We start from the raw sequence: 72,089 nt of genomic DNA on the forward strand, positions 1-72,089 counted from the left end.
TGTATTGCTTGCTAACCTGACCTTTCATAGAATTATCCCTAATATATTAAAGCATGGATTTGAGTTCAGCGCTGCTGGTAGGAAAGTATCGAGGTACAACATTAGCTAAACTAGTTTCTGGCCTTTTACAACATCCACATTATACTGGTCGATGTCGACTTACAACCTATATGACTTACTTTGGCCAAATATACGACCTTAAATATTGTTTTTTTAGGTAAACTTTTCAATTTTTGTATTTGTTGAGAGGCTTTTGGTCACAAATCTATTGAGGTAAAATTCTTATTACTTTACGCAGCATGAACCCAATATACAGAAACCTTAAACGGGTTTTTGCCTTTTGGTAGTATGTTTTCAATAAGAATGTTTGCTATAGTAAAAAAGAAAAATATTTCTTTTGTGTTGCATTATGCATGTTTTATTTTATATTTAAAGAAGATATAAGTAATATATTCAAAGACAGTTTACTTTCCAACCGGCTTATGACCTGTCAGTCGGAATGTAAACCAGTCGTAAGTCGACGACGACCTGTTGTGCATAGCTAAAATCAATGATTCTTCCCACTAGCTTTGTTAGCATTAAATTTGTTACTTTTCTTATTTCAATATATAAAAGGTTCGGTTGCCCCCATAACCTGCATGCCGACTATTGTTTCTTTTCCCTTTCGATGCAATATTTTTGAATGCCAGACATGTAGAGTAAAGCTCTTACTGTCCACCTTTTAACAGCATTAGGCTCGCATGACTTTACAAGGTGGTCACTCATTTTAGGACCAGATCTTCATTGACAGCACGATGCTGGTCAATTTTGAGCGAGGTACGAGGGGTACTGCAACACTCTCCGGCTACTGGCGTCGTCTTTTGCCCTATAGTTTAGAAAGTCGGGTTGGTTTGGTGGTCGGTATGGGAGGGTCAAACCAGTTGTCTTGGACTCTCTCTAGAAATATCACTAAGCACAGGTAAGTCATGTTATTAATGTCCGTCTGTAAGTCAAGGCTGGTTCACACGATATCGGAGTATGTTGGCGTAACTACCGCAATTCATCGGTGATCGTCTGTGATAATATTAGTCGCTCTAGCACGTCCCCATCGGCGATCATATCAGCCAATAGTGCATGGCATAGCGTTTTTATTATAATAGTCACTAAAATGATAAATTACTAGTCCTGCAGCAAATATCATGAAGGGAAATATAGAAGCAGTAGTCTTTGACAGCCAATCACCGTCGCTTAAGTAGTGCACACACTGCTGTGGCTGCACTGTGAAATATTGAGAAAGTTTGGCGGGTGTTTTGCTTTTCGATATATCTGCGATGCCATGGGTTTACGGGGCCCATCGCCGACCAATAATTGCCGAGAGGAAAACCGTTACAACCGACATATGCCGCTACAATGGTAATCAGCCTTTAAAGATGAGCTTCCTGAAAATTTTAGTAGATTTTATTAAACATTGTAGGCATTTTTCTACAATTTTCAATTGTTTTTGATGTTTGAGGTAAACTGACTGCCAGAATGTTTCAAGATTAATATTGATGAAACTTGATCTTGATTAAAATGCTCAGATCAAGCAAAAGTGTAATTATGATTATGGTGTCTATAGTTGCAAAGACGACTATTATAGTTGTCTAGTTTCTATTCTGTAGCTATCGACATTATTATGTCTGTAGTTACAGAATAGAAATGCGTAACGCTGCCAACTTGAAAACAATAGCTGATATCAACTATTGCAATGAAAGCATTTTTTTTCTGAGCATTTTCATAGTGATCGAGTTTCGTAGATTTTAATATTTAAACATAAGTGCAGTCAGATCACCACAAACATCAAAAACAATCGCAAATGATGGAAAAAATACCGATACTTTCCGATAAAATCTACAAAAAAATTGTGTAAATTCATCTGTATACCAAACCATGACTCAATTATTTCAAACCTCATCGTAAAAGGCAATAAATTTGGTTTGTATGTTAAAGCAGTTGTATGTTGAAACAGTTGTATGTTAAAACAGTTGTATGTTGAAACAGTTGCATGTTGGAGTATATATTTTATAGGAATACATTTAGTTTGTTTATTTCATTTCAGGGCCCAAAAGCAATGATATATTCTCCAAATAGTTGCATATCGCACTAAAATAAACTTATTCTATGAAACTATGTGAAAAGGTTTTCAGAGTTAAAATGCTATACGTAAAAATGTTTTATTTAAAAACTAAATATAAATAGACTTTTGTTGTTACTTTACCTTAGAGACAACACTTGAATTGGGTGAAGGCTCACCAATGTGTATATTTTGCGATAAGGAATGATAAAAATGTGGGTGCAATTTACTCTCACATATTCTAAATAGTTATACTTTTTACCTGTCTGTTTGCCTTAACTTGTTTCAAAAATCTTTTGTTGTCATACATTGCAAATTGCTCTGTGTATGAAGCAGCGTATTTGCTTAAAGTTTCTTTCATATGTCTATAGCTTTCTTGAGACCATAGCTTTTTGTAAACATGAAACTGTTAAGATTGGAAAGATGACAACTCACGAAGAAAGAACATAGTTTAGAATAAGCTGATGCTGAATGTCTTTTTGGAACATATATTTCATTAGATCAAGAAAAGTAATTTTTACAAGTTCTTTAAGAGTTATCTTCTCATCTCCGTATTGACGAGCTATCAAAGATTTTTTAACAGTATCATTTTCGAAGCAGACTTTATTGTCAACATTAACTTTAAATACATGCTTGTTTAATGAGGAAAGTTTGTGTCTATGGATGGATATTCATCGTTGAAGTTATGTGTGTTGGAAAATATAGAACCAAACAGTTTGCGTTGTCAAATATGACTGCACACTCATTGGTAAGCGTCCTATCGTTGATCAGCACCCTATTTTTGATCAGCACCTCATTATTGATCATTACCTTATTATTGATCAGCACCTTATTTTTGATCATCACCTTGTTATTGATCATTACCTTATTATTGATCAGCACCTTATTTTTGATCATCACCTTGTTATTGATCATCACCTTATATTGATCATCACCTTATTATTGATCATCACCTTATTATTGATCAGCACCCTATTATTGATCATCACCCTATTATTGGTCAGAAACCTATCGTTGATGAGACACCTGGTTACTTTTTGGAATGTTTGAAAACTGACTGTATTATAACTCCATACAAAAAAAGTCACAACAAAAATGATGTGACTTCTTGATCCAGGAATTGCTGTTGTTATGCTAGACCTCAGTGGGCTTTGAGACGGTTCAACACATCATGCTGTCATGTTCCCCGATACCTTGAATTGCAATGATTGAATAACTAACCATGTCTTGTCGAGAGGTTATGCCAAAATAAAGTGAATATTTTCTACTAAAGCTGTCAAGTTTTGCATTTCTCTTTCAAGAAGCCTTGAAGACGAACTTGCACACACTTGTTTTAGATTATACATGTATCAGAAAATACTGTTGACTTTCTATCATTTGCGATTGTTTTTGATTTTCGAGGTGATTCGACTGCAAGGGTGTTTCAAGGTTAAAATCAACAAATTTGATCACGATTAATGTGCTCAGATCAAGTGAAAGTGCGAGTATGAGGTCTACGATTGCAAAGACACTGGCAGAATAGGGAAATGTAATGCCTCATCTCGAACACAATGGCCACAATATCAACTACTGTAAGGATAACAACTAGTGACGTCAATTCGTACTTAACTTTTTTTCAAGCGGTTTAATTTTTATCAGTGTTTTATCGATTGTTTTATTGATTTTAATGTAGGGACATCCTGGCAGTCAGATCACCTCAAACATCAAAAAAATCACAAATAATAGAAAAATACTAATAATTTTTGATAAAATCTACTAAAATTTTGTGCAGTTCAACTTTAATTAGTTGACCAGCTCGTGAGGCCTTAAAGGATTAGGTTAGAAAGCATCTATTTGGCATGGATTATTTAGCATGCTGATCTTTTGCCTTATCATTCTCCAGGATGTAAAACTATTTTGGCTATGGATGGTATCCCATATGTATAGAGTCAGTTCTTGACAAAATGCATCACTCGTATATTTCCACATCTTTGGTCGATCTAAAAATTCATTCCTTGACGGTGTTTATTATCAACTACTCATAAATAGAATTTTTAGTAGCAGGCAGTAGTATCTTATAGTAGTATCTTAAGTAGTATCTTATAAAGTGGACACGTGTAATCTGCACCCTTTGAACATCGATTGGGAGTTATTTGCACTTGTTTCTCATCTCCATGCCTTCACATCGTCGTGTTTGATTCAACTACTTGAGTGTGAGCTACTTGGATTATGGCTGCTCGAGTCGGCTCTGCTGAGCTGACTCGAGTGCTCGTGCTACGGAAGAATCGTCGTATAGTTGTTCGATACTCCCTGCTGCAGCCCGCATAGACGACTGGATTAACTACACCACTCGCTAGTAAAGATGCATTTGTGTAGAGGCTGAGTGTTGTGCTAGTAGTGAGCAGACGACTCTCCTCGAGTATTATAGTGACGATGATAGGCAGGTAGGAAAGAAAGTAGGTCAGGCTGAGAAGGCCGACGCTCAGTGTTGAGCTCCTCAGTTTTTGTGTTGCTCTAGAAGTTTCTGAGACTGAAACAAAAGATATAGGCAAGTCCTATGTGAAGTCATGGAAATATTCGTCCAGGGCATCATGTGGATAATTCAGTGGTTGCACTGGCTGACCAAGCATGCTAGAGCTTTTTATAATATTTCATATGCCTTCGCTATTGTTAAAGGTTGACTTGCAACAATTTCACTTTACAGTTATTTGATATCAAAAGATTCACCATGTCTTACTCTGTTGTGTTGTAGGTGCCAAATATCTGGAAATGTGATTACAAGCTCTTAAAAGCTAAAAAGCGAACAGCTAATCGCAGCCACACGAGACAGCCGTAGTTTGGATTCTCTTTCCAAAATGGCCCAAATGTGACGTAGTTGTGGTAGATGGTTTCTGTTTACACTTTCATGCAACCTTATTCGTCGAAATATTTTCACAAATATACTTCACGCATTCAATAAAACCATGTCTATTGTTCTAACGCGTTTGTTTTATCGTCATTGTAATGCTGTCACTTTTAGCAGTGACATCTTATAACTTACCGTAAAAATTCATTTAATTTTTTAACCTTAGCTCGACGGAGTGCGTATCATTGTCTGATAATCATGACGAGCCTGTTGGTCACCTGTGATAATCGAAAAGTGCTGCAAAAATTATTTGCGAAGTATTGGGTCGCGTAATCAGATTACGACTTGACGATTGAATAATGCCGAAATATAACTGTAAAGTAGCAAGCATCTATATTTGATACGGGTCTTTGGTAAAACCCGAAGTGTTTGTCATAAACTAGTGCTACGATGAGTTTTACATTGAGCTTTTTATTGGCCTTTCAAATCACGTGAAAACATCACGTGACAAGACGATAACCAAACTGTAATGACCACGTCAGAGAAATAAAGAGATTCCAATATACGGCGGGCTTTTCGTTTTTGAGCTTTTAAGAGCTTGTAATCACATTTCCACGTATTTGACACCTACAACACAACAGAGTAAGACATGGTGAATTTTTTGATACCAAATAACTGTAATGTGAATTTTGTTGCAAGTCAACCTTTAACTATCGTCTTACTGATAATACATAATTGACCAGCAATACTCAAATAGTAATACATAATTGACCAATAATACCCAACTGGTAATGAATAATTGACCAATAATACTCAACTGGTAATGAATAATTGACCAATAATACTCAACTGGTAATGAATAATTGACCAATAATACTCAACTGGTAATAAATAATTGACCAATAATACCCAACTGGTAATGAATAATTGACCAATAATACTCAACTGGTAATCCATAATTGATCAATAATGCCTGACTAGTAATACATAATTGACCAATAATACCCAACTGGTAATGAATAATTGACCAATAATACTCAAGTGGTAATTGACCCATAACAGGCAGATGGTAATGTGTAGTTTGTCAATAGTAATGAACTGGTAATAAATGGCCAATGAAACTGCTGTTCAACAGATTATTTTTGACAACTCAACAATTATGCTTTTAATAGCTGTGCTACCCAACGTTGCCCGGATGTGAAAAATCAGCTTATAAACAATGAGCAGTAATACGTGTTGCCTGTCACTTGCTATTAGCCTGGCACATCGCCAATGGATAATTGGAATAAGCTTACTGATAAGAGCTACCACTTGTCATGACATTACGGTAGCGTATTTATTCCCATACAGCGACATATATCGCCTAGTGAATCCATCAAGCTCGTGTAGCTGAATTGGTTGGTAAGGCATTGGACTGGCGAACCAAGTGGTCCGAGATCAAAATTTCTGCGCTATAAATTATTTATTTCAAAATTTTAATAGCTTTAGCTGAACACGCACAACGACGACAGATACACACACCAACTCTGAGAAATATATATGGATATTGAACCAATGATATGCCAGCGATGTAAAACCATACCAAGCAAACACACTGGACTTATTTCTAGTGCCGCTGGTATTGTTTACTGAACACATGGTAGTTTGTGTAACAACTGTTTTACAAACATAAAAAAATATTTTTTAAATTCGGGGTTTGCAATTAACTTTTACTACCATAATTCCTAAACACAGTAAGTTTGGAACGCTTATCTTTCATGCCAAGATGTTATTAATAAATTGACCATTTTATAAACGCACACACTTGTACTTATCAGCTTTCTGTCAGGCATTTGATTGGTTAGTTTTCCAAAAATAAATGTGTACCAAAAATCATAGAAATTCTGAAAACATTTGTTATTTGTGAGCAAGTCAAGTTTATGCTTTGTTTTGGGCATTATTAGTGCTTTTTATGTTGCCAGTAGCTGCGTCTGCTGTGGTAATGTTGCATTTAAACTCTAATTTGGGCTGAAATTCCAAAGTGTGGGAGTTATTAAATGCGTCAGTTGTGTATTGATTGAGAATGACTGCTAAGGTTGATGTCCAACTAATCACCTCCAGGTTTCTGGCAATAGTTTTTATTCTCTGGAAAAATATACTGAACAAGTGCCGTTTGTTGTCACAAAAGATTAAATTAATCATTTTTATTCATTACCCGCTTTTTTACTGTACTACAGTAATACTTCAACTTACGAGTGCTCCAATTTACGAGAAACTTGAGATACGAGCCAGCTTTCAAGCAAGTTTTAGCACTAACATACGAGCCATGTTTGAGATACGAGCACTTGAGTCAGTTGCCAAGTATGCCGGAGGTGTTTTATGAGAACAGCATCACTCTGTATTTTTCAACTGCTCAAGTTATACTGTTGTACCGTGTTTTTTGTGCACGATTTTCTGTGCAGAATTATGTGAATTAAAAGTACTGTGCGTAGACCGAAAGTTAGCCAGTAAAATGAAAGATAATACAAAGAAAAAGCAAATGATAACAGTCGATATTAAACGGAAAAATATTGAAAAATATGCGAAATGTGTATGCGTGATTCAGCTAGCTCGGCAATATGACAGAAATACATTCATAATTAGCAAACAGAAGGATTATATTCAGGGCATTTAGTTCGCAAAAGGACTAACCATAGTTTCTAAACGGTGCAGCGATCTTCACGACCGCTGATGGTATTGGACAAACAATTGGCCGGTGACAGCGTAACTGAAACGATGCTATGTGAAAAGGCCGGCGCTATCTATCCAAACTGTTTAATAGACATTCGGACAAGTTGGCTAGTGGTCGTGCGTTAGCCATTTGTGACGACACCCGTGTTCGTCCTAATCGCAACATCTTGCAAGGGCGACAAAGGCAAACGTCCTTAGATAGGTTTATCTTAAAACGGCCGGCTAGTCGTGAAAGCGAAAAAAAAGGAAACATTTCTCGCTAACCAGCGAGAAATTTCAAACTATGAACGCCGAAGTAATTTTAATAACGTTTAGTTGAAAATGAAAGTTTGCTTTTAGGTTTGCTTCTAAGTTTGTCTTTTAACACTTTGATAAATCCAAATTTATCAAGGACAACTGTTGTAACGAAGGATAACTTATATTCCCTTCCCTGGCAAATGCGAGTGTTAACTGCTATTGTATGTATTTAATTTTACATTTTAATTAATCACATTTCCTTGCATTATTTTTTATTTGTTGCTTTTTGAAAGCATGTAGTACGTAAGGACAATAACCAACATGTTCTTTCTGTTACAATATCTTGTTTTGAGTGTTTTATTTGCTTTTTTTAGAGTACGGAAACCAATCAATATATATTTAATTGTTCTATATATAAATGAATTGCACCAACATGCGAGTAAATTGACATACGAGCTCAGTCCCGGAACGCATTAAGCTCGTAAGTTGAAGTATGACTGTATAGATGACCCTATATTGTTAACGTCCTTTCTTGTAAATTATATTAATAGTGAAGAGTTTAGGTGAAGTTTTGCTTTGAGTTATGTAAAACTTTCCGTATAACTCAAACATCATCTTGATGCAAGTTTTCAAATTTGATTTGATTAATGAGTCCCATAGTTGGCCTTTAAAATATCATTTTCTTTCTTGCTGCACTAGGGGGGGGGGGGCGGAAACAACAAATAGGGCTATCTCTATTATATATTTTTGACTATATTTTAGGCATAAATAATATTTTTTTTGCAGTGTAGACATTTTTGTGGAAAAAAAGAAACAATAGATAAAAATTTCATTTTAGGAATGCGTGTGTTCCTCTTAACTTAACGTAAAATTATCGAAATTGCCAACCCTAAACCAAGTGTTAAGTCACATGAGGTAAAAAAAGGAAAAGTTTGTGGATACAAACAAATAATACCAAAGTTACTGTACAGTTATTAAATTAAGATGTTAAGTTTAGTATGTTCATTCTGAAGGGCCAAAGAGGTGAGTTTGAGAAGATCTTGAAACGGATATTTGCATGTATTTATACTTCATATAATTTTAAATCCCTTTAATTTAAAAGTTGTCAGAATGGATTATTTATGTTGTTATTTACTGTAATTGTAAAAATCAGCATGCTATTTGAACCAAAATTCAATACTCTAAAGTTACTACTCGATTTAATATTAATCAAGTACTTTATTTAATTATTATTAAATTTAGTATTTAAAAATTTAATAAAAATTAAATTCTTTATTAAATAAAATAAATTAATGATTAAATACTAGTATTTAATTTGTAATAAAATTTAATACTGCAAGATATCAGTTTGGTAACTTACGCATGTGCTTCTTATGAAGTAAACTGTAGATTATAATAGAGTAGCAGATACCAATTCCTACCATAGGAATGGTGATGAGCAGCTGAACAAGGCCTGTGGAGTGTGAGTGTAGAGTACTTCTTATCACGCAAGTGCCGAACCTAATAATAATAGATGTATTTTAGTCAGCTCTCGATACCATGCGGTTCACCTTTAGGGGCTTCAGTACTTCACGAGGTAACAAATATTCATTAAAAATTATAAAATAAAGACATTGAATAAAAAAATATAAAATGCATAAATCTCTCTCATATTCTGACCCATCGAGATCTCTCTGTGAGCATTTTTGTGCTAGCAGCCATACAGGTCCCTATTTTTCTGTTACATTTTTGTAATAGTGGAAAAATGTACCGCGTTCACGATGCCCTTCATCGTCTCTTTTAAGAGCCCTAAAATCTCAAAACCATCTAGCGAACCTAAGAAAAAAGAGGAAAACGCTTACAAATAATGAAATAGTAATGTTACAACTTTGTCCTTCCTGGATTGTTGGTTTTTCAAGGATTATGAATTCGAAGTAGTTTATGCTTGGATGGTGTATAACATTTTTTACTTGAGATAAAAATGTAGCCATGCAAATAGAGTCATACCTCGTCTTTTGAATGTTTGTGATCTTGATCTTGGCTAAGTCAGCTTTGGATCAGAAATTTTGAGACTGTCACATGTGTGTCTGAGAGTTCAATAAAAAAATCGGCTTTTTACCAAACTGAAAGAAGATTTTTTCATGTTACGATTGGTAAAATCAGAAGACATATTTGTGCAGCGCTCTTTGTTTCATTTAACTTTTTATCTACGATATACCACGGTACTCTTTCATTAGAATTTTTCTGGATTGCAACTTTAATGTAGGGTATAGCCTTTGCTCCTTTGATATTTATGTTAAAATTGGTAAAAATAAAACATGAAAAGTTCTTTTTGTTCTAATCGTTGATAGGATATGTTTTATCAACCCTTTCATTAAAAAAATAATGTTTTTGTCAGGACATAGTTAAATATTTGATAAAACCTGATATTTGACAAGGGTGCATGTAATTTGTTATAACTTTTGACCCACTCGGTCTATGAAAACATTTTGATACCAAACTAATCAGCATAATAATTTACATCAGTCGATGCCATTAAAAGCTGCAAATGTGTTTCAGAATAAGCTCGAAGACTTATTTTTTCTTCATACTAGAGTGGTTGACAAGTTGAGCATGTTCCATTTTAGATGAGTTACCACTATTACTATAGCTTATGACATTATTATTACTGTTAAAACTACAATTATCACAGCTACAATAAATAATCACTACTACAGTAACTATTGCTTAATAAATAATTGTTAGAAGTCTATTGACCTACAATTTGTGAACCCCATGTACTGTAGCTGTAATGCCACTGACATGATTGGTCATCGTGAAGAAGAACTTGGGTTTAAATTAAGGTTTTGCAAAGTGAAACTAAGCTCAGTGTGAACTGTAAACCCATTTTGCATTGGCTCTGTGCAGACAGATGATGGTTTCCTTTTATTTCCTTACCTCTATGATTGGCTAATCAACTACTAGCTAATCAGAAACGTTTTATACAAAGCCTACAAAAGCCACACCACGTTGCTCTTTGCTAAATGCACATTCTGTGCTGAGCTACATGACACAGCTTGTGGGTACGCAATGAGTTAAAATAAGCATACAATTTATTTCTACCCTTTTTTATTTATGGTATACACTACTATATACAAGACTGAGTAATTGTGGCTAGGGTACTGGTTAACATACTGTACTTTTCGGACTATTAGCCGCTACTTTTTTCTGACGTTTCAAGCCATGCGGTTTATATAAGGGTGCTGCTATTCTGTGGCTTTTTCTTTCACCGCTAAGGTGCATTAACCGGAATCTTCAGTTAATTTCCCGCTTTAGCGGTGAAAGAAAAAACGAAACAATGCCTAACAATACTGTTCCTTTAGGCACTAGGTTAAAAAGCATCGGTTAATATGTTCCGTTTTAAACAGCAAAGTTGCTGCCGTGTTCAAAAGCTCATGAGTTCTGCGGCCTATACAAATGTGCGGCCTATGTATTGTTTTATTACCATTTTTTGGAAAATAAAGCAGATGCGGCTTATATAGAGGTGCGGTTATTAGTTCGAACAGTACGGAAGATACAGTAGCAGTACAGTACATTGGCCAACCTATTCCTGTCCATTAATAGATTTATATAGTAACCAGTACCTTATAGCCACAATTATTCAGTCTTGTGTATAGTGTTCACATAAATAAAAAAGAGTAGAAAAAAAGTTTCTGCTTATTTTAACTCATTGCGTACCCACGAGCCACGCTTGTCAACGTATGGCTTTACTTTGCAGTTTTTAACTTTTGTAGTCAGTGCTGATCTCCATTGTACTAAGTGAGTGATCACTGTATGTAAATTTCTTGTACTGCCTCCTACCAGTTTTCATTACCTGCTCTGCCCTCACAATTTCAAACAAACACTAACTTTATGTTGTACAGACATTGTACTACATAAAAATTGTTTACCATTGTTTACAAATTAAGTGGCAACAAGGGCCAATGTTTTAGCCCTCCGTTGTTCAGCAAGATATGTTAGTGGCTACGCAGGATAACCACGACTGATTTTGTTTTTTAATTCTTTAGACATAATGGCAATTTTTGATACCTATTTTCACCCAGAGTGTGCAGTGATACCTAACTTTCAAAAGCTCACAAGTTTTGATTGGCCCTAATAAAATTGGTCCGTGAGATGTAAAACAATGCTAACAAACCAACACCAGCACGTCGACTTTGTGACAAACAATGGCCCGCTTTGCTCTCCCTCAGCTTACCCAGTTCTGCATGGCATGATCTCATGGTCCTTATCTCTGGTGGCATGCAAGTCTACCACTTGAGATGTGGTCATGACTACCATGGTTAGGCAAAGTGCTATCACAATGGTAGTGTTCTTACTGCTGCTACTGCAGAGTCTCCGCTTTCTGAAAAGTTGACGTAAAGCGGTGATGACTGAAACGACTGAACAAGAAGCTTCCGGCAGCGGAACCATCATTTGTGAAAAACAGCCAAAGTACCAAAAGTCTGAAAGCTTGTAACTAGCTTAATTCTAACAAAGCTTGAGTTTGATTGGACAATTTATTATTAGCTGATGTGAGTGTCACTTACTTTCTTGACAATAGGACAGGAAATATCTGAAATGTTCGTTTTTTAATTCAGTTTAGACACGCGAAAGAAACTTCGATTGAGATATGGGCTCCGTGTAAGCATTGATCACTATGTAAAACTATTCCAGTCGTATCAGAGGAGTTTAAGGTCCCTAAAAAAAATTTTAATTAATGAATTTTGCAAGAGTTTTTATACTTTTGAAATATCCATCTCTTGTCTGTTATTTTAGTTTGCATTGCCATTCTTGTTGGAAATGGTATTGTTTGCATTGGCAAAGAATGTTTATTTCCCTTTGATATGTAGGCTACATGAAGGTCAAAAAACGATTTTAGTAAAGTATATGTCAGATGGCGCTAAGTAAATAAAATGGAGACATTTTCATTGTGATTGATTAAATTAGGCAAAAAATTTTCAAAGGTAAAGTTTCCATATTAGCATTTATTTCCAATTTTGTATTTATTAATTTTATTTGGTTTACAAATGGTGTCCAGTTGGCTTATCTTCTAATGAAAATAAGTCAATTTATGACTTGCCATTTGATTGCAGCAGAAAATTGTGATTAGTTGAAAAATGTTGACTTATGGAGGTATAATGATTTAGATTTTTGACAGCTCTCTAGGATTTAACAATATACAAGGTTTATATTTCTCTAAGTTATCATTTAAAGAGGTGCAGGATGTCTAACCTAGCTAGAACTTTTTGCATTCGTCCCTTTCATTGCTGCTTGTTGGCTTTAGATTCCAAGCTGAATATCATCTAATTTTCATCATTAGGATTTGCATTTGAACATGTTCTGACATCTTTGCACTTACCGGTGCCTGCGACCAGCTGCTTTAGCTTTTGGTCTGTGGGTGAACTGTCTGACCGCCCGCAACCGCTCCATAGCGATGGCAAACAAGCAAAAGACAGATAGTGCCACGAATGTGAAGGCTACAGACGTGCTGATTGTACAGAGCATTTGAGAGTTTCTCAGCCGATTTTGCATTGGACAGTTTGAGTAGATGAGGGCATTCAGTCCGAGGCAGAAATCGAATATGGCAACACTATAATAAATAGGCATATCCTTCATTTATGACATGACAGACGGAGACGTTTTTGCTAAATTCTATTTCTCTATTTAAAAATATACAATTTTGAACTGTCCCATCTGAAAGAGCACGAAATTCTGAACAAAAAGCTAGTTTTGCTTAATTTTGCCAGATCTTGAAGTCATAAAAGCCCATTTAGGGCATGTATGACGAGAAGGCTGTATCACAAAAAGACTGGTTTTTGTGGTTCTATTTTCCATGTGTAAACTTTTAATGGACACAGCTAACACACAGTTTTTTGACATGCACCTTTTGCACACAATGAATTTGTCGAGTTTCTTTTAGTCCGAAGACACTCTTCCACTTTGGGTTTGGAGAGGCTTCTTTTTAGAGAATTTCTTCAGGCTTGATGACAATAATTATGGTTGTCTCTGATAGTGAACATTGAATGAATCTGCATCTTTTACAGTAGCTCCACCAAGGATATTTTGTATTACTGTCATTTCAAAACTCTCTCCCAGCCCATCTTCAGGTCCTTTTTTGTGACTAGTGGCATAGAAGTTGGTCTAACTTAAATTCAAACTCTCTTTCAAATTAGCTTGTTTGAAAAGAGGTAGTGATTTTTTACCGGTTGGGTGCTTCATTTGAAAGAACACCTTTACTCTACTTCTGGACACAACTCTTTGATTTTCTCAAACATAACACTCATTAATTTGAATATAGAGACTTTCCCATGCTCAAGATTGGATATTGCGGAATACTATTTACGGTTTGTGGTGTATAACCACAGCAATTTTGCCATGTGCTTTCTAACTCTCAACATAAGTTTTGTCAATGTTGGCTCATAGGTCAAACTGATGGTGTAGGTGAGATGCGAAGTCATGCTGTCACGATAGTGTTAGTTCCTTTGTATTTATGGACACAGAACCTACCAAACATTTTGTTTCTCACATATAAACTATATTAGAGTCATTAATATAAGCCCACCACCAATTATGAAAACCAGATGTAATACCATAATTCAGATTCATAAATTGATTAAATCAATATAACACATTAAACTAGGGGTGTTACGTCATACATATATGTGATGGACATATGCATGATCTTGTCACATCATACATATGTATGACGTGACAAGATTATTATATATTTTCATGAAGGACGTGACAAACATATTTCTTTTATATAGATCAACAAGCGGAATGCCCGGCATTTTACGGGTATTAAAAACAGTTTATAAACAGTGGCAGGGAATGTAGTTGCATGCTACTTGCCATTAGCCTTCTACATTGCCAATGGCTAATTTGAGCAAGCTTGTATCCCGTATTGCTAAACTTACTAATAAGAGCAGTGAGAGAAAGCTTTGGTGACGTTGCGTGTAACACAGTCGCTATGTATATTTTAATCTAGATAGTTATTTATATCCCCAATGAATACATGCGTCTTGCATAGCTCAGCTGGTTAGCTAGTCATCTGGAGGACGGGAGGTTCTGAGATCAAATCTTTTGCAATACAGATTCCTCATTCCAAGATTTTAATAGCTATAGCCGGACAGACTGAATCACAGATGAACAGACACTGAGATTTATATTCAGTGGACACTCCTATAACGTAAATACTCCGTTCCAGGAACTTTTACGTTATAGCGAATTTATGTTATAAAAACAATAAAATACATGTATGTAAATTGCCTAATCCGTTCCAAGATCTTTTCAAACTCACCCTTTTGGCCATGCAAAAAGGAAAAACTTTACTCAACTCTTGTTATTTGTGGGCTGTACTGTAACTGCAGAATTATTAGTTTGAATCAATAACTTTCCTCTTTTTTAAGATCTCACTGGTTTTATAGACCATGATTGCGGTAAATTTGCAAGTTGATAGGGACTGCACATTTTCGATGCTCATTTACAACGATTTGCTTTTTTTCTAAACGGCAAAGTCTATTTTGCAAAGTAAAACTGGTAACAAATATTTTGTTCGTCTACAATAAGGCGAAATAACAAATACTTTTACTATAAAAAGCAGTTCTACCTGTGCGTCTATCACTATCCAGGGGTCGAGGGTGAGATAAAGAAAATTTTTGACGACACTTTAACTCGTGACATCAAGACTGGTAGACTGACGCTGTACCACCTGCACCAATTTATCGCCTTTGTATTTATGATCAATTGCGCAGCTATCCTATTCGCCGTTTTGTCGACACATTTAACGATATATTACAACGAACTAGAATGTCGCACAAGTTATATGTAATATATATAATGCTAAACGCACAGCGTTTTTTCTTCCACAAGTGCAACAAAATAAACTAACATTCAAATTGGTTTTGACAACTCACCCGACTTGACACTTTATGCTATATGGAATTTTTTACGTAGTGGGAAGCAAAAGCTTCACATAAATTTTTTACGTTATCTGGGATTTACGTTGTAGGAGGTATGCGTTATAGGAACATCTACTGTAGGCTATATAGATTCAACCAGAGACAAGTTTTTAATGCAGCTATGTTTTTCTGTCCTGATTTTACTAAACCTCAATATTACCTCGATGAAGATTTAATGAATGTAATATGAGCTAGACTTCGTTGAAAAGCTGTTATGGAATCATGAAATCTTGACAAAAAATTGACTTCAAGTCATTGCTAGAATAAAACGCCCACAGTGTGAGAATCATTGTTTCAAATATTGTGAAAATTTAAAAATGCGTGCTCGAATATCTGTATAATAAGCATACAAAAATTTTCAGCTGAACACTTGTTTCCAAAATGACCTCTGTGACCCATATTTATCAGTTATGATCAGTTATGGTAGCATCGTTTGTAATGAAGTTTTCAGTATGGAACATTGTTTGAAAAAAGTTAAACATTGGTGGTTTTGCAACTTTGAAGGTACAGTTGGCGCGAGGATTTATAACACTTGAAACTATTTGACTGCTTCGCTAGTTGAATACAATAAACTCAGCAATGAAGTCCCTGTAGTCACCACAGCCAGCGCTAGAATATCCTATGACAACCATGTCAGTCGTATCGCTATCGTCAAGTTCGACCTACGATCATCCCTGCTTATCAATTTTTTCGACATAATCATGTGAAGTTTAAGCAAAAATTTGTCTCAATGTACTTGATGTTGATGTTAGAAACTTTTTCTAACATACGACCTAAAGAATCGTTTGAAACATAACGGGTTTTACATGAGAATTAGAGATTTGCTAGAAAATGGAAATTCAGAGTAAGCATGAGTATAAATAACGAATGACTAATGTATGAAAGTCCAGATCATAGTGACTTGAAGACTCCCTGTGTTTTATTAATACCTGGCCTAGTAAGTTAGTAATTGTGGGCTCACCAAAGAACGCTGTGACCATGGTCAGTATTGAGCAGGCCAGAAGTATTTTTTACTGCCATGATATGCCCAACATTGAAGACGACGATGAGAGCTGCGATAATGTTTATTGTGGCAAAGGCGTAAACTGGGCCACACGTCTCCTCTTCTAGGCCATCACATTTTAGAGACTCACAACTTTTTTCCAACCCACAGAGCAACTAAAATATAATGATTGGATATTTAATCGCAAAACAAACATAAATATTTAATAAATAGTATTGCAGAAGGAATCTTAAACTAAAATGCTTAAAATGCATTCCGTAGAGTTTATTGCGTTCAAATTTATTTATGATCACACGGGCTGCTTTTAGTTCGAGATGCAATGAACATACAGTAAACTGCACAATGGCAGACTTCCAGGTGCTTTATCTGGGTAGCATCTGCAGCGTCTTTTATAGCTCCTGCGAGTGGCTGGACTCCGCCCCCTGGTAGTAAGGCCGACTCGATAGCCAACCCTTGACTGACCAGAAGTATTACCGAGGGCTGTGCCATCTACCTCACCGGGGCTCAGTCGAAGCGACGGACGCTTCTGCGTCTGCTCTCTTTCCTTTCTTCTCTAGTTTAGCCATGATCTTGTTGATCGGCCACCACATGCTGACATTTGGGCTTACTAATAATTTTCAAAATTAGCCAGTGACACCTTAAAACCATTGTTGGTCCTTTAATGTCTCCGATCACCGATATTTAAGTCATAAAAAACACCGTTTAAAGTCAATTGCATACGATCCATTGTAGTGGTTTTTGCAGAATGTTTGATAAAAAAGTTGCGTGTCTTAGGCATTCGGTGTAGACCTTCTTTTGTGCAGTTTACAACACTGTCTGAAGGCTTCATATTTTAAAGAAACACAAAATGAGCACCTTGCTGTTTTTAATTTGTCTGAACTTTTAATAATTTCGTTTATGCTCAATTAAAATTTATCTATGGCCAGATTTTTTAAAGGTGCATTCGATTGCTGTCGATTTTTTGCTTTTATGGTCCCCATTTAACGCCGGTTTCCAATAGGTCTTATACCAAAAATACACATTAAACAGTACTTTTATTTTAAAGTCAGTAAAAAAGAGATTCTGCCATTTTCCTTGTGTCTGAGTCAAGTGCATTTTATTGAAAATAAAAATATCAGTTATGACTTGGAAATATAATTATAGATTATGAGAGAATTAAGTTTTTGACATTTACACCAGTTTTCATAGCTTGTGATATTGGTTGATTATTAGAGCTTCACCATTGGCTGGTTTAATTATTTATAATTGATTTTGAAAGTAGACAATTTGAAAATAACCACCATTTAAAGAGGTATAGTCAATCGTATAAATGATAAAATCATGTAATGGCTATCTATATCATAACTGATGATTTTCAGAATGAACTATAACTCCTTCTAAAATGCACAGACCTAGTCTTATAATAAGCTCATTCTATTGCCTTCCACACACGGTCATCCATTAAATAAATGTTTATAATTATCATGAACACAAAACAGTTTCTTTTTGAATTAAATATAGAAATAAATATTAACAAAAGTTACAAGTTTTTGACGCAATAGTAATATCACGATTTTATTATCACGAATTATCTATAAATAGTTGCTTTTTGAAAATCGTAAAGCTCTAATGATTATAGACATAGTTCTATTAAAATGTTAAATACTGATGTGATACCTCTATTAAATGGCGTAACTGACAGAGTGCAATCTCCATTGGAGAGTTCAATTTTCTAAAAAAGCAAATTGTCAATGAATATGTAAACTTCCTCTCTACAACAAATATACCTCCGAGCCATTGCTTGTGTCAGCTCCAGTGTATCCCTGCTTAAACATTCTTGCTTTGGACATCGTTACCTCGCTTTTAGGAGAGCTAAACCGCTGTCTCCATCAGCTCCGGGTGTCTCTCACATCAGAGTTCGCTAACCGTCGAGTTGTAATGAGTCTTGAACTTCAAATAGTAGATACAATGAATTTAAAATGCAAATATCCAATATTGATTAATAAACAGGAAGCCAGATGGTTTCATCTGTTGTATTGACATGACGCTGATGAGTATCGGTCGGGCGTTGCCAAGCTCTCACACGATGACATGAAGAATACAGTTATATTCTTGAGCAATCGTCATGCTCTTGAATTTCCCCTCTCGCTGTCTTCAGTTGTAACACCCTCAATTAAACAGCTATTTCTGTTACAGACAGGCTTGTCAATCAATAGCCATGTAGCATGTATTCACGTGAGGAATCTTAAGACTGCTACAAGCTTTATTTAGTAATATTTTGGTGAAGGCGGTTCCTATATACAGATATTCAAAAACATTCTATATGTATTCATATATAGATATAATGCTTTTGGACAGTCTAACCTGTAGATATTTGGCTGAGCTATTAAACCTGACATGGTGTGTGCCACTCTTATATATAAACTAATAACTCGTGAACATACCAACTTGCGTGACTGTTGGATTCCTGACACATTGTATACAAATTATGACAATATATTATTCGGCTATGAGCAGGGTAAATTAATTCTAATTTTATGTTAAGAGGTGTGAAAACCTGATGAGTGTGTCGTCTGAATTTATAATGTACAAGTACACATGCAGAGTTCAGAATTCATATCTACATGCATATACATAAAAATTTGAGCATTTATGTATCTATAAATAATATTATAAATACATAACTAATATATGTAATAACTTTTATCATGTTCACATATACTGTATAAACAGGAAAATCTTAAAATATCTTTATATATAATTATATAAATTTATAAATATATATATATATATATATATATATTGATAAGCAAATATATATGTATTTATAATAAATAAATGTATATTCATAAATAGGTGTGTAGATATTTATAAATATATATTTGTAAGTAAATATTAATATAAATGTGTACTACATGTATAAATAAATAACCATAAAATTATATTTATAAATATATATATATATTTGTAAATATATATTCGTAAATATGTAGATGTTTATGAATATATATTTGTAAATATATATTCATAAATATGTAGATGTTTATGAGTATATATTTGTAAATATATATTCATAAATATGTATATGTTTATGAATATATATTTGTAAATGTATATATATACAGTCATATCTCGGCATACGAGTGCCTCGATATATGAGAAATTGAAATACGAGCAAAATTTTGACCAAGTTTCATCCTTGAAATAAGAATAATCTTTGATATACGATGATACGAGTCAGTTCTCGATGGCCACTATATGGCCAAGTATGCGAACGGTCACTTTTGAGAACAGCGTCGCTTGGTCTTTCTCATTGGATCAATTGAAAAAGTTTTTTTAGGTCGGTTAAAAATTATGGTGAACGCGAGGCAAAGGGCACTAAGCCAGAAACAGATACTATAAAATGAAGACGATAAAATTATCATTATTAAAATTATTAAAATATTATTATTAAAAGATTGAAACTTAGCTTTAAGTATGTGTTTAGTTTGAGTTAATTCATTTGAGTTAAATTCAAAGTTTTAGTTACGTAGTGTTACAAAAGTTTAGTTGCTGAACACGTTGCTCTCAAGTCTCTCTTAGATTGCTGTTAGTCATTACATCTGTCTCGAAGGTAAAATCTTTCTGTAGTATACATATTAATGTTACATTTTATTGCAGGTTTTAACAACTAAATATGTATTTGGTACTTTATTAGCATATATACTGAATAAAAACATTTGAAAACAAATTTTTCAACCGTAATATTCTGTTTTATGTGTTTTTTCATAATATGATAACACATTAATTTGTATTTAGTTGCGTTACTTCATATAGGAGATAGCGCCTTGAAGCGTGAGTAAATTGGCATACGAGCTCAGTCCCAGAATGCATTAAGCTCGTATATCGAGGTAGAAGTGTATTTGAAAAAAGTATATATGTTTGTAAAAATATATAGATATATAATTTGTTAATATAGATGTGAGATTAGCTTGGATATTATTATTACATTTTCAGCTGCCAAAACTCAGTTTTTTCTATCAGTTCTAGAAAAAAAGTGTGTTTTTTATGACTAGCTCACCATCTAAAGAGCAATAGGTAACACATTTTTTTTCTCATGCTGGCTCATAAAATCATAACTTTCCTATTCTGTCACTCAGTAGACAGTTGGTGTGTTCAATGAACAAATAAGAAAACCTTTCTTTTCATAAGTGTCAATTTGGAGACCTGCTCAGACGTGCCATGTAACAGCAGTACATGTCCTAGTGCTGTGAGCAAAAGGAAATTAGGCTGCTACCTCAGATCTCTTCTATAGGACCAGAGTACCCTGTGGTGCTATTTTGTTAGGCTAATTATCTTGCAAAAAGGAAATGACCTTCAGCTGTGCAGTCTCCACGATGACAGAATATTTGCTGATTTGCTGATTATGATTCTGTTTATATGATATATATATTTTTTATTTATACTGCTATATAAACTGTATATATTGATTTCGTGTAATCCGATTGTTGCTAAGGTCAAGGTTGCTTTGCCTTTTGTATATGTATTATTGCTTGTAGCACGGCGAGTGTTGGAGTGACATGTGACTCAGTGCAGGACCTTCTCATCCCTGGTGGAACTTGTTGTAAGTAAAAACACTGTTAATATTTGCTGGAAGTCATTCAACTTGACGAAATGTAGACTTACTGCTAAATTTGTGTTTGGGAAACATTATAATCGTTTCGTCATCAGGCCATTCTAAAATTCACCAAATTTGCATTTTAATAAAAAAATGTTGAACATGTTTGAAAGTCGTGCTCCGCATGAGTAAAAAAGAGCTTGTGTTTATATTGGTCCTTTTTTATTACCTATGACTTTATTTCAGAAACGCATTCAAACCTTTACAATCACCTCTATATACAAAAATTCAATCGATCATGTAGGAAATGAATGAATGATTAAGTCTAGGCGTTACATAATTTCCAACATACCATGTTCAGATTTTCAACATGTAGCAGTTTCATAAGCGAAAGTAGAGGCGGGTAGAAATGTTTTCTTTAGTAAGAGTTGTGTTCAACCAATAGCCATGATAACCGCATTAGTGAAAAGGTTGCCTCACATAGGAGTTGAACTCAGACTGTCCATTTTATAGACCGGCACACTAACCACTACGCTACTCACCTGCCTGCACACCTGCTTCATGGGATATTTATACATTTACTGATTACTCATGACAATCTCTCATGATGCGCTGGTTTGCCAGTTACTAGTAAACTAACTACTAGTTAACTGGGTAGTAGTTGAGCAAAATGTAAATTATAAAGATAATACAAATACATAGTAGGTTAGTTTAGGTTTCACCTAATTTATGTTACAGTAAGTCATTCTGTGTATCTGTACCTCACCTCTACCTCTGAACGTATACATCACTTACCCTAGGACACTTATATTTCGCTAGTATTTAGTTTCGTGAGTAGCACACAGAGTAAAATTTCGCTGCAACTTAATTTCGCAGCTCTGATGAGTGCGAAAATATAGTGATGTGAAAATAAATACAGGGGAACAAACAAATTAAATTCCTCAGGTCCGGTCCTCTAGTAAAAAAAGTTTTTTTATTTGCGACTAGTTTGTATTTGTAACCCGCAGGTATAAATGTATGGCAGAAATCGATAATTCAACGTGATCGCATGCTGCCATTTGTTTCTTGGACTATCAATGACGTCTCGGTCCTTTCCGTCGGGACCGATATGGTACCAATATTAGATCTCAAGTATTTATAGCAAGCGATGGCCATGGCACGTTTTGAGTTCACAATATTTCAAATTAAACAAAAATCAAATACAGTACATGTCTCATAAAAAAGAAAATAGATGACAACCAACATCACAACCAGAATTGTATAACATGGTTGGACCTGGTGAGGGTTGTTATCGTTTTTGGTTGGCAGTAAAATTCATCACTACAATAAGTATTATTTAATTGTATGACTTAACCTACCAGACTTTCATCCTCATCAGTTACAAATTCGGTGACTAAACTGATATCATCATCTTCTTCGTTTGTCTTGGCTTTTCCAAAAAAACTTGTTATCTTAATTTTCTTTGCTATGCTGCTCATTCGGTGTATTAACGAATTTACTAGAAATTTCCCAATGAGCTCCATCACACACAAAATTATCTGCATTTCTAATATCACGATTTTGTTGTGGATATCAATGAACTACAGGGCCGTATTCCCTTGGACAGCTGGCCGGCTAAGACGCCCCAACTTTTTAGGAATTTCATAGTCCAACGGCTATAGAAAGGTTTTTATCGCTGTAGAATTTCACTTTATTCGAAGCCATAGATACAAACATCAACTTTTAGTAGTTCTTAGGCGTCATTATTATCTTCATCAGCGGCAAAATATTCTTGTTAACGACTTTTATAAAGGTTTGCAAAATATCAAGTTTTAGCAAACATCTGCTTGCCCATATCCTACTTAATGAACTTGAAATAAAATCGGCAAAAATGATCTTTGTTAAAACGCTTAAAAAAAAGATGTCTTCTTTTTGAGCTTTTTAACTGCATACAAGTTTTGCCTGTTTTAATTTTAAAACGTTTTGTCAGTCACATCAGCTAAAACAAAGCAAATCTCAAAAAATAGAAAAATGTTGATACTTGCCAATAAAATTTTTTAAAACTTCACGTGAGAGGCCCGGCTGAGGCCCTACATAAGAGAAACCTGTTGGGAGCTTACAGCACCCCCCCTCCTTCTCCACACCCCAGATGTTTATAACTAGTCGTCTAACATTAGCCCCCCAACTTGCAACCAGTGAATACAGGCCTGTATAGAACATAGCTATTTAATTTCGAATTTTCGCTAGTTCGTTATGATAGTTTAGTTTCGCGCATTAATTTTTCGCGTGATGATGACTCCGCGAAAACGCGAAAGTTAGATGCCGCGAATACTTAAGTGTCCTAGGGTAGTCCATATTTGGGATATGTGTGCGTCGAATGTATTTGATACTAGCATTAAAGGTTGACTTACAACAAAATTCACATTACAGTTATTTGCTATCAAAAGATTCACCAAGTCTTACTCTGTTGTGTTGTAGTTGTCAAATATGTGGAAATGTGATTACAAGCTCTTAAAAGCTAAAAAAACGAACAGTTACTCGCAGGCATCACAAAAACGCCGTAGTGTGGAATCTTTTTATTTTGATTACGTTCTCAAACACTTTGGTTATTGTTTTGACACGTGATGTTATCACGCGAATTGAAAGGCCAATAAAAGGCTAAATATAAATTGTCTCGTAGCACCAGTTTATATCAAACACTTCGGGTTTCACCGAAAATCCCTTGTCAAAATTTATAGATGCTCGCTACTTTACAGTTTTGTTTTGGCTTGATCTAATCGTCTAGTCGTAATCTGATCATGTGACCCATACTTCCTGCCAAACAGCGCGAATAATTTCTGCAGCATTTTTCGACTATCACAGGTGACCCACAGGCTTGTCATGTTTATCAGAGGATCATATGCAATCATTCAAACTAAGGTTAAAAAATTGAACGTATTTTTATGGTAGGTTTTTGAGATATCAGTGATCAAAGTAACAGCATTACAATGATGCTGAAATAGATGCGTAAAGACAATAGACATGGTTGTGAAATTATTTTGACGAATGAGGTTGCATGAAAGTGTAAACAGAAGCCATCGTGTTCATCTACGTTCCATTTGAGCCATTTTGGAAAGGGATTTTGATCTACGGCGTTTTCGGGATGAGCTTTTCGTTTTTGAGCTTTTAAGAGCTTGTAATCACATTTCCACATATTTTGCACCTACAACCCAGCAGAGTAAGAAATGGTGAATTTTTTGATACCAAATAACTGTAATGTGAATTTTGTTGCAAGTCAACCTTTAAGCTCAGCATAGTCCAATCAGATTGCCTGCGTCAAGCGTGCACGGGCACATCTTCAGCGCAAATTGCTACACCGCTTTCATGACAAAGATCCATGGACTTACTCAATGAGAATAATTAATAGTAGTATTAATTAGTATTAGTAGTATTAGTATTAGTTCTCCTTGATACATGTGAAGGTGCATTATTGAGCTTTTAGTCAGGTGAATGTTTAAGAGGCTGATTCTCCAAAAACCAGACAGAGTTTTGAAACCACATATTCTTATCATCCTGGTTTGGGCAAAATCAGTCTACAAAAGTGGAAATGAATGGCGTTTACACATCTTAACAGACAGAGGCGTGCGATGACAGAATGGGATTTATTTATATACATTACATCATTATCTAGTGTTTTTATGTGATCAAGGGAAAACTAACATTCTGATTGGACCATTTGAGCAGGCATCCTCGCGCGTGTGTCAGCCATGTCCACCCACCGGCCATTGTTCCTTTGGGACCAGCGTGTATCACAATTCATTGATGCAACTCATAGTCTGCAGGAGGGCTTGTCATGCGTAGCACTTGGAATAGTAAATCTTTATCACGCTTACTACAATTTCTGATGTTCTAAGAATTTGTAATTGACAGAGCTTTGGGATCGTGACGTCATGACGTAGTGATCTCCTTCGTGTTACATAATCAGTGTACACAGTTAGTATGGACAGTTTGTGATGGAAACATGTGATATGAATACTAAAATGACCTGTAAAGGTCCGGCCACACGTAACGAATTATTCGTTCAATCTGGCCGAATTCACGAGTTTCACAGAATTCACAGATTTGTTCTGCCGAATATCCCATAATCGTCTGAGCTGTGCATGCACACCGAATTCGTCAACGAAACGCTTTTAATTGGCTAACCAATTTTTTTTAGCGAGCACGACTCTAGTAGCTTTGACAAGTGGTATAGTCTAAGACACGTACGACGACACGCAATTAAAGTATCACCGCGATATGACTTTATACATACGATGCAATTGCCTATATGCGCTATTGTTGGTTCTCTCTCGTTGGTTTACCATGGCAGGGACTTCTCATCGTGTATCCAGTAATTTCTTTTAAATGTTTTAGTAGCTATAAACTGTTTCTTTTTTAATAATACCAATTTCTTTTTATGCAGCAAAAGCTCCATCGTAAAAACAGTCGCTATCTCTAGCGCATATAGGCAGTTGCATCGTATGTATAAAGTCATATCGCGGTGATACTTTTATTGCGTGTCGTCGTACGTGTCTTGGACTATACCACTTGTCAAAGCTACTAGAGTCGTGCTAGTTAAAAAAATTGGTTAGCCAATTACAAGCGTTTCGTTGACGAATTCGGTGTGCATGCACAGCTCAGACGATTATGTGATATTCGGCCGAACAATTCTGTGAAACTCGTGAATTCGGTCAGAATGAAAGAATAATTCGTTACGTGTGGCCGGACCTTTAGTCTGTGTACAGGGTGGGATGGACAAATTTGGGCCTAGCGGGTGTAGTTAGAGTGCACTTACATTTAAAGAGTTGATGATCAGTTTATAATGATTATTCATTAAAATTTAGAAAATTATTAAATGTTTATCAAAGGCATTTAAATAAATCACTCACAAGATTTGCACGCTATTTGACTTTCATGTTGATAAAATATTATTTTATTTATCAATTTGTTACAAGACCACAACATAGTTTGAATGAGTAACTTATTTAATATTCAATAAATAATAAGCAGTTGTAATATTTTGTGTGAATGGAAATTCCAGCAAGTGCTTTGCCATTACAGGAGTTGTCTAACTAAGGTCACTATTTTGAAAAAAACCATTCACTAAAGTATAGTGTACAGTATATAGCGCAATGTATATAGGCCATTGTGTGATATACCAATAATGCCAATATGTGTATTAATGCGATTTTCCTGTATATGTAGGCCTATAGAGCAGATTAGTTAAAATGGATAATTGGATAAACGACCCTCCAGCCCCAGCCCACCATCCACCAGCCCTATTAATTCATTTTAATGAGGATTGGCTGTATGTGTATGGCTTCAGTTCATGTAATTCCCCTCCTTATAGGAAGAATTTGGTAACTTGTGAAGCAAAGAGGCTATCAAAACCTGCCAAAATATTCAACGTGTTTAATATTAGTGTGCGACTATTAAAGCATATTCCTTTGAATGTGTCTACTTCAGCTTATCAGCATCAAGTTCTTATTTCCTGAGTATTATGGTTTATAGTAAGATTTATTTATGCTTTGCTATATTGTTATTGACACAAATTTATTAGGTACTAACTATATATGGTGTTGCTAACGTGATACACGGATAGCACAGTTGATTTTTTATATTGTCGAAGGCTGGATAAAAAGTCTGAACGTTTCGTGATCATCATGGCCATTCTGAAATAATCAAAGAACTATGCAACGCAGGCGATGAGAATGGGCCAGTTGTCATTACTGTTAGAGAGAAAACTTTTGATGACTTAAGATTATTCTAAATGACACTATGAAATGAGTTTCTGAAATTGCTAATGCAAACTTATGAGGGCAGGCATTTATTGTAGCAACCAGTGGAGATCTATTGTCACTAGATAGGATACTAGGGCTATATTTGGTATCCATAATACTGGTATCACTGCGTCTGGCTAACCACCTATGTAACGCTTATGTATTTTGGCTTTAGCTTTTCTCCTAATGACTTTGTCATCAACTTACACGTTTGAGTTGTCCATCTGTGCCTAAAAGTGCAAATAGCTTGATATGTGAGTTGATGATAATATTGTATCTGCATGGCTAAGTTGTATTTCTTATTTGCAGCATACAGTCAGCAGCTTTCACGGAGGCTGAGGTCGGAGATAACCGGTAGCATCGGCCTTATGGAGATGGTTCGCTGTCGCCTCATCTACAGAGCGGAGACTTATTCAGTTGTTTCGTCAGTTCAAACAGGCGTGAGGTTCCATGACTCGAGTCCTTCTCCCCACTCAGTTGGTCTCCATCTCACTAAAGCCTTACCTAGTCAGAATATTACCTGCGGCCTGCGTGGCTCGTGAGTTTCTCACCTACTATCTGCACACTCTGTAAAAACTTCACATTTCTTTCATTGTACCCACTGATTATAATCTTGCTGACAATATTTTGCCTTCAAATATGTGACCCTTTAGGTAAGCGACCATTCAAGTAGGCGACAATTTAGGTAGGCGAAAATTCAAGTAGACTACCCTTTAAGTAAGCGGCCCTTTAAGTAGGTAACCCTCTAGGTAGGTGACTTTTAAGGTAGGTGACTTTTTAGGCAGGTGACCCTTTATGTAGGCAACTATTTTGGAAGGCTACAGTTTAGGTAGGCGTGCATTTAGGTAGGCAACCATTTAGGTAGGCAACCATTTATGTTAGTAACCATTCAGATTGGTGACCATTTATGTAGGTGACCATTTAGGTAGGTAACCATTTAGGTAGGCGAACCTTGTCATAAGCTTGTGATCAGTCAGCAGATTTTAATGCGTAATCATTGATCTTAACCAGACTAATGGAAGCATTTTTGTGACATACCAACATTGAGGGGGAGGCAAATAGTTTTAAATCAAAATACAAAGTATCTGTCTCAATTATGGAATTTACATTTTGATCATAAATTATTTTCATTAACTTTAAAAACACAACACCGAATTGTGGGACATTTTTCCCTAATTTAACAAGTCTCAGTTTATGATACTTTTATTGTCTCATTTGGAAACTGTTTGTTTGAAATACAATTATTGTCAAAGTAATAATTGACAAATCTTTTTTGTTTCTACAAAATCTTTTTGTTTGAAATTCTACCCAGTTGTATTTAAGATTACTGAATCTTCGAATTTGTTTACCTCTGACTGTAAAATAAATCTTATAAACAATATAACTTCAGCAGCCACAAGTAGCTGCTTATAATAAGTTTTGCCCTACCACAGTTCTAGCAAGGTTGGAGATCATAAAATCATTTTTGATTGATGCCTGTTTCTAACATAGATGTAATATAATTGTTACAATTATAGTTATTACAAACTATTTCAGGAATTTACTCAGCTAGTCCTTTCTGTGATCAGAGCGATCAAATAATTTGCAGCGTTTCAATGTTGATGCTAATTCTATGAAAACTAAGTTATCTAATCAGGCATGTAGTGCGTGATCTGGTTAATAATTAGGCCACAATTTAGCTTGAAAATAAAACTTCTGTTTAGGAATTTGGCCAATAGGCCAAATTGGCAATTGGCAATACAATCGGCAATTGTATTGCCATTGTATTGCCAATTTGGCCTATTGGCCAAATTGGCAATTGACAATACAATTGGCAATTGTATTGCCAATTGGCCTATTGGCATACAATGACTTGCTCTAAGCGAAGCTCATAAAAATGCCAGTGTTTTTTGAATTTCTGATAGATAATATTGAGTTTTTTAGTTCACCTAAATGTATTGCAATGTGCAATATCCGCAGTATGTTATGCAAGATTCCTTGTTAACTGAATATTTTATTACATATTTCATTGTATAATTCGTGTTATCACATAAGTTACATTAAACTGTGAGCAGAGTTTTTATTAATGGTTGTATGAAGCTGGATGTACAATTCACTGAATACATGTATACGTTTTTAGTATAGGTGAATTTCCTTTCATTCATTTTGAATTCATTTTTTAGCCTTTCTCTCTCCCACTACTTCCTAGGAATTAGCTTTCATAAATCTATTCCGTCCCGACAAATGGAATGGAACACAACTTTAAAGATAGATAGTTCATTCGGAATCAAACTACATATAAGGTAGGATGACTCATTGATTGGAATTATTATTTTTTGTTAGTTAACTGTTGGCGCATGTCAGTTTGCTGTCCTGTTAGCCAATTACATTTCCTTTTTTTTCAGACTCTGAGTAGCTGATTATATTACTGTATTTAGATTGTATACACGTTCATCAAACCAAAAACGTGAAGAATAGTCTAAACGTAAAGCATCAGCGAGTACTGATGCTGAGACTGACCTTTCATTAATATTAAATAATATAAGTGTTGGATGATATCAACCGCCTGCAGATGCCGTACCTGTTTTTGTAAGAGCTTTGTAAAATGAACATTGGCTTTGTGACCTTGACTGAACATTTAAAAGCTCAGCGGTAAAGCAATTTCGATAGCTTGTGATATGCCCATTGGCAGAAAGAAATTAATTGTGGATGCCATTTTTGTTGTCATTGGTTACCCTTTTGCGAATTAAACTTCAACCTGTTGTTTGCAGGTCAGGTGTTCTAGCCCACTAGGATAGGGCTGCTCACTATTAAACTTCTGACTTTATAGGGAGCAGTTTGGATAGTCTTTTGTAACATCAAGATTACAGCAGACTATTTCATAACAACATCTCAAAAAAGCTACTATAGAAATAACCAACAAACTATACAGAGCGTGGCAGGTTAGAAAAAAACAAAGCAAACAATAATAATAAAAAACAAGCCGGTGTAAAACTCAAAGGCTACAAACCAAAGTGAAACAAACCCAAATCCAGATTAATATGCTCAACAAAATCAGAAATATGGATAATTAGTGAGTGAGTACTAGAGAATTCAAAAACCTCTAAATCTACAAAAACTAGCTCTATGGAACAACACAAAATGCAGTGAACAAACTTTTATCACATTAGATGTATGTGAATTTTATCCTTCTATAACTCGTACATTTCTTGCAAAAGCACTCAACATTTTGCCAGCAAAAAACCATGATTACCAAGAAAAAACGCACAATAATCTGCACGCACGCATGCTAAAAACCTACTTTTTCTTAAAAGTGAACTATGAACAAAATTACAATGTGATTTGATGTGACCAAGGACAGCTTTGATTGAGCTGAAACCTTCAAACTACTTAGTATATATTTGCTTTTACCACTACCAAGCGAAGTAAGAACAAACACCAAGTTATATAGAGATGACGCAACCACATATAAACCATCGATAACATCTCTACAAACACAAACAACTGGCTAAGAACACTTTCATCATAAAGAAGAATTTGACAAAATGAAACACCCACACTGATACTATGCACTAAAACGAAGTGGCTATAATCGTCAACTCCAATACACAACAGAAACAACTACAACAACAAAGACCACAGTACACAAATAAAAACAGTGCGGTACAACCATATACCTCAAATGTTGCAACCAACATATGAAACGAAACATTCAAATTGCTTCTAAACACTTCCACAAAGAGCACTTTTTGAGCAATATCTTTATTTTTAACAAACACACTATGAAGTTCAGCCACTCGGGTATTCCAAATATGAAGAGCATAATAAATGCACAGAACAATAAACTCACCCAAATAAAAACATGTATCCAAACAAAAAATGCAGTTTCAGACAAAAAAGACACATGGCTATTAGATAGCAAGTGCATCGCCATAAACATGCCTAATTTATTAATCGAAAGTAACAAAGCAAACCGACATAAAAATTGAATCATACATTTGATTGTGTCTAATGGAATTGGAACCCAGATACAACAACCACCAGGCTTCATTGAATCAGAGAAGTAAACAAAACGATACAGAATTGAATACACACTTATGGGATTTGACAACTAACAACAAAAACTCTGATACCAGTTTAAAAAAACGCACACTATCGATGTTACAGCAACGGAACAAAATGCTGTGACTTAGGTCTATTCAAACAAGGCTACATAACATTCAAAGTAACATCAACGATAACAAACATCACACATAACAATACAAAGTAGTTTTAGCAACATCGAATACACTCCAGTCCGCCTTATCTGCCTGCTGCGAACAAAATGCTTGGATGACGACATCGCTGTGTGACGATTGTATCAAGAAACTTTGCTAAAGACATGCATGTCGAAGGCTGAAAGGTTCTGCTGCTGGTTGACAACTGCCATGCCCATCTGGTCATCGAAAGCCTCCCCAACATGCATGTTGAATTTCTGCTACCCAGCACCACCTCCCTCTTTAAGCCTCTGAATATGTAGGTGGATCAGCTTCTCAACAAAATAGACTTCACCCAAGCTACCATCACTACTATTAACATCCAATCTCTGGCCGAAAACATCAATCCGCTAGATTCCATGCCATGACCAACTTAGCTTGAAGAGCCATCATACCAACTGCTTTCGAAAAGCTGGATTGGCCAAACTTCCAAATCTCACTATCACCATTGCTTTTGCTGCTGATAGTGTAGAACCATTGCCACCCAAGTTTGCTGACAAACATGCAATTTTTTTTGCTCCGACATCGGTATTATCGTATCCATCCAACTGCAGCTCGACCTTCACAAGCTGCTAAAGACTTCAACCTCAACGCAGCCCTAAACCTAATCTTCCTCAACTGCTTTCACACAGTGAGATAATCAATATATACATTAATATACATACCCATTTATCTTTTTCATCTATTTTTGTCTATATTTGTTTCTTTACATAAACTTGTATGTGTATCTCTATCATGTACCTAGAAGGATACAATTGGCAAATACTAAACAATATCAATAGTTGAAATAGGTGTTAGTTGTTTTTGCAGTCTAATGCATTTACATAAAGTGATTATGTACATGCTGCATTCAGTGTTATTGCTTGTCGTGGCAATTACTCTATTGTCGATCGGCTGCTGAATCTAATAAAATTATTCTATCATACACTGACTGAATGCATATGCTATAAAGCATGTGTTTAGTTCTGATAGCCTACACACACTAAACTATAAAGAGGTTTTAGTGGTTTTAATGACGATTGGCAATCATGTGCTTATTGCTGCGAAATCTGTCTTAGTTCTCTTACAATTGTGAGAACAAGTGGATGGAATCGATGCGCTTCACGTGTACCTCATGTACTAGTATGTATTCAAAATCTGAACATGTCCTTAATTTATTTCGTCGATCAGAAGCACGAATAAACATGAAAAGGTGTCAGGTGATTTCAGGTGTCAGTCTGTTCTTTACTTTCCGTGTGTTCCCTTCTGTCACCTTCCTAGATTTCAAGTGATATCTCTCTCCGTTGTTGCGATCGCTGGTTACAGCAGAAAGTGAGTTACCGTCTCTAGAGTTTACAGTCAGATTAGCTCTAAGTTATTGTCTTGTCATTTAAAAAATGAACTTACAAAAACCATAGTAGATATTCCAAGAAAATATCGATATTGTTCTAACATAAGCGACTGTTTTGGTTTGAGGTGATATAATTGCCAAGATGTTTCAAGATTAAAATCGACAGAACTTGATCTCAATTAAAAGGCTCAGGTTTGAGCAAAAGTGTGATTATAACATCTGTAGTTGCACTTTGGACAAGAAACTGACAGAATGAAGATAGTGACCCGTAACACTGCAACGTGAACACAGTACATTAGCCAATATTAATTATTAAACTGCGCATCTAGTGATGAAATTTCAACATTTTTTTAGCGTTTTAACTGCGATCTAGTTTTGTTGATTTTAATCTTGAAACATCCTGGCAGATCACCTCACACACCAAAAACAATTGCAAATGATAGATAGATGCTGGTAATTTCTGATAAAATCTGTCAATATATTGTTTAAATTCATCTTTAAGGCTTCGTTTTAAGATTTATTGTGATTAGCAGTGCTAAAATAGCACTATGCAGAGACCTATGTGCTCTTCATCTAGCAATAGTGATGAAGTCGTTGTTACGTTGTAAAAGAGGAAAGACCTGCTCAAGTGCAATATAAGGATGTTCAAGGGCATCGAAAGCGCTGACTGTTATTGCTTTGGTAGATCAATGGTTCTTTATTTCAGCTTGACAAGAGGCAAGCAGAAGTATGCGGTGCCATTACACATGTCAAGTCAAATTCAACCAACTGCTATATTCTATGGCCTGTTGTTGCCAACGCTTGTCTATGCTGCCGCCAGGGCGCTGCTAATTTTTCCTTACCTCAACAAACAGCGGGAAATGTAAGTATTCTCCTTAGGTTTTTTAAAAAGTATATGTTAATTGTGAGGTTTTTTAGTGGTTCTGCTCTTAGGTTGATGGTTTTAAAACAGGATAAGCGGGGTGTGACTTTTATATGCATATTAAGGGCAAGTTGTCCTTAATATGCATATTCCCTACTTGCCATGCCTACTTGCCCTATAGGGCAAGTAGGCATGGTTTTTATTGGCAAATAGAATACTGCATAGTCGGGCTGTGACAATTGCGGGCAGGTTGTTACCACTGCTGGTAGCTTGTGACAGCCATCTAGAGATTTATATATGTGGTCAGGATAGGACAATTACGGGCAGGTTGTTGCCACTGCTGGTAGGTCGTGACAACTATAATAGAGGGATAGGCACCTGTGTGGTCAGACTGTGTCAATTACAGGCAAGTTGGTGTCAGTGGTGGTAAGCAGTAGTCATGAGAAAATTATAAATTGCGATGTCAAACTGAAAAATACAAGCAGGTTGGTATCAGTGATTTTCGCCAGTAACAGCTTCAGCATGATTGGCAACTGCATGAGCAGGCTATGACAACTATTGGCCAGTTAGTATCAATTCTGGTGGCAATAAACATTTGAAGGTGCTGCGGTTCAGTCTTTTGGTTATAAAGCAAATCTCGCAATATAAGTTTTTCGATGATACTCCTTTGAAATGACATCTGTTGACATCAAACACTTTATTTTACATATGCACAGTTCATGGTATTGTTTTCAAATATACATGAATGCCACATGATAAATGGCAGCAAAACAGTTGCCCTTCGTAAGAACTGTTTTTGATGCCCAATGAACAATAGTTATAGTCATGACATATTAGTGTAGATATTAGTTTTTGCGGACAAAGACCAAAAATCCGTAGTTTCCCATTTATGGAACTAAAAGTTATAAATATGTTTTTTTGTGTGTTTATAGCGCATTGAGGTTAGTACATTACCAGTTATGTTAACATGCTGCTGACTGTACACTTTTTGATTCAGTAAATGCTGGTTGTGCTGATTGTGTCTTGCGACAGACAACTTCTGTGACCACATGGATCCCGGGAAATGACTTAGCATATTTTTGAGATAAACTATGGCTTTACATAGGAAGTGTATTAGCGGAATTCCTGGCATTGCACTGGTATTAAAAACAGCTTATAATCAGTGGCAGGAAGGTAGTTGCCTGCCACTTGCCATCAGCCTGACACATTTCCAATGACTAAATTGAGCAAGGTAGTATCTGTATCGCTAAACATATTAATAAGTGCCGTGAGAGCAAGCTTTAGGGACGTTGTGTTATTGCTGCCAAGTGCAAAGTCGCTATGCGTAATTTAACCACTCATATCGCCCAATGAATCAAATTCATCTCGCGTAGCTCAATCGGTTAGCATACCACTGAGTAAAAGGAAGGTTGTAAGATCAAATCCTCTGCCACATGGATTTTTTTTGTTAGATACTAATCGCTATTGCATCACGGAGAATACATAAACTTTGAGATTTATATAAATAGATTAATATTACTGTTGCTGCGTATGTGTAGCTTCTGTTACAAAACAAAAATTCACAGACTATTGAACTTATGGCTATGAGTTGTCTGCTCATGATCACTGAAGCCTGGCATCCTGCTAACTTTCTTTCCTGAGTTACGTTCTGTTCTCTTTATGCAAGTTGACTTGGTTTACTTTAATGTTCCTATTGAAATATTGACGTTTTGAGTTATATAATATGGCTGCCTTTAAAGTTACCTTTTGGTGCTGCGTTTTGTTGTTTGTTGCTTCTGAAAACCAGATAGCCTAAGATCTGTAGTGAGATTAACCTTTAATCATATAAATTAAGTGATTTTACCGTCATTCGTAATGCTGAAGATGTTTGTGTCCATGTTCATCACTAACATGTGTATTTCAGTTTGCATTAGCTGTTTTCCCTCTGTAGTTGGTTTGCAGCCGTTGTTTAGTACAGACTGTAGTTTTGCTGACATTTTTTGCAAAAGCTCCTGTGTAGGATGAGCCTCTACAATTGACATAAAAATGAAAACTATTTCAATAAACAAGAAGGCATAAGTTGAAGTATGCAGAATTTTAAGAATCTGTGTCTGACTCAGTCTCTAGGAATTCTTCGTTTCTAGGAATAATTTTGTTAGGAATCTTACCCTACAGGATGAAAATATTCGTTGGTCAGAAAAATTCACGAATTCGCGAACAGTCAATCCCGCGAATTATTAAACTCAGTGAATAATTAGTTCTATCTTTAATCACAAGAGAGAATAATTACTGCATCAAATTGTAAAACTAGTCGCTAGCCTAGTTTTTAATGTAAATACTAAACGTATTTGAGTTCCAAAACATTTTTAAAATCATTGCCTGAGCTTTGAGCTAACACCATTGGCAATGCATCACCTTTATTTACAAAATTATTCGAGGTTGTCACAAGATATGCAGAATGGCGTCATCGCGAAAATAGCCGCGAGGTAGATGTACTAAACAAAAGCCGAGTTCCAAAACTTCTTTAAAATCATCGCCAGGCTTCGAGCTTTATTGCCATTGTGTCAAACTTTACAAAATTATTCAAGGTTTCTACAAGTTATTCGGCATGGCTTCAGCATAGCAAAAAAGCTCTCCTAGTCTTTTTACATTTGAATCAACTCCATCAATCTCTAATACCAAAGTCAAGGACGATCATGATCTGGACATTATGGTATGTATTTGATTTGCAGTGCAGATACGTTTTTCCATAATCAACTGCATTAGTTAATTCTTTTGTTTAAAAACTCATCGCTTTCATCAAATACTTCAGCTATTGTTTTTGTACTTCCTCAACACTCGTTAATATTTTTTCTTTTTGGTGTTTACTGCAGATTGAGAATGAAACAACCTACTCCGATTACGAAAACTAGAGACAAGTAGTAATATTCATCAAGGCAGGAATATTGGCAGAGAGGCAACCAGTCAACCTAGACCCCTTCATCAACAACAACTCTTTGATATCGCTGTAGCAAACATGATTAAATTATATATTTTATTTCATGTATAGATATATTATAATTCATTACAAACTTGAGTGTACAAATAAAATATTTCAAATACAAATAAAATTTTACAAACGATGAATGGAGTAGATATAAACAGTTTAGTCCATATGGCGGTTGTCTAGCAATAAAATTAAACTGGTACTCTTGATATGTGAATACTAGCGTGTAATGGTGCTTTCTGACTAGTTAATTTGGTAATAGCAGCTCTGTCGCTGTCACTGTCTTGGGTAGGTGTTGAAGGCGATTATCTCGCTATTGCATGGCTGGTAAGGAAGTTATTATCAGAACTCTCCTCGTGGCTTACTATTGCAAAGTTCTGCCGGTTGGCCAAAGATTTGTGCTCGTAAAGGCGTTTTTGTTCCTTTTTTAAAAATAGATATATTCTTCTCGTAAGTAGCTGCGGTCACTTCAACCTCAATTTCCAGACCTCCCTGAATGATTGGTGATCTTCTAAGAATGACATCTACCACCCTTGCAATCATTGTTCTTCGGTGTATGATGAAAGATCTCTCTCTCTCACACTAAAACAAATAATGAAGCAGTAGGGATGGAAAAAAATAGTATTGCGTTTTACCGAAGAACCAAAGTAAAATTCAACTAATTTAGTAAATGTAAAAAACTCATTACTTACCACAAGTTGTTGGCTTATCAAAGGCCTCCAAAGCGATGAATATTCGTGAAAACTTATGAACGCAGCAAAAATTGTTTACCATAGAACAGCATGATCGCCTCGCAGTTGTTAGCTAAATATAAACCGGAACACGCGGTGTGCGCATGCGTAGGAATAACTATTACTAGCCGCAATAGAGTTAACATTTCCTAGAGAGTGGCAGTTTTCAGCCGCGAATAAATTCATCCGCGAATATGCATGAAAAGACAATTTTCGCGAAATATAACTCCGCGAATAAATTCATCCTGTAGGGTATTAGGATTCTAATAGTATCATATTAGGACTTAAGCAGCATTAGAAATCTTGTATTCAATTGGTTGATTGTGATTTAGACAACACTTTCGCGACGACGAGCTGCGTGGTACGACCCGGCGAAGCGTTTACGTCTGGCCAAAAGCCGCATGATGCGGCTTTAGCAGGTTTCGTACAAATAATTTCTGATTAGCGAGTAGTTAATCAGTTATCATATCTGTACTTAAACGGTACATTATCTGGTACAAAAGTCATCCATTGTCTGTATTCGTTGAGACAATAGAAAATATGTTTACAACAAATTCTGATTGCTGTTTCGTTTTGCAAGAACTTTTTTTTTTGCCAGAATTTTTCATTAGCAATGACAAGTCGTGTCAGACACAATGCGGATGCAAATTTTCACCAAATCCAAATCTATCGACTTTGGGTGATTTTTATATAGCAATAATAATACTGAGGGTGATTATGTTTGTCTTCCTCAGTAATGATACGACTCGGACATGTTCAGTTTTTTTAGCAAAGGTTAAAAGGTGGCCAAGCTCATCGTGCAATGCATTCGTGGTATTTCTATGGAATGAGCTGCTGTAAAATTTTATACTGATTAATTTGGTACCGAAGAATTTATTATAGACTATGCGATTCAAAAGTTATGATAGGTTATATGCGCCTTTGTCAATTATTAGGTTTTACTGAATATTTAATTATGTCCTGTTGAAGAAACTAATTTAATAGCGAAAGAGTTGCATGTCAACATTCAGTGTTGATGTATCTATTTTTCTTTAATAGTTGTAAAACTCGTAATATTATTAACGGTGTTGAATAAACAACCTATTGTAATAACTCAAGTATAATGCTTACTAAACTATAATACTTCCCTACTTTTAAATAAAAAAAATTATCAGATTCTACATACCTGTAGTGAGTGTTTAGTAAAGTATTTCGAATATGGTTTGTATGTTGGAGTTATTCTCTTGTTATGGTCACATGACCGAAATGATTGACGGCCAGTTGAAGAGTTGTGTTTATCGTCTGCATTTAGAAGGAGCGTTAAAAAAATAAATTTGTTATTGATCAAAATTAAATCTAAAACTCTATTATTAAGTACAACAGATATTACAATAACCCTCTCGTAAGTCTTCAGATTTTGGTGCTGGAAGATGAACTTACACAGAATTTTTGTTAATTTCCATCAGAAGTGTCGATATTTTTTACCATTTTCGATTGCTCTTGATGTTTGAGGTGTTCTGGCAGTCCCTATGTTTCTAGATTGCTCTTGATGTTTGAGGTGATCTGGCAGTCCCTATGTTTCTAGATTGCTCTTGATGTTTGAGGTGTTCTGGCTGTCCCTATGTTTCTAGATTGCTCTTGATGTTTGAGGTGATTTGGCTGTCCCTATGTTTCTAGATTGCTCTTGATGTTTGAGGTGTTCTGGCTGTCCCTATGTTTCTAGATTGCTCTTGATGTTTGAGGTGATCTGGCAGTCCCTATGTTTCTAGATTGCTCTTGATGTTTGAGGTGTTCTGGCTGTCCCTATGTTTCTAGATTGCTCTTGATGTTTGAGGTGATTTGGCTGTCCCTATGTTTCTAGATTGCTCTTGATGTTTGAGGTGTTCTGGCTGTGCCTATGTTTCTAGATTGCTCTTGATGTTTGAGGTGTTCTGGCAGTCCCTATGTTTCTAGATTGCTCTTGGTGTTTGAGGTGTTCTGGCTGTCCCTATGTTTCTAGATTGCTCTTGATGTTTGAGGTGATTTGGCAGTCCCTATGTTTCTAGATTGCTCTTGATGTTTGAGGTGTTCTGGCTGTCCCTATGTTTCTAGATTGCTCTTGATGTTTGAGGTGATCTGGCAGTCCCTATGTTTCTAGATTGCTCTTGATGTTTGAGGTGTTCTGGCTGTCCCTATGTTTCTAGATTGCTCTTGATGTTTGAGGTGTTCTGGCAGTCCCTATGTTTCTAGATTGCTCTTGGTGTTTGAGGTGTTCTGGCTGTCCCTATAATTCTAGATTGCTCTTGATGTTTGAGGTGATTTGGCTGTCCCTATGTTTCTAGATTGCTCTTGATGTTTGAGAGGATCTGGCAGTCCCTATGTTTCTAGATTGCTCTTGATGTTTGAGGTGTTCTGGCTGTCCCTATGTTTCTAGATTGCTCTTGATGTTTGAGGTGATCTGGCAGTCCCTATGTTTCTAGATTGCTCTTGATGTTTGAGGTGTTCAGTCCCTGTTTCTAGATTGAAATTAATAAAACATGATTGCAATTAAAATGTCAGAAGAAAACTTTGTGCAAAATGACATCACCAATCGTTATGGTTGCGGTAGTTGATACCGGCTATTGGGTACTGCTTAGTATGTGCAGTAGCATAGATATGACTAGCTACGTTACTTGAAGGGTTTTCATTACACTCCACTTTTTTAATCCTCATCGATTTTCGCTTCAAGGAAATAGAACAGACTCACTTGAAAACAAACAAGTACAGCACACATTTTTATTATCATGTCGACCAAACTTGTCATCTCAGCCACATGTTAAACAAGTAACCATAAAGTAATTTTGATTACTTGTTTGAAATATATGATGCCCTGCCGTTTTAGTTAGAGGGAATTATATGGTTGTATTACATATTTAAGCAGTTATGTCATTTTTAATTTAATTGATGAAATGATTTTAATAAAAAATATTTTATTTACGCAAACTTAGTCAATAATCTCTTATAACTATTAGAGAGCGGGAGAAAAAGAGAGAAGAGCACAAAGCCGCTCGGGAACAGAGGCGTGCGGCAGCGAAGGAAGAGGTGGAACTAATGGCCAATTCCGTCCAGCAAATCATAACTCACGAGGAGAGCATTGCCGGACTGGTCATTGTCAAAGCTCTTTATGGCCGAATCCATATTGGAGAGCATAGGTAGGTGTTTGAAGAATATAGACACAGATGAGGAAGGCCGTGTAGATGTGTATCACGAGTCACATCTGGAAAGAACAGACGGCATATTTTGTTATTTGCTTGCAGAACTGAAACAGCTGATGAATATGTTTTAAATGTGACATGTGCCCTTCAGCATCAAGTAAAAGACTCATCCCTACGGATTCCCTCCGATGTTTCTAAGGTAAGTTATGATTTTTGTTAAGGTCACATCTCAGCTACAAAAGTGTGTTTACGCTTAATATAAGGAGTAAGCATGTTTGGTAATGCGAGCATTATAAACTGTCTGTGTAGACAGCCACGCTCTCTACTTTAGTGTACGTGTCGTGACCTTGACATCCAAGTCAAGTGCAGTCGCTTTGCCATTGAAGCTTAAAGGTTGACTTGCAACAAAATTCACATTACAGTTATTTGATATGAAAAGATTCACCATGTCTTACTCTGCTGTGTTGTAGGTGCAAAAATGTGGAAATGGGATTACAAGGCTCTTAAAAGCTCAAAACGAACAATTAATCGTAGCCATCACAAAACCGCCGTAGATTAGAATCTCTTTCCGAAACGGCTCAAATGGAACATAGTTGTACAATATGGCTTCTGTTTACACTTTCACGCAACCTCATTGGTCGAAATATTTTCACCAATATACTTCATGCATTCAATAAAACCATGTCTATTGTTCTTACGCATCTGTTTTATCGTCATTGTAATGCTGTCACTTTCAGCACTGATATCTTATAACCTACCGTAAAAAATTGTTTAATTTTTTAACCTTAGCTCGAAGGAGTACATATCAATGTCTGATAATCATGACGAGCCTGTTGGTCACCGGTGATAATCGAAAAGGCGGTTTTGTGATGGCTGCGATTAACTGTTCATTTTTAAGCTTTTAAGAGCTTGTAATCACATTTCCACATATTTTGCACATACAGCACAGCAGAGTAAGACATGGTGAATCTTTTGATACCAAATAACTGTACCGTAAGTCCTCATGCTCAAGCCACGCGGTTTGTGCTCAAAACCAGATGACTCACGAAAGAAAATAATCCTTCAACAAGCCGCATATGCCCACAGACCGCAGCTAACGACTGAGGTTTTGTCGTCCTTGACTCCTTCGGGAGCGAGAATGTTGAGACGGGTTTCACTATACCCCATCCTCTTGAATAAGAAAACAGACTACATCAGTACATTGTGAAAATAATTTTCTTTTACTTCCAAGTTCAAATTAAAATTCCTGAAAACTTGCATCAACAACTTGTCATGTCTCAGCTAAATTTTTATTTGCTTCGATGTCAGCAGGTATTAACACGCTATCAACCGCTTGTCTCTCACTTGTGTATCATGAGTTCATATCGCAATAGAGCGATAAATTCTTTTCAGTCTAAAGTACAGTATTCCGTAACCATGACCTTGAAAATAAACGAGTAGGTCGCCTAAACCCTGTACATAAAAGTGTATCATGACTGCGATTCTATGGTTATAGCACGGAACTGAACAGAGACCGCATTTATCGAGAAGCCGCCCTAAGCCCCACGTAAGTTTTAAAAACTTGGCTTTAGCCGCGGTCTATGTCCTTGAACCAGAAGCCGCGGCTAATGACAAGCCGCGCGGCTTGAGCATAAGGACTTACGGTAATGCAAATTTTGTTGCAAGTCAATCTTTAAGGAATCAAACAGTGGCTAATTTTAAGTACATAAATGCAGCTTGGTGACCAATCAGAGCTCACATTTTCAAGCGTTGATAATGGCTTCAGTAAATTCTAGTTCTAGCACACACACAATTCTGACAGTTATGAAGCATAATTACTGACAAAGTAAAATACATGTAGAACAGACTAGGGACTCAGGAAATTAAAAAAAAGTATAAATTACGAGTTTTTCAACCTTAATGATGTTGTGAAGACAATTCTCATGTATTGACATTAATAGCATTTCATAATCCTATCATCTATTTCGTCTGTACAACAACGAAACTTGTTCAAATCAGAGTAGAGATGAATGTAGTGTACATGTATTCATGTTTGTTTCCTTGATGTGATTGTACGATCACCGTATGAAAAGTGATTTTTGCTCGCAGGCTGAAATGCCAGGTTTTTACGACCCGTGCTGTGGGGAGGCGAAGCAACTCTACATTAGATACAAATTTCATAATAAGCTTCATCATGTGACCCTTGCTGACAAGGAGCCTATATCTATTCCTAAACAAGGTGAGTGGTTGTTCTCTTTATTTGTGAGTGGGAAGGCAATTCCAAACTAATTTGTCAAACTAGTTTGCTGCACGATTCTTTGTGAATAAAGTATAAAAATGGCATAATAGTTTTTCTATGTTCATTCAATGTGACAATCCATCTATCAATGCGAGGTATGTGCTGGCACTGCATCGGAGGTAATAAAATGACTCCATTAATTTTAGACGCCATTAATCGTTTTACAGTTATACCTCTACTTATGAAAGACTACAAAATTAATTAAAGTTACAAAATGTCTTTCGGTCAAAATTTTGCCTCGACTTACAAAAGATTTTTCTAGAAATTATAGCCTGTTCATCAGTTTTGTGACTTAGCACTTTTGTTTCTCGTGGGTGTGACGCAGAAGGCGGCATCTCATTCAGTTCCTTTTGCTGAGAAAATTCAGTAAAACGACAAATGTTGTTTTCTCTCATTGTGTAATTTGGAGTTATCATCTATCACATTCAGAGTAACACAACTTTTGTTTCTAGTAATGCAAGTTTCGCATCATCTATGTGACAGCAGTTATAACTTATAAGTAAATAAATGCTTCTACTTACGCTTTTGAAACATTTATTCTGCACCAAACAAAACTGAGACAACAACAACTGAGACAACAACAACTGAGACAACAACAGAACTCACCTCTTCTGCCTTCCTCCAACTTCCAGTGGTTTTCACTTAGGCTCATCTGGACGGCCAACACCAAAGTGCAGAGTGTTCATAGTTTTTATTCTTTCTTATTCTCATTTTTTCTCTGTTTTCTTTTCTCCTTTTTCATGTGCAGACGCTACCTACTTACGAACATTTGTGTTACGAACAATGGTAGATAACGAGGGTGTTGCCCGTACAGACTCTACAGTCTACACTGTAACCCTTTATAACCTACAGGATGAAATTATTCGCGGAGCTAAATTTCGTGAGAATTGTCTTTTCATGCATATTCGTGGACTAAATTATTTGCGGATGAACACATTCACGAATAAATTAATCTGTAAAAACAGCTAGCACTAGAGTAAAACTTCCACGTACTTATAGCACGTGTTTAGGGTTCTATTTAGTTAGGAAATTTATGTCAATCATGCTAAGCTATAAATTTTACTGAATTCAGAGGGTTTCACGCATATTCATCAGTTTGGAAGCCTTTGGTGAACCAACAACTTGTAGTAAGTTATGCGTTTTTTCAACGTAAATAACCGCAGGAGAGATTTTTATGATGACGCTGTGCCAAATTCTGATTAACTTGTAACAATCTTGAATTATTTTGTAAAGAAGTTTGATGCATTGACAATGGGTTTAACTCAAAGCCCTGGCGATGATTTTAAAAGAGCTTAGGACTCAGCTACGTTTACTAACTCTGCCTATGGACTAGCTTCTATTTTGAGGTAGTAGTTATTTTCTCATATGTTAAAAATAAGACCAATTATTTGTGGATTTTAATAATTTGCGGAATTGACAGTAAACGAATTCGCAAATTGTTAAATCCATCGAATAATCTCATCCTGCAGGGTATGTATATTTAACAATGTTCCATAAAAGCTCATTGTAATCACTGATATGTTTGCTACATTTTGCAGCCAAACTGGCTTTTAATGTGCAATAGAAGTAGAATTATGAGTGTCGATTTATTGTGGGCTGAGTTAAGATAACCGCAGTGATGCTATCAAGTAATAAAGTATAAAATTGCAAGCTTATAAGTGACATAATAATTTATCAAGTGCTACAAATATATATCAAAAACAAGTGATATAAACGAACCATAATTATAATGTATTCAGCAACAGAAGTTAACATTTTTTACATAAAGATACTTGTATCATTTGTTCGGCAAGTTGCGTTCTGGTTGTTACTTTCATATTGAATGATTTTATCTTCTGACTGTTCAATAACTTCCAAAGTGACTGCTGACCTTAACTCTCTTTCTGCTCTGCTGACAAATAATCGATAGTGCCCAAACAATTTTTTAACAAAGCAAAATTTCTACGCTTTGCTACCTGAAAATGATTTTCATGAAAAAAATGATAAACTTTTAGCTCGTGAGCAGTGCACATGTAATAGTCGGAGACAACTTACGACCAAATTTGATTAATGAACAATCATCCAGAATTTATCTCGCTCGTAAATTAAGGAGCGTCTGTATACTTTTACTACTCAGTATAATAATATATGTACTGTCCATAAAATAGTTCTAATATGTGTATCTTATAGGTTTAACCATTACTTGTCTTTATTATTTATACAAGTCTTATATCTGAGTTTTGTGGAGGCTTGGAAAGGGTTACGGAATTTATATGGTAGAATCAGTTTCTCTTTATGAAATTTTGTACTGACAAAAAAGGCTCCAGAATAATTATTTTCATAAGTAGAAGGGCCACCGTACCTTTTTATAATCGTGAGTTACCTTTACAGATTACAAAGTGTTGTCTCTTGTACAGAAACTGCCTATCAAGAGCAATTGCTTGCAAACTGTGCGTGGTTTTAAATGGGCTTCGGATGAGTCTGTAAATTTGTTAACCTGATCATGGAAAATATGTTTGATTTATTTCTGTGAAATGCTTCCATTGAAGAATTTTTTTTATCTCGCATGCGGGTACTGCTACTCCATTACCAATGTGTTTATTAACCTGCTGTATTACCTTCCTTATGCATTAGTAACTATAAAAGATTATAGCAATTCTATGGAGCGGTTTTAAATCTTGTTATGTTGGTGGTGTGATATTTGTTATGCGGTAGGTTTAAAGGTCCTATAGTATTTAAGAAAATTATCAGCCGTCAGTCAAGGCTGAGTTCACATACCCACTGACAGGTAGTGTCATTGTTTTGTGTCTGGAACATCCCGTACCTCAACCATTCTGCCATTCCAGTCATTTTGTGATATTTGAAGACTTGCTGTCTGTTGCAGGTCACTTGATGTCCAATGCTGCTGGTAGCTGACCCTCCAGTGACTCTCAGGTGCTTATTAGTTTAGGATTCATTTTCGTAGGTGCCACCATCTTTGATAGTTTCAGATTTAAGAAATTTACCTTTTTGTGTGCAAAGCAGCTTCTATAATGGTATAACAATAATCCATTTATTTATTTCGTTGCTGATGCTTTAAATGGAAATACACAGCATGCAGAGCAATAAAGTATTCCTGAACCACTTATACCATCTTTGACTCTTATTGAAGAACTATTGCAGCAAATAAAACAAAAAACGATATATGCTCAATTTACAAAGCTACTAATACACCAATTTGTCCCTTCTTTGTTGTCAACACCCTCAAACTCTGCCTTATGTAAAATCACTGTTGATAAATTTATGAGCTAATGTACAACTTTAAAAAACAAGTACTATTATTATTATTACTATTATTACTGCAAAGTCATATTAGAATCAATACACAAGTTTTAATTTTGAAGGAGAAACAATTTTTTTTATAAATTAATTACAATATTTGAAAAAAGCATCAGAAACAGTTATCCGAAAAAATTTGATTCCCACTATAGTATTATCCAAATTTACATGTGTGATGAGTATAAACAAAGATTTAAGATAACTTAAGACAAGTTATTGACTGGGTGAAGAGCAGTTTAAAATTAATAGTGTCAACGTGTCAAGTTTGTCTTTTGTTCATGGGCTGACAACATAAAGGGTGAACAAAAAATCATGAACAAAATAAGTACTTTTATAGAAAATACAAAAAGTCAAACCGCTTTGAACTCTGACATGAGTCGAGGATTGTTTTTAGGTTCTCATTGCGAACCCTGATGGAATACGGGTGTCTAAGTGTATACAAAAAGCTACTATATAAAGGTCTACGTCTTACAAAATTATCAGTCATACACATGCCCAAAAGTTTAGGATTATCTGCTTAATGCTGCGCTCAGCGATATATTACCAACACCGTGCTACGAGAGTGGCGGAGGCCCATCAGCCTCCATTTAGGCCACGTATCTGAGACACTGGCTGGCCAATCTTAGCTGGTTGACTCAACCGGGAGGGCGAGTCAGCCCGGCCGGAGTGACAGAAAGGCTGCTCAGTCTCTTGGGATTTAGAAGAAGAAAGCCAACCCAATTTAGCTTGACAGCTGCCAGCTCAAAAAAGACCAAACAGTCCCGGAGTTAGCGCAGGCTGGGTCTCTGCTTTACAAAGGAGTGTGCAAGGCCAGGAAAATCAGTTCAGTAAAAGTTTACAGAGTTTCTTGAGACATACATTTATATTAGAGGAATGCTCACTGAGTCACTGGAGGAACACACAGGCAACCCACCACAAACATACCATTAGCATAAAACGGCTAGTCTGAACAGCTAAGAGCAATCTCATGGATCCCTACTGGGCCAATGTGTATCACGCTGAACAACCCTTGCTTGCAACAGCACTTACTGGCGGTATCCATTCCCATATTTATTGACATGGTGCGAGCTGGTATTTGTTTTTCCAGATTTGGATTGGGGAACACTAGGAGCCTCTCGTCAGTGTCACGGAGGGAAAGCTGCGTAGGGAGGTGTTGGTGGCACTAGACCAAGTCAATGGCCAGCTTGCACAGATGGTGCAGCAGCTGAACAAACAGGTGCAACAACTGTGGAGGGAACTTAACAGTTTAATAGAGGCCCTTCTGTGCGGGAACAGTAGGGCAAAAAGGTGCGCCTGGCAAAATCAAGAATAAGAAATGCCTGAAATGGGGAAATGATTGGGGGCATAACAATAGGGTAGCCTGGAAGTTGCACAAATGCCCCACAACTCATAACCCTTGCAGCAGGCATGCCAACCAACTGACCGGACCCGGAGAGTCAGCTTTGGCTCCTGTCCAAAGGAACTCCAAAGTTAAGAGTTTTGTGTGGCTACACACAACTATTTTGAGGCTGTGGAAAAACTTGAGTCTACACCCACGAATTCAATTTCAGTTTTAGAGGAGGAGGACCAGCCGAATGCAGTCTACTCTAGGCACTGTAGACAAGAGTAAATCGTACTGACGAAGGACGAGGAAAGCTAGACCCATGGCATACTGGAAGTCTGTCTTGAAAGCCTTATGACCATCTCCAGCTATCTTTAGCTAACCTATAGCCTGATGAATCAAATGTTTCTTTGAAAAGCGGTAGGCTGAAAAGTGTAGAACTGATAAGAGCACAGGCTTTGGGTCAAGCGAACTCAACTAGATATTTCCTCCTAGGAAAGCTAGAAGGTTGATTCCTCTAGTTCCTAATCAATACTGAGAGGACCAAGAATTTGCTGAGCAAGCAAGTGTTCAATCCTTTTCTCAAGGTCAAATAGAGTACAACAATGGCCACGACCTATTGTCTTCTGGCACCTGGCTACCTTTATACAAATTCGACTGCTAATATAGTTGCAGGACATATTGACTGAGAAACCTTTCATGGTGAGCCGCATCAGCGGGATACTATCCTAGGGATGCCATTCATAGTGGCTCACCAGAGTTTAGCAATTTTTTAACACTATGTGGTAACTGTGGGCAAAAGGCAGCTGACATTCATGACAGACACAAATGCCTGCGGCTGAGCAAGGTGCAAGTGGTGATATACGGTACCTGATGGTGGCAGCCCTGCCCAAAGTATGGTCGTTCATGTTCGACCACCACATGAAACTATTGTTCCTTATTTTTGATAAATGGCTGCCCTGGAATCACTAGCTCCAAGTTGCCTTCTAGCTTGAATCGGTCTGGGCTGATTCAAGATAGCAGCCAGTACATTCTTGACATTTTTAACAAAAACTGCAGAAAACAATATTATAAAAATGCTATTGCACAAGCCAAATAAGCCGAAATGTAGATGCGCACAGATGCTGCCATTGACCATTATAATCACATAAAGTTGTGATGGTGCTGAGCAAGCGAAGATTGAGCAAAATGAATTATTATGGAAGTAGTGCTAAGTTTGTAATCTTACCAGAAAAATAAATAACAGGACTCGTGCTGGACCATGAAACAAGTTAATATAACAAATTTATGCACTCTGACAAAACAAAAGCGCAACTGTTTAGGTTCAGAATTTTTTATATTTTTGAACTGGTAAAAGTAAAACAGTAATATTTGCTTTAAGATAGACTACTTATTTCAGCCGGTCACATGACTCCCCTTAAAACCAGGTAAAACCAGTATGGAAATAGAAGTAAAATGTGACTTGGAATATAGCCATGTTTGCAATATATTAAACCATAACTGTCACGAACAACTTTTATCGTATTTACTAGGTAAATCAGACACGCCGATTCCGATTTTGTACTCAAAATGAAAATTAGTCCATTAACTTTCAGAGTAATGAAGGCTTTTTTACAGCGTTTTAATATCGGTCTCGAAAACAGCACAATCGGCACAACAAGCTCCGCCTATAAATATGTGACGTAACCTAGCTTTTTAAGAAAAAAGTTACGTAGGGATGTTTAGACCGATTTAGAATAATAGAGATGTGTGTTTTAAAATGCATTAATATCTAAATTCAGCTTTAAAAATAATATCAGTCTTTTCTGAAAAGTAGATAAGCTATTTAGCATTGCATATTTAAAAAAGCGCGATAACAGCGCTAGCTTGTGATAAAAATAGCTTTTTGTGCTCGTTTTTTTCGGCGTTCAGCCCATTTAAACATCATGTAACAAGCTACGAGCAATTTTAAATAGCTTATATACTTTACATAATAAACTGAAATTATTTTACAGGCTGGATTTAGATAATGGGTTTTAAGACACCCATCTCTATTATTCTAAATCGACTAAACATTCCTAACTTTCGTTCCTGAAAAAGCTAGGTTTCGTCACATATTTTTGGGCGGAGCTTGTAATGCCGATTGTGTTGTTTTCGAAACGGATATTGAAACGCTTTTAAAAAGCCTAAATTACTTTGAAGGTTAGTGGACTAATCTTTATTTTGAGTACAAAATCGGAATCAGCGTGGCTGATTTACCTAGAATATACAATAAAAGTTGTTCCTGACCGTTATGGTTTAAAGTCTTCAAATGTCGACTTGAATTCATTTATTTGGTTTTACTAGAGAATTAGATTTTTATTGAAAATATCAGCTATTGATCGAAAGTGTTTAATTGGTTCAGCTGTTAAAATTTTAGTCCGCCAGGCTGAATGACATTGTAATAAAAAAAGTGGATGACAAGTACGACACCGAGTTTCCACCATTGTCGTCGCAGAACAAAACCCTTAAAATGGAAATGATAGCCCTGAAAAGGGCTGAGGTGGTTGGTGAGACTACTGACACTCAAAAATCGATTTTGACTGGTGAGTCCAGTAGCCCGAGAGGGTCACTGTCGTCCCCGATAGGATCTACCAATGGGCGAATGGTCTTGGACCCCACTTCATGCTTGTAAAAGCGAATGAGCTGTCAATCAGTGTGTACCCGTATTTGTAGATGTCAGAATGCGTAAGAGTTGATGACGTCTTTTCTAAGCCTATAATCCGGCAGCTTCAAATTGCTAACTCAACGGATCTATCGCAATTCAGACAAATTTGAATAGTCATTTATAAGGCGCACGCTTAACACTTGTCCAATGTAGAGTGTATGTATGTGTGATACTAGCAATTTTTTTATGTTAACCATTTATTACCATATTGTTCTAAGATTTGCATGTTACTATACAAACACTAAAAAAAATTATTAATACTCGTATTGCATGATTAGTTAGTGACAAATGTTATCATTTTTGTTTTCGAAATATGTTATTGTGGAATTGGTTGACCTGATTACTGTGCAGCCAATCAATTGTGGATTTTTCTTGGGATTGCTATATAACCTGCCGGTTTGATCATTGTTGGTGTGTTACTGCTTGGTACTGAGAGATATAACACCAATAAAGATACTGCGCTCTTTACAAATAAGCTCTGCTTGAGTTTGAAAAGCAAATAGGTATAACATTCTTGTCACTGTTTCTGACTTTAGCATTGTGATATTAGCCAGCGTATCATAGCTGCATTCACTATAAGTGCTATTGACCGAACATCAAGAATTATTGCGCTTGGCTTGCTAGGGTGTAATAGTTGAGAAAAGACACCATCGAGTCTGTTCATCAGCTCACCCACAAGTTTGTTTATCGGCTCACCCACGAGTCTGTTTATCGGCTCACTCTCGAGTCTGTTTATCGGCTCACCATCGAGTCTGTTTATCAGCTCACCATTGAGTCTGTTTATCAGCTCACCATCGAGTCTGTTTATCGGCTCACCATCGAGTCTGTTTATTGGCTCACTCTCGAGTCTGCTTATTGGCTCACCATCGAGTCTGTTTATCGGCTCACTCTCGAGTCTGTTTATCGGCTCACTCTCGAGTCTGTTTATCGGCTCACTCTCGAGTCTGGTTATCGGCTCACCCAAAAGTCTGTTTATTGACTCATCAAGTTTGTGTGAACTCGCTCTTGAGTTGGGAGTTGTCTATCTTTGTCGAGTAGAATTTACTTCAACATAACTTCAAATGGCGTAATACGAAGTTTTTTATTCTCCAAATGTGCATCACTTTGCTGAACTGGATTAGATTACAATGTTGCAAATGGAAAAAAGAATGTCATGCAGCCAATCAACAATGTTAGATACTTGTTTATTAGTGAATTTATATGATGGTTTTTGTTATAAAATATACCTAACTTTTAAGATGTCTAGCCAATTTACAAAAGTTAGTAATTCCTAACTCAAGTACACTCATAAATGAAATTAGGTTTTAGATTCCAGATTCTATTACAATGAGTGTTATTTTTTCATAAGCAAATGTAATAGATATTTAAATAAGCAAGCGTGTATTTACATGTATTTCTTGAAAAGCTCAGGTTTCTGCTACAAAGCTGGTAAAGCATAGAAAGCTAATTATAATATGCATTTAGCAAGGAGATTATCTGTAAATAGCCTGAGTTGAAAGCATATAAGTTAAAGGGAGCCAGGATGTCGTAGCTTGGACTTTGACCAAAACTTTTAGGATTGACAAAATTTCAAACATATGCAGTGTTGGCGTTCTTGGAATGTTTCTGTGTGTGTTAGAAAACAACGAATGGATCTTTTGAACAACTCTCACTGGAAGGAAATTCGTATGTTTTCGCTGAAGCCTAAAGAAGATCGAACACAAACATTATCATTGCTCATTGTTTATTGCGATTCACCATCGACATTCCTTGAATGTGTTGTTGATTATACCAACCAGATTGCAAAGCTGATGACAATGAGTAATCAAACACCTGTGTTGAGGCTTGTAGGGCAAGGTTCGTTTTATGAAACTGACTTTATATTGCCAGGAGGTAGAATTGTTGGTCATGAAACCTATAGAGAGTTACCGGCAACAGGAAATGTTACTAAAGGAAATTTTCATCGAACTTTTTCAATATGTGAAGGAAACTCTGGAAATATAGTAGCGAAACTGACACAACATCACAGTTCATCCTACAACAAAAGGCTTTCTCTGACCGACTTCAACCAAAACCTTGATGAAAAAACTAGAATTTCTCTCCTTGGAAAACTGATAATGATTGGGTTAGTTGACAAAGGATTTACTGACACCCACTTTTTACCATCCACTCTCGTGTCACCAGAAATTTCTGAGTCTGGGAGTGGAGAGTGGAGACAACCTGTCAAATTTCTCACTTGAAGCTGAAAGATATCCATGCATTCATTTGTGATCGAAAAATAGCCAGTAATGTGTACTCTACACCATCAGACTACTTGAGTCTTTTCAACCATGTCAACTATCCATTGTACATCCTGGATCTGAGTAACTCAACAAGACTGACTGTGAAAAGGCCAAACAACTACATTCCTCTATTGTTTGTTAAAGAACTTGTTAATATGAAGCTTAACTGAGGGTAGCTATTTCAGGGAACAATCATGTTGACATCACTCGGAGCAAACATTTCATGGATATAAACAATATAAGTATTTCTGACCCGAACCTGAGGGTATCAGAAAAAATTACATCATTTTTAAAATCTTGTAACTGATTACATGTTAGAAACTATCGTGTGCTTGATATACTTTACAATTCAGCTAGAAGACACTTTGTTTCTGATCTTAAATTATGGAATGAATCAATTTAGAGCAATGATCCTGATACCTGTATTGCTGCCTCAAAAACTCCAGAAAAACAATTAAAATTTGCCAAAACATTTTAAATTAGTAAAGTTATTATAACATCATTGCACATTAATTTTAGGCATGAGCAAGCCTATTTTATTACAATAATAATTAAATAAAGCTTTCAAAGATTGTTGAAGTTTTTTAAGATTTCTATTATTTATGGATGGTTGCATTCAGTAATCATGAATTGAAACAGCATCAAAATCGACTCTCAAATTATATTTTCACATAATTGGCCAGTAAATATATCTGTCTGTGTATGTATGATATGTGAGCTATTTATAAGTCAGTAGAGAATAGTGCAGTAATAAACAGCATGGAGCAGAGTTGAAGTCTGTGTATGTATGATATGTGAGCTATTTATAAGTCAGTAGAGAATAGTGCAGTAATAAACAGCAAGGAGCAGAGTTGAAGTCTGTGTATGTATGATATGTGAGCTATTTATAAGTCAGTAGAGAATAGTACAGTAATAAATAGCAAGGAGCAGAGTTGAAGTCTGTGTATGTATGATATGTGAGCTATTTATAAGTCAGTAGAGAATAGTGCAGTAATAAACAGCAAGGAGCAGAGTTGAAGTCTGTGTATGTATGATATGTGAGCTATTTATAAGTCAGTAGAGAATAGTGCAGTAATAAACAGCAAGGAGCAGAGTTGAAGTCTGTGTATGTATGATATGTGAGCTATTTATAAGTCAGTAGAGAATAGTACAGTAATAAACAGCAAGGAGCAGAGTTGAAGTCTGTGTATGTATGATATGTGAGCTATTTATAAGTCAGTAGAGAATAGTACAGTAATAAACAGCAAGGAGCAGAGTTGAAGTCTGTGTATGTATGTTAATTAATTATAGGGATTTCGAAGATAGTTTGTTATTTTAACTTATAAGGGAATAAAAATATCAACCATCTTAAGCTTTCTGAATTACAATTATATAGAATAAGCTATCAGTAAATTTACAGTAGTAGGATCTGATGGTCAGTTAAAGATAGTTGACAAGTGATGGTTTAATTGAAATGTATAAACAGGTCATGGAAACTGAAGTTAAAAATGGACTGTAGCAGATTTTATCAGAAAGTACCGGCGTTTTTATCATTTGCAAATGTTTTTGATGTTTGAGGTGATCTGACTGCAAGGATGTTTCAAGATTAAAATTGACAAAACTTGATCACGATTGTTGCTTGTACTTGATCATTGTTCAAGATTAAAATTGACAAAACTTGATCACGATTGTTGCTTGTACTTGATCATTGTTCAAGATTAAAATTGACAAAACTTGATCACGATTGTTGCTTGTACTTGATCATTGTTCAAGATTAAAATTGACAAAACTTGATCACGATTGTTGCTTGTACTTGATCATTGTTCAAGATTAAAATTGACAAAACTTGATCACGATTGTTGCTTGTACTTGATCATTGTTCAAGATTAAAATTGACAAAACTTGATCACGATTGTTGCTTGTACTTGATCATTGTTCAAGATTAAAATTGACAAAACTTGATCACGATTGTTGCTTGTACTTGATCATTGAACGCTCAGAAAAGTATACGTTCGAAATTTTGTCACTAGTTGCTATGACTACTATGCTTGACATTGGTTATTGCGTTCAAGTTACAGCTTTGCACGCCTTTATTCTGCCAGTCACTTTGTAACTATTATAGATGTCGTAATCATGTGTTTGCTTGGTGTAAATATTTTAATCGCTATCAAGTTTTATCAATTTTAATCTTGAAACATCCTAGCCGTCAGATCACTTGAACCATAAAGACAATGGCAAATGATAAAAAAATACCAATACTTTCTGGTAAAATCTATTCAAATTTGGGTAATTTCATTTATAAAGAATAAAATAAATAAATAAAATTATTTATTTTAATAAATAATACTAGACCGAATAAAACTAGGTTAGGTGTAAATGAGTTGGGTTTCTTGAACTTATTAGCTCTAGATAATACATTAAAAACATTTTCGTCTTTTGAAAAGTTATTTAAGATACAATGAAAATTTCTTATAAAAATGTCTTTTAACCTATTTCACATCAGTAAAGTTTCAAGTCAGAAGGTTTTTTGAAAGACTTAATTCTTGTGTTATAAAAACTAGAGCAGAAATAGTTAGTGGGATATTGAATTAAGGCAACCATATCCGTAAACAGTTGACTATATAGGTGAGGTTTAATGCACATCTTTGGTAAAAGTGAGTGCGGTGTGTGAGGTGGTTGTGTGGTTGGTTCGGCCTAGTGAGGTGGCTGGGCTCACTAACAATTAGCAAGCCAGTGAAGCCATTACTAGTTGCATGTACACACAATCAGCTGAGGGAGGAGAAATTAGACAGCCAACTAAGCCTGATCATCATTGCTAATCACCGCTGTCACGACTAAGCATGATCAGCCAAGTTTGAAAAGGGTGGAGCCTATCACAGATGCAAAAATTTGAAAATGAGCGCACATTGGAGTTTAGGTAACAATGCGTGTGGCTTACATTTACGATAATTTGTAATATTCTAGTAAACTTGCCAACCCGTGCACTGTGAGAGATCGTTACGAGTGAAATGTGAATTATTGGCTAAGCCGTGATGTGTTTGTATTTTAGTGTGTGTCTAAAACTGCTGTCATTTAGTGCTTTTTGGTAAGGTGTTGCTGCTTTGCTAATGTCATGCTCATTACTGGATAGCGCAGTTAGTCGTGAGTTAATGTTACGTAGTAGATTTTTGATTTAAATTGGTGGCTGGTTACTGTTTTTATGAGCATACAGTTTTGTGTTGCTCGGTTTGGCATAGGGTGAGTAGATGTTTGCCTTGAGGCTAAGGGTTACGCCAAAGAAATTTACAGACTTTTAATTAGCTTCGATGGTTAATTTTAGTTTGTGCTGATTGCATATTTTACATACCAATTTCTTTAGTCTTTCAAGTTTTTGTGGGCAGGTTGTGCTGATGGCTGGTCTATCGTCCATGCATACTTGTGCACTTATCATGTAGATATAAATTATCTAGACCTTTTCCCATTTTCCTTTTATTGATTAAAATAAGATTTTTAGCTACAAGACCAGTAAAATGAAATTAGACTGATTATATATAACAATAATACAATTGTGTCTTATTTGTGTCAGAAAAAAAGAAACAGGAAGTGCTACAAAACAATAATATATAAATGAAGTATTAAAATGCCTCTACGGATGACAAGGCTAGAACTGAAATACAATAAACGATAACTATTTATTAGCAATAAATGCATTCCATTGAAATGCCATAATTATATTTGATAACTTACTAATACTAACAATTATAATGCCATTTCAAGGCAGCCAAACCAGATTCACATGTTTAGTTCTTCAACAGAAAGTATTGTCTTGTAAAGGTTCTATTGTTAATAACATTTGATAATTGGGCTTATAAAATGAAGACTTTTATGACAAATATAAGAAATTTTCTAAACAAGTCATCGTATCAATTAGTAAAATGAAGTATCAAAGAAATTGAAACTTTTCCCTATCATTTAACCAATCAAAGCCAATGAATTTATTGTCTTTGATCAGATTAACAAGCTTCATCTGATGACTCTTCAAAGTCAACAGATTAAGCTTTGTTGTGTGTAACAATTTACAGACTTTCTAGAAGACTGGCCAACTACATCTCTTAAGTTTATTCTTTTGTTTTAGATTTGGTATAGTTCATAATAAAATGAAGACAGTAACTCAGACTGATAAGGCAACAGCTATGGTTGTAGCTGAAAGATTGCTATGTTCTTCCTATCACGGTTGGCTACAAATAGGCGGTCTCCAGATATGTTCATGTCACACACCCGACCATTCTCAATAGCGCTGCCTGTCAGCTCTAAGACTACCTTTCCTACAATATAATAAGTATAATCAGCAGTCACAGCATATTCATAATTTCAGCTGTCTGTAAAATAATTTAATTAAATTTGTCTAAAGGCTTCCACGGCATTCTTCAGTCACTCAGGAACATGACTACTGTTAGATTTATCCTTCCTACGCACAAAATCATCCGTCCCTGAGCTGGTATAAAACTGCACCAAAGATCCCCATAGATAATTAGCTTGAAGTGTCTTAAACGACTGTGTAGAGCTGTTTGTCGTTACATTAGTAAAAATCTGTAACACTGCACTTACTACTTTAGTCTTTGCAGCAGAAAAACTCTAACACATTTTCATTACTTAACTACTAATTGTAGAAAAACTATTATGTTTTTATTTATGACAACCTTACGACTTTAGCCTTATCACTCTTCTAACTCTGCACTACCCTCCTGAGTTTTCTTTAAACTAAACTTAGTGTACAACCTTAGCCAAATTTCTACTGGAGTAAGCCTCTGCTAGCTTGGCAGGCTGCCATTCAAAAGCCTTTTATACAGAATAGAAGGACACTAAATACTAGCTGACTGGGTTATGAACATGATGCATACCATTAGCATCAAATATTATGCCACCACTTACAGACATAGGAATGTTGGCATGGTTCGAAACACTAGTTATAAAACCAAGTCAAAAGCAGATTTTAGACAATCTTAAGTACAAATTATCTGTGTGACTTGCAGTTTGAGACTAACTGCGATAAGGGCAACTGAGCAATTATATGTCGGTCATCCAATGAGTAAAGTAAATTTAGTTTATACAATTTTCTATTATAAATGAAGGCTTACACTTAACCTATTTTTTGTTTAATACAGACAAACTGACAGACAAAGTTTGCTTGTCTAAAAATCGGTTCAAATTTTATTATGGCTACACAAAGCAAAAGCATAGGGATCCTGCAAGTTTTGTTTAAATTGTTTATAGAAGCATTTGGTGACTACTGCTTTTTTTGACCATAGCATCAGGAGTGAAGCGAACAGTGATTTATTTTATGAAAAATAATTGAGATTATAAACGTGTTTTATTTTGCCTCAGTGTTGTGCCAAATGCCATTACTAAATATTATTAGGATTGTCAAAGTATGTCTTTCAAGACGTTTAGGTAAAAATGCATGGGCCTTTAATATCCTATCTAGGAGCCGCAGTGTCTATAGTTTTGCGTACAGCTATGAGACTTAATGATAACATAGAATATTATTGCGAATGAAAATTATACAATATTCAGTTGATTCGGACAGTCTATTGAGTGTGTAGACAAATCTTAAATAGTTGGCTAATAAATGAAAACTAGTAAAGATTATACAGTTACTCTGAATCATAAGCTAATACTAAGTCTATTATTAGCGAGTAGACTATCAGAGCTTTTTATTAATATGTATAGCGTTTAATTTCACTATGAGAAGTAGTCAGGGTGGCATTAAATGGGTTTATATCGACACTATAATTATATCTCTGATTATAGCTAGCAATTATTAAATTGTAAAGCAAATTTGTCAGCAAAATAGCCCACAAGTAATCGGTTTATCATATGCAAGTAAACCAACCTGTCGAGCTATCAAGAATTCTGATGGTGTTGCTCTTATGTGCTGTAACCAGAACATACGTCGTTCCATAGCATGCTATTCCAAGTGGATGAGACACTTCCTTACACGTCCAAAGAAGCTGATCTTGAGAGATGTCAATCAAAATGACTTGAGATGAGAGGTAGTCAGACACAACAACCTTGTCCAATCCTGAAACACAGAGTGAGACCCAATCTTGGCTAAGCTGAGGACAAGAAATGTCTTTAAGTTTGTTTCCAGTCAGTGAATAGACAACGAGAAGCTTGTTCTTTCTGTCTGGAACCACTACTTTATCACAGTTGACGGCTAGCCCTGTGGTGTGGGTACAAGAGTCGCTGTGAGTCCAAGACATGACTTGGTTTCCTTGCTGGTCATGTACATAGATGGTCCAAGGATTTCCGCACACTGCCGTATATAGTCTGCCCTTGTAGACCTCCATCGCCTTAGGGTCGTTGTTGAACGTGATGAATGAGCCTTTTACTTGGTAGTTGTTGTCAATAGTAGCTACTGCCTTTTTATACATTCCAGTAAGTATTTGAGAGTTCCAGACTCTTGTTGATGATGGACCTGATGGTAAAGAGACTGTGTGAAGGTGTTTAAGAGACTTTGGAAGAGGAGTAGAATGTTGAAGTTTCAGCTGCTCATCAATCGTAAATCCATCTGTTAAGACAACTTCTAGCATCATCTCACAACTTCCACCTGTGAATAAGTTAAAATTACATACATAATAATAGATTTTAATATGCTATTGTATAATACAAGCACAACTATAAATCTTCAGTTACGTATTAATAGCAGAATGAAAACTATAGTGATCTGAGTACTCATTTGTTATTATTATTGTGAACTTTTTGTTAGAAAGGTTAATCCAACATATATATATATATATATATGTAAATTTTTTACCAACTTTTTGACGAACATTGCTACAAAGCGGTCATATCATTTTAGTTCATATAACAAACGTTAGGATTGTATATGTGAAGATATTATATAGGATGTACAGTAGAAAAGGATATATATATATATATATATGTATATATATATATATATGTATATATATATATATATATATATATATATATATATGTATATATATATATATGTATATATATATATCCTTTTCTACTGTACATCCTATATAATATCTTCACATATACAATCCTAACGTTTGTTATATGAACTAAAATGATATATATATATATATATGTATATATATATATATATATATATATATATCCTTTTCTACTGTACATCCTATATAATATCTTCACATATACAATCCTAACGTTTGTTATATGAACTAAAATGATATGACCGCTTTGTAGCAATGTTCGCTCTTTTACTAGCAGAATCATGCATAAGCTTTAACGAGAGTGTATCAAAAGAGTTTTTTAGCAATGCTAAAAATAGTAAGACTAAACAAACCTAACATTCACTGAAAATGATAGTAACACTAAAGTGACATCATTCCAAGACCTGAACAAGTAAACAGAATGAACATCGCTTGCATTCATTGCATAGTGTAAATAATAAATTGGTTTCCATTATACAACATACTTAAGTAAGATACAAGCACCTCATTATTTTTTCTATCGTACATAAACAAATAGTCAAACTAATGATTTCTTTTCCACTCAGGCATTCATCAGTTGTAACATCAGCTGCACTTACAGGGTCACATGGAAAAAGCATAAAAAGTTTTTTAAAGCTACAAAGTAATTCGTTGTTATGACGGAAGCAGAATTGTTTGAAAAAAAGAGACAGACGGTTCACCAGTCTATCTCTTCAATACTTTAAACAAACCATTTATTGTTGTAATCATATTAGTATTTACAGTTTTTTTACATGTATGTGTAATTACACCTGAGTTCCATTACAATTTGCTTGGTTTCTGTAATCATTACATTGTTCAATAACTATTTTACATATTTATGTAAGCCTATCAATGTTCACTTTTTGTTTTGGTAGCTTGTGAAATCATAAATTTTTTACCAACTTTTTACTGGTCCACGCAATCATATCAGTAGGATATGAGCAATCATATCAGTAGGATATGATCTGCCTATCTTAGGAGTTCTTGGAACGAAACAAACAGTCTAAACTCAATTATTCTCAAACAGCACATTGCAGTTTAGAAACTGAGGTATTCTAATGTAACAAAAGTGTACTCGCACATTCACTGCATTATACGGTGTACAGGAATCCTTGAACTTTTACAGTCAATCAGATTAGCACCTCAACAAGTGAAAATTTGCTGAATAAAAGCTAACTAAATCATATCTCAAAATTAACAGCTTTCTATATAATAATAAGCATTTTCCTGATAAGTTTATTAAATAGTGTAAAGGTTTTGTGTGACCTTCACTTTCCTCCACTAGTACAAGACTTGTGCATGAGCACATATATTTCTGCCTAGTTCATCAAGGTGTACAATAAATGAATCAAGTGACAAGCAATGAACAGGCCCAGAACAGCTCTGCTTTACTTGACAAATGTTCGGGCTTATATAGCTGCTAAACTCTGCCCCTGTTCTGCTTGGTTAGACCCAGCAAGGCTCGGTCCGGCTCGGCTCGGTTCAGCTCGACTCGGTCTTGAGTCGGTACGGTTCTGGCTTGGCTATGCTTGAATCGGCTGTACATCAGCTTGGCTTGGCTAAATGTAAGGGGACGCCATCCACCACACACTCCCCCCATTGGCGACTAGGGTCTCCAACTCACATCCTGTGGGAGGACTAGATGGGCCAGAGCCTCATGTTGGCAGGCTCTATAGCGGAGGCGCTCTATCTCCTCCAATGGTAGCTGGTGTTCCCGGCCCTCCAGGTGTCCCTGCCGGAGGGATGCCTGCATAGTCTCAGCAGCCCTCGTCCACTCCTGTGCGTCCTCCGCTAGCAACCGGGCCCGGCTGCGCTGCGTCTGCAGGAGGGTCTGGCTGGTAGGAGTCCGTCCTATCACTTCGGCCAGGGTGCGTAACCCAGCAGGCTCCACGGTCATCTTGCTCCTCCTGGTTAAAGCTGGGCGAACCCGAACTGGGAGGCACGGTGGTGTCCTAGCCCACTGTGCTCCCTCCGGGAGCTGCGACGTCTCCTTCTTCTGGTAGTGAGTGTGCAAGCAGCCATCGTCAGGGAGCCCCTCATGTTTTCCTGGCAAAACTGCTCCCAGGAGTTTTGATCCACCAAATATACCACCGGCTCCACTCCTCCTTGCTGGTGAGTCGCGTGGTGTAGTAGCATCTGGTCCTTTGACACTTGCTGCCAATCGCAGGGGCACACAAACACGGCGTAGTGTTGCAGCATGTGAAATTGGATCTGCCTGGTGCTGGTTGTGAGCTGGCAGATCCGGCAACTTCCATCTTGCACCTGCTCTTCCGCCCATGCCACAGTCCGGGAAGACAGGTACTTAATGGTCCTCACGATGGTTTTCTTCTGTGGCCTGACCCTCTCTGGCTCCGGCTGCCTCACGGGTGTGCTTTCCCTCATGGCAATGGCTGGCGGAGAAGAAGACAACTCCGGTGAAGGAGGTCTGATCCGTCTCTTCTTCATGCGTACGGCAGCCACCTGGCACTCCTCTTCCACTGGTTCCGGCATAACTTCATTCAGTAGCTCCTTTACGCTGTCTTCTGTCAGAGTGGCATCCAGCCGCGCCTTTGCTCCCTCCTCCGTAATCTTCAACATGGCAGAACCTGGCTGTCGTGCCTCATCCCTCTCCGTGTTACTCCTTTTGTAGGCCACCAGGTTTGCCGGTGTAGGCCTACCCACTCCTTCTCCAGTTTCTTTCAAACTCGTGACCGAAATCAGTAAATCCTGTAGAGATGTGTTGCCTTCGCTTTGCATCTTTTCCAGCTTTCTGATGTCGTTCAGAGAAAGCGAGTGCTTTAATAAGAAATCCTTGGTCGCGTTCGTGAGAACCGTTTTACCTCCTTTCCGTGCAACCTCTGGATCGTTTTCCATTAATTCCATCGATTAGCATATACCATCTCCGTATCGTTCCGGCCTCCTGGTTGTACGGGCCGGCCTCGGATTGTGCCGGACCGAAGTTGATTGGATTGCGGGGCTGATGGGATCTGGTGTTGCGGTCTTTCCGGTCACTTCCGGATTTGATTCCGGTTCTCCGGAACGTTCTCCTCTTGCCTTCTCTCCAGCCTGCTTGGTCAAGCGCCCTTCATTTTTGGACCCTCCTTGGCTCCAGAGTGGCTGGGGCCTGCCCCAACCTCTCCGGGCAAGCGTGATAAGGCTTCAGCATTCTCTCGCTCTGGATAGAAGACTGTCCCTGCCGTTCTATTAGATACGTGTGGTTCCCCCAGTCCTTCAAGACCTGGTATGGCCCCATGAACTTTGCCTGTAGCTTACGATTTTCTCCTCGTCTTCGACGTTTGTTTGTGAGCCATACCCAGTTGCCTGGGGCATACAGTGGTGGTTCTTCCTTATCCTCTAGCCGCACCTCCATCTGGCTTTGCCGAAGCGCCTCGTGCACCCTCTGCAGCCTCTGCTGCACCTCAAGAGCATGTTTGTGGGCAGGAAAGAACTCTATCGGTGAGGGGTGACTTTCCAGCTGGTCTGGCAACCTCAGCTCCCGTCCCAACATTAGCATGTTGGCCGTCTCTCCAGTCGCAAAGTGGGGAGTGCCTCTGTATGCCCTCATCAGCTGGGGAAACAGCAGGTCCCACTCGTCCTGTTCTCGAGCCAGGATCAGCGCCCTCGAGGAGCCTTTTAGTCCGCGGTTATTCCGCTCCACAATTCCATTCCATTACGGAGTCGTGTGGGTCTTCCCCACGTTCTAGAGTTGGCACATTTTGACCATCAGTTGGCTCTCAAACTACGCCCCCTGGTCCGTGTGGATCTGCTTGGGCAATTCTAGGTAGCAGAAGACCCGTTCATCGAGTGCGTTGGCGACCACCGGGGCCGTGGCGTCAGGTAGTGCCAAGGCGTCCTGCCACCGGGTGAAGTGGTCGGTAAGAACCAGCACCCACTTGTTCCCCTTTGGCATGACAGGAGATGGCCCCACCAGATCCACGGCCACCTTCTGCCAGGATCGTCCTGCGTAGAGACTCGTTTTTCCTCTGGCCGCCTTTGTTCCTCCATGCTTTGCGGCCTGGCACACCTCGCAACTCTTGATGAGCCGTCTGACTGTAGATGTCAGTCTTGCCAGTACCACGTCAGTTGGACACGACTTATCGTCCTTCCCACCCCAGAGTGAGCCAGGGTGTGCGTTTGCCACACCGTGGTTTCCCGCATGACCGGAGGGCAGATGGTGCACCATCTGGCGTGGCTCTGCGGGGCCACGCAGGCTTCCAGCACACCTTCCTGTCGTATACGCAGAGAGCCCCGCATGTGATGCAGAATGCCCAGCTCTCTGTTTGCGACCTCAAGGTGTTCTGCTGGCACCTCCTCTCCTGTGACGATGACACGGTACATGATGGCCACTGGTCCCTGTCTGGTAGCCTGTGTCTTTGCCAGTTCACCCTTTGGTTCTGTCACTTCTGGTGGGGCTGATAGCCTCTTGGGGGAACCTCCGGCACCCAGGTTCAATCCCGCCACTGTTGGGGCGGGAGTCCCATGCGAGTTGCCAGCCAGCCCCTCGGGGTATGCGACGTTCTCCAGGGTGGGTCACGCTCTATCGGGAGTCCCATCCAAGCAACTGGTCAGTACCCACGCGGCTAACGGCCCTTTTTCCTTTGCTAGTTCCTTCCAAGAGAGGCCCCCGTCCCTCTGTTCAATGCTCGCGCACTGTCGGCAGTCCTCGCAGGTCTGCCTGCTCAATCCGTCTGCATTCCCGTGGCGAGTCCCTGACCGGTACTTCAAAATGTAGCGGAACTTCGCCAAAATCTCAAGCCACTGAGCTAATTGGCTTGAGGGTTTCCTCTTCCGGCATAGCCACTGGAGTGGCGCGTGGTCCGTCCGCAGGAGGAACTCCTGGCCATACAGATACGGCCGGAAATGCTTGACCGCCTTCACTACTGCAAGTAGCTCTTGTCGAGTGAAGCAGTAATTGCGTTCCGAGGGGGTGAGGGTCTTGCTGTAGTAGGCAATGACCCTCTCACAGCCCTCTTGCACTTGAGACAGCACGGCCCTTACTCCTCATCTGCTGGCATCCGTGCCCAGGATATACTGCCTCCGAGGATTCAGAAAGCCCAAGATCGGGGCGGTGCTGGTGCTTTCCTTCAGCGTGTTGAATGCAGCCTGCCCTCCTTCCGTCTATCTCTAGGGCTCTCTTTTTGCAGTCAGTCGGTGCAAGGGGTGTGCTATAGTGGCAAACTACGGGATGTATTGACAGTAAAAACCGACCGTCCTGAGGAATCCTTGGAGTTCCTTTACTCCGCGCAAACTCAGCCACTTCACTGCTGCCTCCACTTTGTCGGGGTCTGTAGAGACTTCGTTCTGGCTTACTATGTGCTCCAGGTAGCAAACCTGAGGTTGTAGTAGCTTGCACTTGGAAGGCTTCAGCTTTAGTCCGGCCTTGTGGAGTCTCTGGAAGACCTCCTCCAGCCGATGTAGTTGCGTATCGAAATTCGAGACGATGACGATAATATCATCTAGATATAGCAGCAGCGTTCTCCAGTGGAGGCCATGTAGGACGCGTTCCATGAGTCTTTGGAAGGTGGTGGGGGCAGACGACAGTTCGAAAGGCAACACCTTCCACTTCCACAGCCTAGACCGTGTCGAGAAAGCTGACTTCTCCTGCGCTTCTGCATCCAGGGGCACCTGCCAGTACCCGCTCACCAGATCGAGCGTGCTAAAATAGCGACTGCCGGACAGGGCGTTCTGGCTGTCATCGATCCTGGGTAGCGGGTAGGCATCCTGCTCCATGACGGCGTTGAGACACCGGCAATCAATACAGAAGCCCCATTTTCCGTTCTTGTTCTGGACCAACACTACGGGGGAGCTCCAAGTTCTTCCGGCGGGCTCGATGAGTCCTCGTTTGAGCAGGTCCTGGACCTGCCTTTCGGCATCTGCCTCCTTTTTTGGTCCGGGTCTGTGAGAGGTTTGTCAGATTGGCTGAGTGCCCTCCTTAAGTGGAATAGAATGTTCCACCTCCGAGGTCCTTCCTACGTCGTCATCACCCATAGTAAATACAGTGGCATACCGACGCAGCAAGGTTGCCAGCCTGGAAGTTTGTCCCCTGTCCTCACAGTTCGGCTGGGCTGACTGGAACAATTCCTCAAGTTGAGCCGGCACTCCATTGATTGAAGTCGGACCGGCATCACACAGTGAGGGATCGTCCTCTTCGACCTGCGGGGCCTCCACTCCCGTGTACGTGCCGATAGTCGTTCCGGACCGAAAAGTCAGCGGCCACTCCATAGTATTCATACAGCAGGTGATGACTTGTCCCTTGGGTTCTGGCTGGTTCAGGCTACTGGCCATAGGAGGTCCGTCGGGAAATCTCTTGATTAGTCCCATCTCTGTCTGGGTGAGAATCACTACCCCCTTTATCTCCTGCACTTTGCTCTGGAGCAACCACTAATGCCGGTCCGTGCAGACTAGCTGTCGGTCATCCACCCAAACCACCGGTTGCTCAAACTCCGAGGATGGCATCCTCGCTCAGTCGTCTCACTATGAAAACCTCCTCCGTCTTCACATTCTTCAAGCGGATAGCTAGACGAATTATTCCGTAGAAGGGAAGCTGTGTTCTGTCAGCCAATAGTCCGTGGCTGTCACTCTTCTCGAGTCGGTCCCGCACCATTCCTGGCAATCGACCAAATACCTGCTTATTGATCAGATTGGTGGTGCATCCGGTGTCCAGTATGAACTGGATGGGCCGCCCTTCCACTTTTCCTGAGAGAAAATAGCTGGTGGAGTGCGGTCGGCTGAGGGCTTGCGCTCTAGGGGTTTCCTCCAGGACATGCTCCGTGAGGTCTGGAAGGTTTCCTTTCTGTGGTGGGGCGAGGTCAGCACTTTGGGCCGTACCACGCCGTACCACGAGGTTTCTACTCTTCTCCCAGAGCAGTGCCTCTACTGTGTTTGCGACTGCTGGCTCCTTTCTGGATTTTTTCCCATGGGAAGTTCTTCCAGTAGATACACACTGCTTTCTTAAGCAAGTCCTGTTGGATCCCTTAGTAAGTTTCTGCTTCTGGAGCAGTGCACCTGCTGGTCCGATTGGCAGGCTTTCCGCAGCTCTTTCTGGGTTTCTTCTAGTAGGAAGTTTTTCTAGTAGGAGCCTGCTGCCTCCTTAGATAGGTCCTCTTAGTAGGTTTCTGCTTCCGGAGCAGTGCATTTACTAATCCTGTAGGGCTTTCCACAACTCTCTCTGGGTTTCTTCCAGTAGGAAGTTCCTTCAGTAAGAGTGGTGCTGCCCAGGTTATCCAGAGTTCCAGTGATCCAATGCAAGTCCTGTGGTGGAGTTCTTGGGATAGTTACATATCCCACTGCTGCCACCAGTGTAAAGGTTTTGTGCGACCTTCACTTTCCTCCACTAATACAAGACTCATGCATGAGTACAATACATATATTTCTGTTTAGTTCTTCAAGGTGTGCAAGAAATAAATCAAGTGACAAGCATTGAACAGGCCCAGAACAGCTCTGCTCTACTAGACAAATGTTCGGGCTTATATACATGTAGCTGCTAAACTCCGCCCCTCTTCTGCTTGGTTGGACCCAGCACGGCTCGGCCCGGCTCGTCTCGGCTCGGGCCAGCTCGGCTCGGTCTTCAGTCGGTACGGCTCTGGCTTGGCTATGCTTGACTCGGCTGTACATCGGCTTGGCTCGGCTAAATGTAAGGGGACGCTATCCACCACAATATCACTGGATGTCAAAGGCATTTAGGGAAAATAAAAGGTGCTAAAAGAAATTGCTCTTTCGAACTTCACAAAATGAAACAAACAAATGATGAACTGCAATGACTGATACCACAATGACGCTTCCAGAGGGATCCCACTTAGTTAAACTACGATAGAAATTTACTGTATGTAGTTCAGTTTTTCGGTTTTTCGGTTTTTTCAGTTTCATTCATGTTTTATGTTTATGAAAGTTGTTGAATAATATTTTGCACTTCGTAAAGTATTGAAACTGCTGCATCCTACATTGCAAAGCAACAAAAGATTGTTGTAATAAAATTTGGTTTCGTTCAGCATCTTTTAGATAATATGCTTTGGCTTTATGATTATTTAAATCATTTTATGTTCAGAATATGAAATTAGAGGTAGCGTAATTTTAACATTTAAGTAATAATGTTCTTGAATAGCTCATACAAGTATGCATGTGACGGATTTATTTTAAAAAAAGCTACTGAACTTGATAAAAATATCATGCAATGCTAATTATTAGATTTCTTGATGCTTTAAAAAAATTGACTAATACAATTTACAAACAAAATAATATTATAGTTTTTATATTTTTATCCACAGCAAAATAATGCAGATTTTGCCGTATGATTTGGTTCTCTCAGTAATAATACAGACAACTTATGTGTGTATCACTTACTTATTATAACTACTTAAATATACACTCACTGCAAAAGTGACTGTGAGCCATCAAAAATAGTTTTGTATGTGTTCAGTTGAAAAAAGCGGCAAATATTGAATCAGAGATTTCTTAATGCTCAAAGTTGGTACAAACATACAAAAACTAAAGCAACAAGCAATTCACTCAATCTTCATAGTATTTTTGTAGAAATGTATTACTAATTAAAATGTGTAATATTTCTTTCGCTCTCAGGAACGGATAAATAAAAATTAAATTCAATAACATAACCTTTTTAATTATTTAAGCAGAAAAGCAACAATATTTTACTCAGAACAAAATAAAGTTAATTGGTTTAGTAAAAAATCTGCATAATAAAAGCAATAAAGTTCCATGTTTGTAATAAAACCTCACAGACTCATTATGTAAAAGAAAAAATATAAAAAGTTCATGATGAATTTAGCTTTGCAGGCTTTTAGAAAACAAAAATTAGTTTTGGCATTAAATGCTGTTAAATATACAAAAGAAGAAGAAACATGATTATCTATCATCCACTCTTTACAAATAAACATACATTGAGCTGCTGCTTGTCTCTTTAGGTAAAACTTTAGCTTAGTCCAAACAAATGGCTGGAATAAAAGACTGGAACAGAAAGACTGGAACAAAAGACTGGAACTATTGCTTCTAGAGCAATAGTTAACATTTATTAGCAACAGTTAACATTTATTAGCAACAGTTAACATTTATTAGCAACAGTTAACATTTATTAGCAACAGTTAGCATTTATTAGCAACAGTTAACATTTATTAGCAACAGTTAACATTTATTAGCAACAGTTAACATTTATTAGCAACAGTTAACATTTATTAGCAACAGTTAACATTTATTAGCAACAGTTAACATTTATTAGCAACAGTTAACATTTATTAGCAACAGTTAACATTTATTAGCAACAGTTAACATTTATTAGCAACAGTTAACATTTATTAGCAACAGTTAACATTTATTAGCAACAGTTAACATTTATTAGCAACAGTTAACATTTATTAGCAACAGTTAACATTTATTAGCAACAGTTAACATTTATTAGCAACAGTTAACATTTATTAGCAACAGTTAACATTTATTAGCAACAGTTAACATTTATTAGCAACAGTTAACATTTATTAGCAACAGTTAGCATTTATTAGCAACAGTTAACATTTATTAGCAACAGTTAACATTTATTAGCAACAGTTAACATTTATTAGCAACAGTTAACATTTATTAGCAACAGTTAACATTTATTAGCAACAGTTAACATTTATTAGCAACAGTTAACATTTATTTGCAGCAGTTAACAAAAATTAATTATTGATTTTCTTGGTCGACTTACTCGTCTCTCGTATTTTGCTGACTGAAGGCATTTGTAATGATGGCATGATTTCCTCCACCAGCCTTTGTATAGTATTCTCTGTGTCACTAAATCTGGAGACTATATCACACTGTAATAATAATAAATATGACATAAAAATTGAAATATATAAGCAAAGAGAGCTTACGAATCAACAGAACATATGAAAAATAAACAATTAGCTATAGTTAAAACTATCGCATATCTACTGAGCATTTTTAATCGGTAATTGAAGCAAAGGCGCATTTTGTTTATTTGATTTAATGAGTGTTTAAAAGCTCTAAACTTGAAAGCTCTTAAAGATGTGGCTGCGTCAAAAAGATCGATTTAATGAAATTAAGACCAATAAAAGGCTAAAACATCAGCTACAATTTAATGTCATTTTTGTCTTTGTAGACCAATCCTGTCCACAGATATATGCGTTTGAATGAGGCCATCTTTTAAAAAGCTCACATTCCAGCAGGTGCTTCATTTGTGACGTAACTAGTGATACATCTGAAAAGATGAAAAGAGTCCACGAGCGATAAATATAAGGTTGCTTCATTAGCCAATCATCAGCACGAAATTTTTATATAGGTCGTAATAAATGTTATCACTCGTAAAACGCGTTGTTTGTGATCTCAAATTTAAAGATTTTACTCTCTCATTTAATCACATGGACATTGATATTTACTAAATTAGTTAACATCGTTATTTTAATGAATTATTCGATCGACACATTTTATTGACGAACAACAGAATTGTAAAAATTGCGGTAAAGTTACTGCGAAGGTGACTCCGAGTTTTTTGGGCATCAGGTGGTTAAAGTGCTACGGAGGAAAATAGGAGAGTGGAGGAAAATTTATCTTTTACTTTGAATCTCCTATAGATATACTGTTGAGGTTACATTCAGATTATATTTCCCTGTTTGAGGTTATAATGTAATTTCCTGCGCATGCGAGATACGTATGGTATGTACAGTGAGTTCTTGACGGCTTCTTTTTAATCCATAGCATCTAGCAATACAATGGCTTAGATTGATGAATATACTAAAGGTAATATTTTTAGTTCTCATTAATACATGTACTAATTAATAAAATGTTAGCTTTTTGCTATCACTAATCATCGTTTTATAATTTTTTATCGGTTCACCTAACTATATTTGCTTCAAATTTTCTGTGGCAGTTTTATTTAGTAAATTAGATTTATGATTTGACTTTAGATGTTCACTTCTTACTTGTAGAAAGTGAAGAAAGTCGATTGATCAATCCAAATCTTTAACTTCCAAAAACCAAGGTTTCGAATCGTTGGCTTGGCGTACTTATAAGTACAAAAGCATAAACGCTTTTGTTAAACATTTATTCATTCTTAAAATTACACTCGCAATCTATCTAACTCCCAATTTGTAAGCTTTCAGTAGATACGCGTTCGAATGACATATCTATGAATGACGTATATTTATTGCATTTGTTTTACTGATTACAGGATGTTTATGTGGTCCCACCAGCCGAAGCAGCTTTGTCAGAGTGGAAGCTGCCATAAATGGAAAAGAGAGACTTGAATGTGTGCTGCATAAACCATGATGTTTTGCTTGAGTTTGCTGCGGTAGATGAATTTGTCTTATTGTATCAGCTAAAACTATGTGAGTGGCCACTGCTTGATGAATATTTTTAATAAAAGCTTTATGCCGAGATGAAAATGTTTTTGCTTGTAAAAATTATATAATAAAATAATATTGTTGAAGATAATGCAAAACATGATTTGCAAAACAATGAATATATCATAGCTCCTTTGACACCTGTGTTGAAATCTTTTCTGATAGACGGATTTATGAAGTGCAATCAAAGCGGCATAGACAGGCACTTTTGCATAGCTCGACCATTTGTTTAGTACTTGAATCAACTAATCAAATGCGACCAGTAAATTTTTTTCTACACATTGATACCAATAATGGTTTGATAACGTTGACAGTCGACTATACATACAATGTACATGACTTTTAGGAATGTAGTTGGTTTCACCTCCTTTTTTTCAAAGACGAATTTTGCTTATTTTACTTACAATAGTAAGAAACTAGTTTTTGGTGTGGGCATTGATATACAGCCGCACCCCCAGGATAGGCGACGGGCATAATGTGAGCGGGGCTTTTGGGAGGCTGTATATCGTTAGTGTGGGTAGCGACGGAACTGTGCTGATACAAAGACCTTATTCTACATAGTTTGCTTGACAGAATTACCGTAGACTGGTAGAATTGGTAATTGGTACTAAGATGTTTACACAGCATTTAGAAGAAGCTAATATGGCAAGTTTTTAATTTTCCTTGTTGGAGGCCTTTGAGACATTGGTAATAATGTATTTGTAGCTGGATTTAAAATTTTATTTTAGCCAACACGAGCAAATACAAGATAAAATATATGCCAATAGAGCCGCATAGGACTAGACTTTTATCGCAATAGCCCATGTGAATACGAGAGATAGAGACAGGTTGTATCATGCGTTACATCATTTTGGGCAAGTCTGGGCATGTTTTTTTGGCCTGAGCGTTTTTAACGCGATTGAATTTTTTCAATTTTAATCTTTAATATTTTGACAATGAGATAGCCTAACACAACAAACAACATTTCAACTGATAGACAAAAAATACTTTCTTTTAAAATCAAGTTAAATTTGACGCAACCACATCTTTACATCCCCAATGTTGACAAGTTTCTAAAGACACCTGATGAGCATGCTTGGTTCTAGACTCGGTGATGCTCAAAATATTTCTCATCTGACTCCATTTCTTGAGCACCTCATTCTCAAGAAAGTCTGTTGTGAGAGTTTTGATTTTTAGTCTTTCCCTGATATATTCCTTCTCTAGCTGTTTGTATTTTGATTCCAGCTCTTCGATCTTCAGGAAACAAGATAATAATATATCTAGTCTGTCTAATAATTTAATACATTATGTATTGAATTATTACAGGTTATTATTATAATAATTATGATCATATAATTATTACTTAATTTATTATAATTAGTTGTTATTATTATTAATTAACTGTAAATAGTAATTAACATTAGTTATTATTAATTATAATTATTAAATATGAGAAATATAAATTATTAATAATTTACTCAATTTAATTCAATCATTCTGTCTGATAATTTTTTTTATCAAACA

General features: G+C 37.0%; 2 protein-coding genes across 2 annotated transcripts; one reads left to right on the plus strand and one right to left on the minus strand.

Annotated features, from left to right (window-relative positions):
• The first annotated feature begins 894 nt into the window (after positions 1–894).
• Positions 895–45,680, plus strand: LOC137403797 (dnaJ homolog subfamily C member 11-like). The gene is made up of 9 exons (XM_068089847.1): positions 895–958; positions 21,341–21,405; positions 27,486–27,714; positions 29,339–29,458; positions 33,448–33,603; positions 40,269–40,448; positions 40,554–40,650; positions 42,540–42,669; positions 45,593–45,680. Exons 1-9 carry the CDS (start codon positions 903–905, stop codon positions 45,622–45,624), a joined length of 1,065 nt encoding a protein of 354 aa, XP_067945948.1. The 5' UTR covers positions 895–902; the 3' UTR covers positions 45,625–45,680.
• A 16,643-nt stretch (positions 45,681–62,323) lies between these two features.
• LOC137404864 (uncharacterized) lies at positions 62,324–62,803 on the minus strand. The gene has a single exon (XM_068091092.1). It carries the CDS (start codon positions 62,801–62,803, stop codon positions 62,324–62,326), a length of 480 nt encoding a protein of 159 aa, XP_067947193.1.
• Positions 62,804–72,089: the final 9,286 nt, after the last annotated feature.

This window comes from Watersipora subatra, chromosome 9 (genome assembly GCF_963576615.1).
Source record: "Watersipora subatra chromosome 9, tzWatSuba1.1, whole genome shotgun sequence".
NCBI classification, from domain to species: Eukaryota; Metazoa; Bryozoa; class Gymnolaemata; order Cheilostomatida; family Watersiporidae; genus Watersipora; species Watersipora subatra.

What these genes read in the sequence shown, in the direction of transcription:
- LOC137403797 (XM_068089847.1), top strand. Translation starts at nt 903, where the DNA reads ATGGGAGGGTCAAACCAGTTGTCTTGGACTCTCTCTAGAAATATCACT. An exon ending in CATCCCTGGTGGAACTTGTT is followed by an intron (nt 21,406 to 27,485) that starts GTAAGTAAAAAC and finishes TCTTATTTGCAG; the next exon opens with CATACAGTCAGCAGCTTTCA. An exon ending in ACCTGCGGCCTGCGTGGCTC is followed by an intron (nt 27,715 to 29,338) that starts GTGAGTTTCTCA and finishes TTCATTTTTTAG; the next exon opens with CCTTTCTCTCTCCCACTACT.
- LOC137404864 (XM_068091092.1), bottom strand. Translation starts at nt 62,803, where the DNA reads ATGAGGGCATACAGAGGCACTCCCCACTTTGCGACTGGAGAGACGGCC.